The sequence below is a fragment of the Solenopsis invicta genome, chromosome 8 (assembly GCF_016802725.1).
Source record: "Solenopsis invicta isolate M01_SB chromosome 8, UNIL_Sinv_3.0, whole genome shotgun sequence".
In the NCBI taxonomy this organism is placed as follows: domain Eukaryota; kingdom Metazoa; phylum Arthropoda; class Insecta; order Hymenoptera; family Formicidae; genus Solenopsis; species Solenopsis invicta.
The window spans coordinates 21277465-21349553 of NC_052671.1; the positions used below are offsets into that span (position 1 = coordinate 21277465).

The window sequence follows — 72089 nt, forward strand, 5'->3', positions numbered from 1 at the left end:
ATAATACAACTTAACCTCAATAATTATAATTTCTTCTGAGTATTGATACTCTTCCAGACGTAAATTATGTATGTATTCGGCACTTTACTGAGCGAGATCTACGGGATAAAATCATTGACGTATTTCTATGTCCGTGGATACTCACTTCACTCTAGTTATTGTTTCTCGCCTCTCGAGGAAGTGCTCTTGACGACAATTTTTACAATTGTCGTTCCGGCGGTCGATTGTAACATGCAATCGACGATTATAAAAATATACGGAATTATGTCCGAAAACGTGAGCGGCCCAAACGGAAATGCGTTTCCTGAACGACGTGAACAAAGATGCACCGCTTTTCATTTATCACCACGCACGTTTTATAGTACACTAGGTTCCACCGATGCCTTAACACATGAACTTGTACGCGTGTCAAGGCATATCGATATAGTAAATTCGGCGTGTTCCGACTCAAGATATTTTTACATTTTATGCCTGTCATCTGACGATTATACTCAACTAAATTATTAACAACAAGTTACCTCTTTTTGTGGTTTTAATTAAATTTTTCTTACATTAAAGTATATAATCAATTTTTAAGTCGAAATTAAATTGTAATTGATTGACTTTAAGAAAATTAATAAATATTGATAATAATATAAATGTTATATTAAATTTTTAAATATATATGTATTTTATATGATTTTTAAATGCAATTTAAATATTATTTAATTTACCTAATACTCTGTAGATGCTTGAATTTTTCAATCGATAGATTTTTCTATAAATTCAAGATAAAAACATTAAACTATTTTTTAATTTTTATGATTCCATGACATAAGGTTTTCAATTTATAAATATGGAATTAAACTTGGACCTTAATAATATTACTCTTAGACATTAATAAAAATATTTTTTACATTTATTTTGATGCAAATTTCGATTATAAAGAATGAAAATAACATTTAAGCATTTTTTCTCCCTGATTTCGTTGATGGACCACCTTAACAAAATTACATGTGAAACTTTGTTCCCAACTCCTACAAAAAATATTTTTTCAGACTTTTTTCAAAAAGTAGGCCACAATGAAATAAATTAAAATAATAACATTTTTTGTTAATTTTTATCGTAAAATGAGCAGGTAAATTATTTCTGTCAGCTCTTTAACGTTTTATTTGTCTACAAAATTCATATTGAAATATTTTGCTGATCACAAGTTGAAAGTTAGTGATAGCTAAATTTTTTTTCAATTTTTATAATTCCATAACATAAAGTTTTTATTTCATAAATATGAAATAAATGCTTATGTTGTGGAATTATAAAAATTAAAAAGTTATTTAGTTATCGATAACTTTCAACTTGTGATCAGCAAAACATTACAATACGGAATATAGACAAATAAAACGTTGAAGAGCTGGTAGAAACGATTTATCTGCTCATTTCTTGAAGAAAATTAATAAGAAAAATGTTATTTTAATTTTTTTTGTTGTAGCGGACCTTTTGAAAAAATCTGATAAAAATATATTTTGTAAAAGTTGGGAACAAAGACAACACATGTAGTTTTTTCAAGGTAGTAAATCAACGAAATCACGGTAGAAAAAACGTTTAAAGTTATTTTTATTTTTTATAAATCGAAATTTGCATTGAAAGCAAATGTAAAAAATATTTTTATTAATGTCTAAGGGTAATATTATTAAGGTCCAAGTCTAATTTCATATTTATGAATTGAAAACCTTATGGAATTATAAAAATTGAAAAATAGTTTAATGATTTTATCTTGAATTTATAGAAAAATCTATCGATTAAAAAATTCAAGCATCTACAGAGTATTAGGTAAATTAAATAACATTTAAATTGCATTTAAAAACCATATAAAATACATATATATTTTAAAATTTAATATAACATTTATATTATTATCAATATTTATTAATTTTCTTAAAGTAAACCAATTACATTTAATTTCGACTTAAAAATTGATTATATACTTTAATGTAAGAAAAACTTAATTAAAACCAAAAAGAGGTAACTTGTTGTTAATAATTTAATTGAGTATAATTGTCAGATGACAGGCATGAAATGTAAAAATATCTTGAGTCGGAACACGCCGAATTTACTATATCGATATGCCTTGACACGCGTACAAGTTCATGTGTTAAGGCATCAATGGAACCTAGTGTACATTTTATGAAAATGGGACCATTAGTCATTGAGTGTATTCAGATGCGCGATCGCTCACTGAGAGCGTAAGTAGCAATTAAAGATGATCTAAAGGTAAGAACCAATCGTCTTAAATTGCTACTTACGCTTTCAGTGAGCGGTTACGCATCTGATGCACTCATTAAAGGCGGGCAGTTTTTTCAAATATAGTGGAAAAATTTACATAAATTTGATTCATATTCCGATATGCTTAATCATAAATTTATATCCTTTCTTTATACATATAAATTTACATAATTTTTTTTTACAGATTTGAATTTTATATAGAAAAATACACAGAAAGCATTACTTTTTATTTAAAAAAATAGCATTTTTGTTCAAATTTAAATTTAAACGTATAATTCGAGTAAAATTAATCTATTTCATAAAGAGGTCTTTATCGTCATTATTTTATAATATTTAATTGTTAGTATAAAAGATATATATATATATATATATATATATATATATATATATATATATATACGAGGTGTGTTCAAAAAGTATCGCGAATTTTGAATTTTCGCGGGTTACGTATATTCGAATTTCGATCTTTTTGTGGCGTTATGTTGGTACTCATGTCTCTCACTTATGCCGACAAGCTCGGCCATTTTGAATGTTCACTTAATTGTTGACAGCTGCTTTGCTTGCACGTGTTTTGGATCGTCTTCGATTTTTACCTATTCAAAAAAATGGATCAAAGAACCTGTATCAAATTTTGTGTGAAAAATGAAATTAAGTGCGCGGATGCATTCCGAATGTTGACTGTGGCATACGGAGAAGCTACCTTGGACCGAAGCAACGTTTATCGGTGGTACAAAATGTTCTCAGAAGGCCGAGAAGATGTGAACGACGAAGAGCGTGCCGGACGCCCGAGCACTTCAACAACAGACGAAAAAATTAATGAAGTGGAGAAAATGGTATTGGCCAATCGTCGAATCACCGTTAGAGAAGTTGCTGAGGACCTAAACATATCGATTGGCTCGTGCCATTCGATTTTTATCAATGATTTGGGCATGAGACGGGTCGCCGCGAAATTCGTACCAAACGCCCCTGCTCACACATCGTTGCTTGTGCGCGACTTTTTGGCCAAAAACAACACACTAATGATGCCGCAGCCACCGTATTCCCCAGATCTGGCCCCCTGTGACTTTTTCTTGTTCCCTAAACTGAAGAGGCCCATGAAAGGACGACGTTACGCTACGCTTGACGAGATAAAGACGGCATCGAAGGAGGAGCTGAACAAGATAAAAAAATGATTTTTTGAAGTGCTTCGAAGATTGGAAAAACCGTTGGCACAAGTGTATAATATCTCATGGGGATTACTTTGAAGGGGACAAAATAGATATTCATGAATAAATAAATAATTTTTGAAAAAACACAAAATTCGCGATACTTTTTGAACACACCTCGTATATATATATATATATATATATATATATATATATCTACGTTAAGGTATACATATAAAGAAATATTTATTAGTACTATAGCTTAAGATGTCGTAAGTTAATTATAGAGCAGTATTTTAAGTGCTAAAAATACTACTTAAGACGGAAATCGTTTATAAATACCGACTTACATAACGTTGTTGATTTTCCGAGATTAAAGGCCTATCCAGATAAACTTATATAGTTGTACAATAAATTTCTATTACACATTAAGACTTTGTTTTTCACTACACTTTCATCAAATTTTGACTAAAACTAGATTATGTATAAATATATAACAACGCATTTGTGCGTTAATTTTGTTCTAATCGCGTTCTGAATATATAGACTTAAATTTAAAAATATAAACATAGATTCTATTCATCGACATTAATTTAAGTGATGACCTTATCGTTAGTAATGACGCATATTTTAATAATATTATGTATGTGATGTCATCTACTTCTAACATTAATATATTTTTTATAAAACATATTATTACCTTTATTCGATTATGAACTTAATTATTTTAAATAAACAGAAATTGAAATCGATGCCTTTTTTAAAAACAGCGATTTCTATTATTATACAATATATTATAATTAAGTAACATTTATGAAAAAAGCATTTTTTGATTTACATTTATCCATGCAAAGGCAGTTTTCAGGTCGGCCCTGAAAATAAGTCTACGTATTTATACTGAGAACGACGTCGAAATTAAGTATTTTTTTTGTTAAATAAAATTACAATCCAATTTTAATTTTAATTCAATCTAGTTTAATACGGCCTTAATGAAACAAGTATTGTGAAATAAAGTTCGCTCAATCGGCACTGTTCTTTGCATGGAATAAAAGTTTTTCAGGACTGACCCGAAAACTGCCTTTGCATGGATAAAAATAATACGAAAATTGTTATGTGCATAAATTATTAGTTAATTATAATATGTTATAATACAATAAGTTATTTGCATAAATTATTATTTAATTATAATATGTTATAGTATAAGACTTTTTATCTTTTTATAACAAGGCTCAATAGTGAATCATTTTTATTTATAAAAAATGATTAAAGTTCCAACCCGAATAAAAATAGTAGTGTTTTTAGAAAAGATATTAATGCTAGAAATAGAGAATATATGTATGTACATAATAAAATAACATATACACCATTATTAATAACAAAAGTCATCGCTCAATGTCAAAGGATAGAAGTGTACCTTTTATGTTTATATCTTTCAGGTTAGAGTCCGTATTCAATGATTATAATAAAATTAGCACATGAATGCGTCATTATATCTTGATTACATATACATAAGACGTTTACATATACATAAGCCATAAAATAAGAATATCACAGAAGAGCACAAATATTGCTAGAAATGCATTTTGAATACGGGCCTTAATCTTGGAAAACCAACAGCTCTATGTAAATCGATATTCAAATCAATTATTGTTTTCATCTTAAGTAACATTTTAAGATCCTAAAATACACCACTATAATTAATTTATATCTTAAGATAGTACTTAACGTAATTTTAAGTATAAGATTCTGCTATGAATATCAGCCATAAACTTTGATAGATAAAATTGAAGTTAATAATTATCAGGGTTGGGAACGTTACCTTAAAAAAGTAACGCGTTACCGTTATCGTTACTGTTTGTAAAAAGTAACTCGTTACCGTTACCGTTACTAACTTAAAAAGGTAATGCGTTACCGTTACTGTTGCTTGAAAGTAACGATTCGTTACTTTTTCGTTACTTTTTGGTGATGTTAAAATAGAGATTTTTTAACGTCAAAAAAATCTATTCAATATGTGATAAAAAAAACATTTCAACATTTCAAAACGTTTTTTTGTTTTACAAAATCCGCACAGAAGGACATAAATACCTTCCTATGTCTTTTCATGCTTTTATCTCATTTTTTCTTATGTTGTCTTCAATACACGTGCAACTTTAGATGTTAAAACATTTATGGCCTGTATTCATAGTAGATTCTTATTTTGAGATCATCTTAAGTAATGTCTTAAGATGCTGATACGTCTCTCTGATTGGTTAATGGCATCATAAAATGATACTTAAGACGATCTTAAATATAAGAGTGGACTATGAATATCATATGTACCATATGTCTCCGTGTGTATAGTCGTGAGCTAAAAGGTTGCAACACATTTTCTTCGATTGTTTTTGAAATGTAGACTTGCTCATCAAACGGCGAACATAATTGGTTCTTACCTGTGGATCCAACCAATTAAGCATCGAACCATCTAACCATCGAAGAAAATGTGTTGCAATCTTTTAGCTCACGACTGTACATTCAAGAATATGATTCTATCACTGAATATAAATCCGACCGCAATTGCAATTCGTAATCATATACCATATCAAATGATTATGAGTGATAATTAAACATAATTGATCAATATAAAAAGTCTACGTTAATTAATGGGGCGAGTGCTGCCAACCATTTCTCCCACGCTGCGCGCGGGCTGCAAATAGTGCCCGTACTGATACCGCTGGCGCGCTGTATGAACAAATGTACTTGTTTAATTTGGTAACTATTAATTATAGGCCGAATTCTGTAAAGCGCAAGTTGGTTACCGAATGTAAAACGAACATAAAATGACGCATCATACGTTTTATGATACATAGATACTGCCAGCTAAAGTAACGAAAAATAACAGCTGAATTCCGTTACCGTTATTGTAAAAATGTAACGACGTTACGTTACCGTTACAGACATAAAAAAGTAACGCTCGTTACCATAAAAAGGTAACGAAAACGGTAACGGCGTTACAAGTAACGCGTTACTTCCCAACCCTGATAATTATTAACTATCGAGCCTTGTTATAAAATGGGATCCCGATAGCGCATGGAACCGATAGTCCATCACCACTCACAGCGGCTAATGCCTTTTTCCGTTGTTTGTGTTAGATAAGTCAAGATGATTGGTTGGTGGGTTATCGCACCGTGCGCTATCGGATCACGTTCTATAAAATGTTATATGTATATGTTATACTATTACTATAGTATAATATATGTATATATTATACTATTATTGTACTATAACATATTATAATTAAATAATAATTTATGCAAATAACAATGTTTGGTTTACTTTTATCCATGCAAAGGCAGTTTTCGGGTCAGTCATGAAAAATTTTTTATGTATCCATACGAAGAACGACGCCAATTGAGCGAACTTTATTTCACAGTACCCGTTTCATTAATGAAAAAGATACTTTTGGCGCCATTCTTCGTATTGATACGTAGATTATTTTCAGGGCCAACCCAAAAACTGCCGTCGAAGTTAAAAATAGTCGAAATTTGTATACATATTATTATATTGTGACACGTTATAATATAGTTATGTTCTAATACACAATAACATATAAGTTTACTACATCTTCCGATTCAAATTAAATACAATACTTCGTAGCATGTAATCATATAGCGGTAATTTCTGAAAATTCAGGACCGACCTGTAAACTGCCATTGCATGGATAAATGTAAATCGAAAAGTGCTATTTGCATAAATGTTACTTAATTATAATATGTTGTATAATAGATATAACTTTTTAAAAAGGCATTCAAATATACGTTTAAATTTAAAGTCGAGCAGAAATTCTTATTTTTTAAATAAAAAATAACGCTTTCAGTGTATTTCTCTATATAAGAGTCAATCTGTCAAAAATAAGAGAAATTATAAGAATGTAAATTGATAATTAAATATATCGAAATATGATACAAATTTATGTAAATTTTCCTACTATATTTGAAAAGACTGCTTTTCTTTAATGAAAACTGATGGTTCCGTTCTCATAAAATAACTATAAAACATGCGTGGTGATAAACAAAAAACGGTGCATCTGTGTTCACGAAACGTCCATATATGTGTACATCTATGATTCTATCTCATAGTTCCTGCTCAGTAAGGTGCCGAAATACATATATAATTATTTATATCCGGAAAAATATCAATATTCAGAAGAAATTATAGTTATTGAGGTTGTATTATTGTTGCAAAGCATACGATAGAATATGCAGAGTAATTAATTATCAAGAGGCACGGTCACTTCTTCTGCCACGTGCAAAAGCGGAGCCATGCAAACGAAGCGATTACATTTACAACAGTTTCACTTCTAAAGTTATCAAAATGGAAGATACATATATATGTAGCGACGTTGCTACATGAATTTGTATCTTGCATTATTAATCATTTCAGAATTGTTTCTGCTGTACACGTGTAAATGAAGTTAAAAGTTATTACGCAAATTCTGTCGTGTGATAATGCTAGCAGCAATAATATAACGTCAATAATTATAATTTCGTTTGAGTATTGATAACTATCCATAATTTTAGTACAATTTCAGAAGAAGAAAATTTACAAGTTTTGGGAATTTAATTAAAATGTATGGTTTATATCAGCATCGTAAGAAGTACTTCGTAAAAATTCGAAGTACTCATTGTTGTAAAAAATTGATTGCACAAAATGGTAAGTTACAAATTTCATATCACGATTTTATTATTATTAATAATGGACTTGTCAATAACTGATTAAATTAAAAAAAGTAGCCGATTAAATTTATGAACTAAAATTCTTAAAACTGATATTTTGTTTTCATTATAGATTTTCTACAAATTACAATTTATTTATATAAAATATAATAATTTTAATTAATAATACATAATATTAAGTGATATGTTCAAAAAAATTAAAAAATTAGGATAAAAACAATTAGTTTTACGTTTTATAATTGGCAAAGTCATAAATTTATTATGTACATTTTAACAAAATTTGATTGCGGTTAATATTAAGACTGGCCTATTGCGAGAAAGGATTTTTATTATAGATTGAGATTAATGGATTTAATTATTTATTTACAATATTAAATAGACTTTCTTTTAAAATTAAAATAAACTCTTATCTACCTTTAAAATATCTATTCAATGTAATTATTTTTTTAAGTATGTTAAAACTCGTTTTAAATATAATTATCAAAAATGTTTTGATCCACAGATAATCATGAAATGCTTAAAATTATTGCGACAAATTTAAATGCAAAGATACCAATCTTGCAAATAAATAAACACATAGGTAAAAATAAAAGTTTCTATTTATATGTATAATAATCAGAAACCAACGTGTCATTAATACTTGTAATTTTTTACAGTCGATAAAGAACCTAAATATATTGTAATTTCTGATGAAGCAACGACTGAAATAATACTAGATCAAAATGTCAATTTACCTAATGAATCTACATCTGACGTGTTACTGCATGAAAATATTTTACCTATGAATATAAGTGAACTTTCTGACTTAAATGTTGATATAGAAAACGATTTACAAGTTACAATATTACCATTTCCAGAATTGAATGATATAGACGTATTCTTAAATACTGATTTATGTTGTCAAAATGTTGAAGAAAATGTCGTGTTTAGTAATAATTTGTTAGAGATATCGGATAAAAATTGCATTAATAGTGATAATGGTACTGAAGACGTTACTGTTAGTGGTAACAAAGGTAGTAATGTAGATAAAAATAACTGTGACGACGTAGAATCGGATGATAATAACAACATAGAATCAAATATCCATAAAAAATCAGAGGAATTGCACAAATCACATTCCTGTGTATATAATTCTATTTATGGTGACGATAGTAGTGATGATGTAGATAAGGATTCTAACTATAATGCAGATTCAGATAGTTCTGATGAAGAAAACAATACTCTTATACAACCATCTGCACCTCAATCTAATAATACTACACAGAACAGCTTAGAAACTTCTTTAAATGTTACTGGAAGTAAAATCTGTGATGATACTAATTTACATGTTAACACTTCAAAACCTAAAGGTAGCGGAAAACAAAACTTTTGTTATTATTGCAAAAAAATGCAATCAAAGATAAGTAGACACCTCGAAAAAGTTCATAAAAATGAAGACGAAGTGAAGAAGTTTACTACATTACCTAAAGGTATAGAAAATTTTTCTCATATTATTAAAAACGTATTTATAATATTTTGTTTTCTCAAATATAAATTTGTTATTAATCAATATATTTCACTTTACATAGAAAGTACATTGAAAGAATTTCCTAGGACCATATCCTAAACTTACTTTTATTAGTAAAATAAATAATTGATTAAATTATCGAATCGATAATGTAAACTAATTAACTAAATATGTTAAAAATATCAAATAATTTAGCTAACTTTCTATTATAAATTACTTTTATCAATAAAAGTGTTTACAATATAAAATTTACATATTAATTTCAAAATCATAAACTACATTTACTTTTCTCTATTAGTGAGGTTTAATAATACCTTTAATTATAAGACAGACCAAGATATTATTAAACCTGATTAATGGTAACGTGTAAACGTAGTTATAGTAGTAGTAAGACAACATGGACATAAAAGTATTTTACTATATTTTTTTATAAATTTAGTAAAATTTTAGTAAAATCTATCCAAACTAATTTGTTATATAAAATTAACTAAATTATTTTGCATTATAAGTTTATTAAATTTTCCAAAATGTATAAAATAATTTAGCTAATTTTACATTACTGTTTAATTTGGACTAAAATACATTTTATTTTTATTTTGAAAACTATTGTATTTTCATTTATGTATATTTTATTTTTTATCTTAGGTGGTAAAGAGAGACAAAAGATTATTGGGTTTATTAGACGAAGAGGTAATTATTTATTCAATACAGATCCTGCGTATAATAAAGAAGAGCTGATAGTTTGTAGAAGACCGACAGAATCTAAAAAGAAAACTGCACGCGATTTTATATGTTGTGCGAGTTGTAAAGGTTTCTTCACTAAAAATAAGATACGTCATCATTTTAAAGAATGTTCGCAAAAGACTGTTGGCAGATCTATCCAAGTACTTGGAAGAAAAGTTCAAGGTCGAATTCACGAACGTGCAAATTCTATTTTAAGGAATGTTGTATTTCCAGTATTAAGAGAAGATGATCTCGTCCGATTAATTAGATATGATGAACTACTAATTGTTTATGGCAATAAAATGTGTGTAAAATACAAACATCAGCATCAGCAAAATATGATAAGATCACGTATGAGATTATTAGCCCGTTTTTTACAAGCCCTTCGAAAAATTAAGAAGGATGTGACAGATTTCTTTAGTCTTTATCATCCATCGATATACGATGATTGCATTGTCGCTGTAAATGAAGTGGCAGGTATTGATGACCATTTAAAGATTTATAAGGCTCCTTCTAACGCAGCAAGGATTGGCACTCTTCTAAAGCAAATAGGAAATTTAGCTGTCTCCGAATGCATAAAACAAAACGAATGGGAAAAAAAACAAACATAGAGAATTTTTTAAAATTATTACAAGAAGATTTTAGTGTATCTGTTAATAAAACGGTGGAAGAGTCTATGTTACGAGCTAAACGATATAAATTGCAAGAATTACCTCCATTAGAAGATATTAAATTGTTGCACGACTTTCTACAAACTAATAGGCGTTTAGCATTTCAACACCTTAAAGATGTGTTCTCGTATAATGCTTGGCGAGCGCTAGGAGAATTTACTTTGATATCAATTCAAGTATTTAATAGGCGTAGAGCTGGAGAAATTGAACGTATATCCATCGATGATTATAAGCATCAAGAAAATATAAACGAACAAACAAATCCAGATTTATATGGATCTTTATCGGCTGAAGCTCGAAAGGTACGTTTTAAGCTAAGTTTTTACACGTAACATTTATTTCATAAAAAATTATAAAATTTTGAAAACTATAATCTAGTAAAAAAAATAAGAAAAATATGTTGCAGATAGTATAATGATTAACATTTGTGTACTGCAGATTAACTTAAACCGGGGATGTTTCAATTTCTGTATCATAAACTTTTCGTAACTTTATATTTTGCAAAACTTATAGCTACACAACAGTTAAAAAAGTATAAGTTAAATATATTTTTCATTTATTAAGAATTAAATTCTTTTGTCAAAAAAATTCAATATCTGACATATTATTTTTGACAATAACACCTGTCGCGGCTCATTAGCTCTTCTTTACAATTGTTGAATATTATTTTTAATTATGTATTTTAATTTTTGCTATTTTTGTTTTGCTTATTTATTTGTATATAAATTTGCAAATACGGTCTGCTTTTGATTTTTTATTTTAAATTACACTCTCGACAAAGAATATATTATTTTATGGAGGTTATATACATTTCTATACTACTCATTACGAATACATAAACAAATTTATTCATCTTACAATGATTAATATAAAATTGAAATTACGACATAATATAATATAAAGATATTATATTACCTTCACTATTTTTATACTTTTTATTTTTGCGGTTTAAATTCTTGCATCATGTTAATACAAAAATTAATTAGCCTAAATAGTTTTAAAAGTAATAAAATGAATGATTATTTATTTTTTAGATAGCTGAAAAGTATATAAGAATTCTACTTAGAGGTAAATTAGGACGATCTGTTCCCGTACTTTTGGATCGTGAAATGAAAAATTGTATTGATTTACTTTTACAACATCGTAAAGCAGCAAATATTCCTGAAAAAAACCCCTACATCTTTGCTCTACCAGGTTATGACAAAAGCCGATTTAAACATTTGAGAGCATGTGATTTATTACGTACATATTCTGTAGATTGTGGTGCAAGCATGCCTGATAGATTACGAGGCACAAAGCTTCGAAAGCATATAGCAACAAGATGCATTACATTAAATTTATCAGAACCTGACGTAACAGAATTGGCCAATCATCTTGGCCATGACAAAAATATCCACATGAGACATTATCGGCAATCCATTCCGCAGATTGAAGCAATTAAAATGTCGCGATTACTCAACATTGCACAAGGCAGTGTTGAAGAAAATGTGGATGAAGATCTGCAGTTTAATGAACAAAGCAGTTTTGAAATAAATGAGGAAAATTGCATTGGCGAAGATAGCGATGATTCAATCGAAGAAACTGAAAATAGCGGTGCAGTGAAAAAAAGAAAAAAACGTAGTAGTAAGTATATATTAAATATGATTATATATTTACTTAAAAATTTAATGTAAATAATTTTTCTTAAAATTAATCCTTAATTTAACTTTATTTAAAACAACATTTAACTCAATTTTACAAGACATTAACTTTAATTGAATATATTATACATAATATGTTTATATATGTTTGTCATGGTTAAATATAAATTAATATCCTTTTAATTTTATAAATTAAAAATATTAACTTACTCAGCTTTAAAAAATATACAAATGTGGTTAGGTAAGGCAAAACAGTGCAGTTAATGTTTGATGTTAAATGAAAGTTAAGTTTTCATAATCAAGGAATCATTTTTACTTCTTAAATTTTCTTTAAATAGGTATTAATCGCTCAATACGTAACTGTCATTAAATAAAATCTTCAGAAAATTATAAACTCTATTAAAAATAAAATAAAAGCCATTTTTCTCATCTTGCTCTGTAGGTAGGGTAAGATGAGGTATTCCCATAGGCAAGATGGGATACACTTTAAAAGTATATTATAATTTAATACTAATGTCACATTAAAAATTAGATAAAATTATAATAAAATCGCAAAAGATATAAATTATGATTTAACTCAGTGCTCGACAAAAATGTACATTTCAGCCAGTTTTCAGCCAGCGTTATTCCCCTTACCTTGCCAACCTTTACGCAGTCCAAATGTCAATTGGTATTTAGACTGCGTGGGAAGTAATGAGGTGAGATGAAAGCTTTAAGTTGACAATTGGCCGAAATGTGCGTTTTTGCCGAGTCTTAACTTAAATTATAATTTATAGTTTTCGCAATTATAACTTTCATCACGTGCAATATTTGTAATTAATTTTAATATTTTATAGCATCACCGTACGGTTCCACAAAGCGTATAAGATGGACTGAAGAAGAGTATAATGTAATAAATACTTCATTTAAACAAGAAATAAGTGAACGACGTTTGCCCTCAGGAAAACAAATGGTAGAAGCTAAAATGAGAAACAAATGTTTAAGCCGTCGCTCCGTTCCACAGATTAGAAGTTGGATTCATAACCAAATTTTTAAAAAATCCAAGTCACGCAATAACAAATAAAATGCATGTTATTAATAAATAAAATAATAAATGTAATAATAAATGTAATAATAAATAAAACGCAACACAGTATCAAAGCATAATTAAATTAATTATTGAGTCTTATCTTGTATCTTAAAATAAGTCCAGGAAGAAGTTGCTGTTTCTATTTTTATTGAAAATATAAATTATTGAATGTTTAGCACATACGTACTATCTGGCACGAAAGGATAAAATCGTATTGTTTCGGAATTTATTAAAATAATTAAAATAATTAAAAATGTAAGGAATCATTAACCCTTAAATTCGTAAGTGGGTCGTAAAAACCTTATATGAACGTTTCGAACGTTTGCTGTGTAAAGACGGAATGAGATAGGAGGTTCGGACCAAGACGTAAAAAAAGTTTAAAATTTCCTCTTTTGATTGATATAGTTGACCAACTATATTGGTAATTAGAATTTGAACGGCACGGCTGCAAAGTTTTGTTGAAGTCTGTGGAACTAACATTGTATGTAAGCGAAATATTTTATGTAAGTATTTTAAATAAAAAAATTGGATAAAACACGTTTAAACAGATCCGTTTGCGGATGTCGCATATACTCTGTCTAAATTTAGAATATTATATAGTTCTGTAGAAAAGAAAGCTTTTCCAAAATATATCATAAAACAAAATAATTTTCAATTTTAGACACTTTGAATAAATCAAAAATACATTATTCTTCTTGTTACATAAGTATATTTTTTAATAGAAATAACAATATAATTTTTTTTTAATGTACGACTCTTTAGCTTTTAAACGCCGTATTTGAAAGTCTTGAAAAGTTTTTTGTAGCGAAGATATGATATTTTGAAAGAAAACTGGATTTTTTACAAATTTCTTATTTTTGCTTAATGGTATTAGCTTTGTAACTTCAAAATAAATTATTTTTCAGCAATGGCGATTGTACAGTCATATTTCTGAGATTCTAAACTTTCATTTAAAAAAATTGTTGAAAAATTTTGATTGTAATCAAAGTTATAGCTTCTCAAAGTTGAAAAAATTTTCTACATCCGAGAATGTGTTTCCGTATTTTACCAGATCGGTGTGTTTAAAAAATAAGTAATACTTATTTTGTTAATAATTTATCAAAAAGTTATCAATAATTTGATATTCAATAATAAATATCAATTACGAAAAAGTAATATTGAAATAAAAGTAATTTGAGTTTATTTTGTAATAGACATATGTTCAATTATATTAATTGTTAGTTTTATTATTATTAGTTATGAATTTTGCATTAGTAGCATTTAAAGCAAAACTATGTTTTTTATTTAAAAAATGATGGATCTCATAACTGCCAATTCGTTGACATAATCATCTGAAAGGTAGTTTTCAGGTCCAAAAATTTTTATAGATAACTTTTTTTTAACATATTTATTTATATACAAAAATGTAAATTTATGCTGTTAGTGTTTTTTTTTATTATTTATTTAAGAAGCGATACAAAATATGAAGAAATTTTTATTTTAAACGCACTTTTTTTAAAGACCTGAAAAATGCCATTCTGCTGATTTATTAATTTACTAAAAGGCAATTTTCAGAACATTGAGAAATTGTCCTAATTCCTTTAAATATAGTTTACAAAAATACGTGAGAATGTTATGTTATTATTGCATGTGTTAGATCTATAAGAAATTGTCATTAAAATTAATTTGATATTTCTATTCATTAAAAAAACGTTTAGGACCTGAAAACTGCCTTACGATACATTATCTTATGTATCTTGAAAAATAAGTACTCTTTTCAAATTTTGCGAACGGCATTACTATATATACAAAATATATTTTCTATCTATAAAATAAAATTAGGGTGTTAGACAAGGTCCTCAAAACTGCCTTTACGTAAACATATATATATATATTGTGACGTGGCAGTTTTAGCTGCCTCGCCACTCCGTCTCCCGCCTAAGCGTCGCGCAAGGAGGCGCGTATGGCCGGATCGGGCACTCAGCGAGAGAACGAAATCTTCGGCGGGACTGCGTCGCGTTATTTTATTTACTCATTCGCGGTTTATTTCATGTAACCGCGGGCACCTCGACAGACGTCGCCTAAGAACCAGCGGCGGCGAGGGAGACGGACCGCGGCAGGAAAAGGAGAGGGCGATCGTCCAGGGCTGACGCACAGGAAAACACCGACGGAGAGAAGGACGAGACAAGACGTGGCGACAGATAAGCGCCACGCAAAGGAGGCTCGCGAGTGGCACAGCTGATGGACAGGCTGGGGCGGACGAACGGCCAGGACGAGGGCCGTCGAATGCCGGCTGTCCATCGAGGAGGGTAGCGGCGAAGAGTCGTCGCTGGGAAAATTCTGCTGCTGTCGTCCGCGAGGACGACGAGAACGACGAGGATGTCGGATGCCGACGGGGACCGCACGACACCTGCGGAGACCCGACACCATAGTATAGATATAATAGTAGCGACACTCCGTGGCGGTACCTTTGATCTTCATGTAGTCAGATTTCATGACCTTGAGACTGGCCGCCACATTCTCAGCCTAAAATGGCGACGTTCATCCCGCGATATTTAAATCGAATAAACTACCAAAGATTCAATCTAGGCCTTCATTACATGTCAATCTCGGTTTTGTAATAGAGATTTGGAAAGTATATTAAAGATTTTGTAATAGAGATTTGGAAAGTATATTAAAGATTTTTAGTAAAAGAGTGTAGGACTTTGGTAACTCGTTAAGGGAAACCATACAAATCAATATATTACATTAATTTTTAAAATTTTATTTTTATTTATTAAATTATGTATTACATGTGTGACAAAATAGATATTTTTCGATTTTTTTTCCTTTGGTTTGTTTTAAATTACGGTTTGTACTTCTCATTGTAAAAAAAATACAAATTCGTATAAATAATTTTATTAAATATTTCAACGGAAATTCTGCACATATTTTGAATGGTACTGTTATATGTATCATATCTTCGTATAATTTTTGTCCTATATTTATTAGGGCATACTTTTCAAAATGTGATATAAAATGTTTGTGCAATGTTAATATATAATCATAAAATTTTTCGCTTGGTACTATTAGAGTGCCACAAATTGTACTTTTATCATAAGCTTTTTCTGAGATAAATATTGTTTTATTGGATGCTAGTGGATTTTGTACAGTAATTGCATCGCAAACAGAACAATTATGAACTTTTAACTTTTTTATAATATAACCGCACAAATATTGTAATGAATTTTCTGTTAGAAAGTCATAATTACGATAATCCGTATCCAATATTTTTATTGAATGAAATGCTGATTCTGTCTGCAAAGTTGTTTGATTGCTTTCGTATATATTCGTAGTATCAGAATTCATCAAAGCTAAAAATTTTGAGAAATCATCAGCATAATTTGCCTTTTCGGACACTATTAAAAATTTTAATGAAAATGTCTTTTTAAAACCATTTATAAATTGTTGTGGTGTAGGGTTGTATGAATTGCCACCTCGTTTTCTTATAGTCCCAAAACAATTTTCCAAGCAATCTTGATTAATTCGCCTGGTCAATATGTATTGAAATCCAATAATTTTTAGGAATTCCCATAATTGAAGCAATGCATTTATAGTTAGTTGTAAATTTGACACAAACTTTACCTGTTTAGTTTTATCTTTTTTATCAAATGTAATAATTTTTAAATCCTTTATATGATCTAACATTTTATGTAAAAAATCTATTTGATATTGTTCTCCTTTAAATGGTTTGTTAAATTGTTTTTCGTTAGAAAATTTCGATGAATTAAAGATATCAAAAAGTTTATCAAAATCAGAAATAAAATTGACAGTTCCTATGGCATCTTTTTCAAGCGCTGTAAACGAAATATAAGTCTTCAAAGAAGCAGCAACTGTAGCACTAAATACCTGAGTAGCAAATTTAACTCGCATTTTCTGCCAATTATTAGGATATATATGTTCGTTACTTAGTTTAGGAGCTAATCTTAAACTCCTTATCTTGTCTTGTTCAAAAAAATCTCGTATATGTTGCCATGAAACATACTGGTTATTGTATATAAAATTGTGAGTTATTAAATTATTTCTCACAACTTTTATTAAATGAGGCATATCGAAAAAATAAAAAATTTGCATATTATTTACTGTAAAATAAGGTTTTTCTATGGTTATACCATACAATGTAATTAACTGACGAAAATTTGATCCTTGATCAGTAACAATAGCTACAGTTTGTATATCTATTTCATTTAACTTTTGTATGGTACAGTCGATTAAATTTTTTACGTCTATAGCAGGGCAAGTAGAATGAGTTAAAAAAAAACCTAAAGATTGTTTCCAATTTGCTTTAAGACCTTTTGCCATAATAACTAGAGCATTTTGTGCTACATCTAACGATTTATTGCTGCCTGGGTCATGAAAGCCTATAATTTTATCCTTTTTTATACTATAAAACAAACTGGATTTTATTGACATTTCGTCAAGGCATAAAATACACATTTTATCCATTTTTTCCATGTTCTTTGTCCTAATCTTAACTGCATTAAAGATTGTATCATTAAGCCCAGGCTCTTCTGGCCATTTTTCAACAAATCTTTGCAAACATCTAATGAATGGTAAATTGAAAGTTTTTCTCAGAAATCTGTATGCATTTGGCGAAATAAAGAAAAGTGATAATGCATATCTTTTAAATTCTTCTGTATATCTATTTCCTTTTTTAGATTTCTTATTTAGCGTAATTTGTTCAGTTATAAAAAATCTTAAATGTTTGGGTACAAATTTATTACAAAGTTTTAAAAAATATATTTCTGTGATATTACTTAACTTATTCCTTCTCATTAATTTTGTTTTTAGTATTGCATTTACTCTTTGTAATTTTTTTAATTTCGTTCGTAATTTTTCTTTACGCGAACTATTTGCAGATAATATATTTGATGTTTGAGTTAATTTTGGAGATTTTTCTATTGGTGGGCTAAACTGATTATCTGGAATACGAATTACTAATGGTGTTGACTTTTTTCTCTTGAAATTCCTTGATTCTTCAATTGTATCTTCTTCTGGTTTTTCTAAGCAACTATAGTTAATGTCCATAGATTGATTTTTGGATTGATTTTTTGAATTATTTGTGATTAGTGTGTTTGTCTGTATTGTCTCTGTATGGGTCTCTATACGGAAATCACTTGTCCTATAAGCAGTTTAAAAAATATTTTTTTAGATGTAAATATATTTTTAAGACAGAATTATTTTAAAAATATTTTTAACTTTAATGATTTAAAATTCACTGTTTTTTATATAAAATTATCTTATTGCAATATTTTAAAAATCTGCTTACTTTGCATTGCCGAAAACTGATGGTACAGCATGTACATGTAATCTATTTTGTAAATTATTCAGAAACATGTTTGTTTGAAAGTGTGCTGCGCATAGTTTATAGTTTTTATATAAAACAGTACTGTCTTTATTAATTAGATCTTGCCTATTTATTGCATTTATCCATTGTCTGCATCTATAAATAATTTTAAATAAATAACATAAGCAATATATATTCTTTAAATCTGAATCAGTAAAATTTACACTAATTTACAGTGATATATTTATAACTGTAATCAAGTATCTATCTGTATTTATTCACTGTCTTTCAGTGATTCCAATTATGATGAGGCTCTTATTGTCCAAAATTACTATCACCGAAAAACAGTACATATATCATTGGCTAATTGATGTAGTTATGACAATGAAATCAAACTATTGTCATTCTGCGAATAATACTGAAAACTAATTCTGATGTAAAGAATAATATATAAAGTATATTTAGTTTTTGTTGTTTTTGTAATATAAAAAGATATTTAACCCTCCGCAGATATCGTAGATCTTTCAAAGCAATTTTTCGATCTTGAATTATTCGGACACATGCAGTGAATAACATTTTGGTTCACATAATAATAAAATCGTATTTCTAAATAATATTGAAAAAGTCTATCATAATTATTTCTGATGATTTTGAGCTCAAAGTCTTTGAAAAACATAATGTTTCCTCAGCGATTTACAATGCGGTATCTGCGAAAAATTAAGTTAATTACCGTTCTGGTTCTTTTGGAAATCGAAAAAAACTGTAGGAACAATTCCAAGAATTGTTCGAGCAATTTGTAACAGCACAATATGCCCTCGCACTCATTTTACTCGCACAATTATCAAATTCTACACCTGCCCGTAAATTCTGTCAGATAACTTTTACTAGTTGTAATCAGCTGTAATTTGAGGGTTAGGTTACTGTGTGTTTCGGCTAGGAAGATGGCGGCTACGGTCATACGCATTGAAAATTGAATTGCATGGCAAGTGTCGCTACTATTATATCTATACTATGCCCGACACTGCGCTGCCGTGACGTCACGGCTAGATAAGGGCGGCCGCTGATAGGCCGCGCTCGCAAGGATATCGCGCACCCTGTGGGAGGGGTAGCGCTCATCGATCGCGCATCGAGCGCGATCCTCTCGGCTTTTGTGTGCGACCCGGCGTTCAGCGTACAAGTCGCGTTAAAGAGCGAGCGAGTGTGAGCTATCGGTCTGGGTTATTGTCGGTGGCTATCGGAAGGACCGATATCGGCGAGAGTGTCCGGCCTGGCGAGCGCGTCCACTGGAGGATCCCAGAGGACCCGAGGGACCAGGTGGAGGACCGGAGTCGGCGTCGAGGTGACCCTTTAACAATCGTGTAAAGCCACGGGCTGTCGGTGTCGACCGGCTCGCGCTCTGAGGTGGAGCCATTAGGTTCGTGTGCGAGTGCGTCCGCCGCGTGGCGATTGAACGCACCTTGCTTCTTAGTGTTTGGCTGGCTCTCCACCTCAAGCCCGAGACCTCGTCGAGGCACCCAGCTGTCGGCTGCCGCGTGTGTTCGAGCCGTCCCGCCGTGGAAGCTCGCGAACGACCGGCTTCCCGGGAAGCCGCAAAGCCCTCGCGCACGTGCGTGAGTCGTGTTATGGCCGTAATCATACGGCCGTCCGAGATATCGGTGACTTGGTGTATCGCGCGTGTTCTACTAATTTTGTATTGCGGTTCAGGCGACTGCGTTGTCGCCGGTGCGAAGCTTTTATTGTACGCACTCTTGTCTCAGAATTACGTGGCTCGCCTTAGCGGAGGCTCTGCTTCGCGTTCTTGCCGCGCCGGTCAGAGCGCGCGTGATTGGCTGCCGCGCTTCGCGCGGGACCAGTCGTCGTGATCGGCGCGTGTAGCGTAATCATGGTCTGAGTGAAAAAATTCCCGCGTCCGACTTGTTAATTTCTTTTTGGTCAACTCCTTATCTCTTTTTCTTTCTTACGTTAACCGCTTTTTTTTTCTTATTTTACTGTATGCTGCCTCTATTATCTGCAATATATGTGATCTCTATCTGTTACATCGGCCCGACTTTATTTAGTTTCTCGCCTACCCGTTGCCACCCGTAAGAGAGCCGCTTCGTCCCTGCTTCCCGCCTCTCTACCGGTTAGAGGAGCTAGCTGGCCGCGTGCGGGCGACGATTTCGCGTTTCCGCATGACGCGTTCTCGCGTGTTGTGAGTCCGTGTAGAGTTGAAAAGTGAACCCGGAGACGCGATCGGTATTATCGCGTCTGGCGACCAATCTCGCGATTTGATGCAAGCGTTTGGTGTTTCTCGGTTCGTTCGTCGCTTCCGCGCGTGTTTCGCGAGTTATTCCGTTGTTTGATCGCGTATTTCGCTGTTGCTCTTCGGCGTTAGGAAAATACGTGACAATATATATATACATATATCGTTGTGCTGCGTCGACAATGTGCTACACTTTTATTATGTAGGACTGAAAAAAAACAGGAAGTGATCCTCGCGCACAGATGCAACAAATTTTGAATTACTAAATGTCAAATGTCGCATAATTAAATAAAAGTGTATAGTAAAAGAAACAAAACGGCGCCATAACTGTTTCTCTACAGAGAGGAATGTAGGAAAATAGTCAATTGTTTAGGAGTTTATTGCTGTATTTCGATAATTTTGTCCACCATTTTATATCCGCCATTTTGAATTTTGAATTTTTGACATCAAATTCGAAATCAGCGATCCCGTAAACCCTTCTATATCAGTTTTACCCAAATCCATCAACATTTTGAATTTTAGCCACTTTTTGAGGTCTCTTAGCACATTGTGACATTTAAGACAAATTTTAAACTACTAAATGTCAAATACCGCCTAATTGCTGCCGAATTAAATAAAAGTGTATAGTAAAAGAAACAAAATGGCGCCATAAGGGTTTCGCTAGAGAAGGGAATGTAGGAGAATATTCAATTGATAGAGAGTGTATAGCCGTAAATTGTGAAAATTTCACATTTTGCGTCTTTCCCTACTACACTATGTATTACTTTAAATTGATTATTGATTATTTTGTAAACGTCAACATCCCAGGAGATGAAATTAACGGATGGACATTTTTATATTATCAGCATATTTCAAAATATGCGATATATTTTCATCAATTGCGCGTTTATATTGTTTTAGACGATTTTGCAATTTCAAGGACCTACCAAAAAGAAAATACTTTATATATGTTTATAAAAATTATATTCTAAATACTTTCAATAATGTACAAAACAATAGTATAATTCTTTCAATCAATTTCAAAATATGAATTTTGGCCACTTTTTGAGGTCTCCTGGCCCACTGTGCGATTGGGCAATTTGGATTTTCGGTTTCCAAACGCGGCGAATAAAGACAATCGGCCGACAAACGATTGCCGATGGTTCCAGGACTAGCGACGCCGATATTGTCTTAGGGCAGTGGTTTACAACCACCTTGCAATTGTAATATCGGTGCCGCATTGTCTGAATGATGTTTATCGTTGGGTAATAACCGCATGCAACCTGGAAATGCTCGAAACAGTCCAACCTTCGCTTTTTCGTTTTTTTTGTATCCCTTTTTTGATACTTTATTATGCCGCGCTGCCCGACCGTCGCCTATTCGTTATGATGCACGTATTGCATCCGTATGTGTGTGCGCGATATGAATTTTGCGTCGTTACATCCTCCCCCCGTTGAGAGGAATTGATCAACCCCTTTGAGGAAAATCGCTTACACATAATGGATCAATCCACGCTATAGCTAAACGCATGCCCTTTTTGTAACGGGGTTTGTATTTATATGTATAGTATCGGGCAATATGTCGTATCTCTATTGCTAATATCGCTTATATTATTATTATTATTATATTATTGGTATATTATTGTATAGCCATTATTGGCTTGACGCACTGATTATGTGAGGACACTCGCTACTGTTCGATCGGCAGGGGGCACAAATGGTTAACCGCTCTTTTTATTTGCCCGACCGGAGTTTTCACAGTTGCCGTCCGCACCACTCCGTCTTCGCCCGGAGTGATCCATTACGATCTTGCCCATTGCCCATCGAGTACATGGCGTACCCTTGTTCTTGATGAGAACAATGGTTCCGACGTCGAGCTTCGGTCCCTTTTTGATCCATTTGTTACGCGTCTGGAGCTCGTTCAAGTATTCAAGACTCCAGCGCGCCCAGAAGTCTTGCCGCACCTTTCTAATGTGCTGCCATGTGGACAATCGGTTGGCGGCAACAGACGACAGGTCGCCCTTTGGGAGAGCCGTCAGAGGTTTACCGATAAAATAATGAGCTGGCGATAGTACCTGCAAGTCGTTCGGATCGGAAGAAAGGAAAGTGATCGGTCGGGAATTTAGAACGCCTTCTATTTCGACGACAAGAGTATTTAATTCTTCAAAAGTAATTAATGAATCTCCTACCACACGCTTAAAGTGATGCTTAAATAGTTTTACGCTAGATTCCCATAGACCCCCGAAATGCGGCGCCGCCGGCGGCATGCCATGTTATGCGATGATTGCTTGCGAATCTGCTCACGCGCTCTCTATGCTCATCAGAATTAATTAAGACGTACAATTCTTTCAGTTGATTATTCGCTCCTATAAACTTAGTCCCCTTATCGAAGTAGACGTGCCGCGGCAGTCCCCCTCTTGCTGCGAACCATCGCAACGCTGCGAGAAATCTGTCCGTTGAGAAGTTGCTCACGATCTCGAGGTGCATCGCTTTCACGGACATGCATATGAAAACGCATACGTACACCTTAACTCGTGTTCGATTGCGGTATTTCTTTTCTTTGATATAGAATGGGCCGCAAAAATCTATTCAGGTATTAGCAAAAGGTATTGCCTCGCATACACGAGCCGCCGGCAGATTCGATTGCCTTAGCATCGAATCGGAAGCATCGAACGCACGCACGCACGATTTTTCGTACTTGATTGCGCCCGTCGACCAACCAGTATTTTTGCCGCAAAATGTACAGCGTTGTTTGAATGCCCGCGTGATGATGCACCTCGTGAGTCTCGTAAATGATACGATTTGTTAACTTGTGTCGGCTAGGAATCAAAATCGGATACTTACGTGAGAATGCCAAATTCGATTTTTGGAGACGCCCTCCCACACGAATCAAGCCGTGGTCGTCCAAAAATGGACTTAAATTCGCAACTTTGCCCTTGCTCACGGAACATCCGTTCTAGAGTTCCTTAATCTCGGAGCAAAATCGATCGGCCTGTACGATTCGCAGTATTCGTGTTTCTGCCTCGTCTATTTCACTCAAACACAACGAACTGGTATGTTTATTGCTGGGTAGAAATCTCAAGCAATATACAATAATCCTGAGTAGTTCCGAATGCGAAGAGTATCTTTCGAAAATTTCAGAGTCGCACTGCCCGGTCAACAAACAAACATTTTTTTTTAATTTGAGTGTCTCGTTTATTTGTACAAGTTTGTTAGGCTAATCGCTTTTGCTTTTCCGTAACCATGTCGGTCCGGAAAACCACGTCCAATTTTTTGAAAATGCATGATGTAGCTGACCTCGTGATATCGCATCGGCGGGGTTGTCCTCTGATCTAACATATCGCCATTTCTTCGGATCCGTAAGCCTTTGTATCTCCGCGAAGCGATTCGCCACGAATGAATTGAGCAAATGAGGCATCGTTCAGCCAGTGCAAAACGACGGTCAAATCGCATCAGAAAAATGTTTTGAAAGGGGTGAAGGGTAATGCGATGCTTACTTCACTATACAATCGGGCCAATTGTAACGCGCCGCAAAGTTTGAGACGAGGTATGGTGATAATCTTTAACGGCGCGACGCGTGATTTAGCGCACAATAATTTAATGACCGTATTGCCGTCCTTTCCCGCCGAGCGTATGTACAGGCACGCGCCGTATGCGACGCCGCTAACGTCACAAAATCCGTGGACTTGAGTGCTTTGATAATTGTCGACCAATAATCTTTGATCGATTGATATTTGATCTATTGTCTCAAGTTATCCAACGAAATCCAGCCATTCAGTGTACACGCTTTGCAGCACGAACTCGTCCCTATCTAATTTGCATTTCCATACATCCTGCATCAATTTTTTAGCATATAATACGACGGGGTCCAACAAGCTCAACGGGTCAAATATCTTTGCTATTTCCGATAATATACTCCGTTTTGTTAAATTTTTCGCGATTTTGATTGGCCGTACGGAATAGCATATTTCATTGTTCCGCGCGCACCACATTACGCCAAGCGTTCTTAAAGAGCGATCCCCGCCGAATGTGAATTTCGTGTGAAGCGCGACCGACCGCGAGATTATTTACACAACGCTCATCATTGGACGCTCATTGTCTGATTGCGAAGCCGCCCTGTGCGAGCAGCGCAATTATTTCCTCTCTAACTGTTCGGACTTCAACGCTATCGGCTCCGGCCGAAAGGTCATTTACGTCCAGATGGGACTTGAGAATTTCGGCTGCCTTAGAATATACTTCGCATTCATTGTCCGCTAATTTATGCAAAATTCGGATCGCAAGAAAGGACGAAGACGAAACGCCGAACGTGAGAGTATTAAATTGCAACGTCTCTATCTCGTCATTTCGTCGCCATAGCAGTCGTTGGTAACGCCGATACACTCGTGCAATCTTATTTGCAAATACATTTTCTCAATATCCGCGGTGATGACATATTTATATGCGCGGAATCTAATTAAATGTGTAAATAATTTGTCCTGTATTAACGAACCTACCATCACTACGTCGTTCAAAGACACGCCGGTACTTGATTTAGCGGACGCGTCAAATACGATTCGCACCTTGGTGGTACTGCTCGTATCCTTGATCACTATTATTGTCTTTCGTCCTCCTCCTCCTCGTCCTCCCCGAAGATGTCGAGCATCTTGCTTCTTACAAGATTAAACATATTGTCTCTTAGCCCGTTTTCAGGAAGAATATCCCTAAGGTATCGCAACATAGCATAATTTTCTCGAATTTCTCCAAGCAGTTCCTCTTCTTCCTCCTCCTCCTGTTCTTGTTGTACCTCTTCTCTCTCTTCCTTATCCTCTTTCTTATCCTTTTCCTTCTGTTTCTCCTCCTGCCTCTCCCTCTGTTCCTCTTCTTCCTCCTCCTGTTCTTGTTGTACCTTTTCTGTTTCTTCCTTATGATACATCGTACGATTCGTCTTCGATGTAATTCGATACCTTTGCGATTAGCCGCCGTCAAAATACACGGCAAGGCCATGCCTGTGAGCTGCATCGGCAAATATAATTTGAATAAAGAAAATTCTATAACTCTCAAACGGTAGGCTAGAAAATTACGAGACTTGAAAAGTTATACGTATTGAAATACTGCCTTCCAATTAGATCCAGGAAGAATAAAAAATTAGGTAGAAAACATTTATAATATAATAATATAGTAGTAAGCACATGTGTATATTACAATAGAACAGCGAGCATTCAGTCAAGGCGTACCCTTCGATGTAATTCGATACCTTTGTGATGAGCCGCCGTCAAAATGCACGGCAAGACCATGCTTGAGAGCTGCATCAGCAAATATAATTCTAATAAAGAATATTCTATATCTCTCGAACGTTTTTTATTTTCTCTGTCCGCCGATTTCGCGCGCTGGCGCGGGCGGTAGCGGTCGCGGGCGGCAGCGGTCGCGGGCGGCGGGCGCGGGCGTGGGCGATGGCGGCGGCGGACGGAAGCGGCGGGCGGCGGCGGCGGGCCCCGCGAAAATTGCACGCGGGCGGCAGCGCCGCGGAGAACCGCCGCGAAATACGCCGCGGAAAACGCCGCGAAATACGCCGCGGAAAATACGCGCCGCGGTATTTTAAAAATACACGCCGGTTCAAAGCCATGGGATTCCTCTCTCTCCCCAACATCATGCTCGGCGGTTACATACCGCTCGGGTAACCCCCACCTGTCAATCAATCCCACCTTTAGATCAGTGGGTGATACCACCCACTGCATCTTGAGGATCACCACCCACTCCCTGTATCACTCCCCACTCCCGGGTAGGACCGCGGGCTGACTCCCACGCGCGGGTCAGTTCAGCGGGCTGACCCCCACCTCCCAAGTTAGGTCTCACGGGTCACCACCCACCTCCCATGTCAGACCTCGCGGATCATCACCCACTCCGCGGTACGTACCACAGGTATCCACCGCGTCTACATTCCCCCCTCGCCCCTCACCACCCCTCATTGCTCCATGGCTTTGAACCGGCCTAGCCTTACTACTTGCGCCTCGCATCCGACTTCCGTTCTCGTGCTCGACCTATCTGTCGCGACTTCTTTGATCGCCCAAAATTTATCTAACTGATTTTCCAATTTTGTCATACCGCATATTTCTAATCTTGATTGTACCCTATGATCAGAAAGTACCGGGAATTTTTAAATAAAACAAAATAGAGTTAAATTTCAGGCAAATTTATTTTATCTCCTTCAAAATATGATCCATCTGAAGCAACACACATGTGCCAACGCTTGACTCAGTCCTCCATGCATCCCTGGTAGGCCGACGAAGGGATGGCCTTTAGTTCCCTCGTCGCATTCTCTTTGATCTCCTCGATCGACTGAAATCTCTTTCCACGAAGTGGCAACTTCAACTTGGGGAACAAAAAAAAGTCGCACGGGGCCATATCAGGTGAATACGGTGCTTGCTTGATGGTATTTACTTGATGTTTGGTCAAATAATTCATTGGTGTTTTTGCAAGAAATTCAGATCCTTCGGAACGAGCCTGGCTGCCACGCGTCTCATACCCAAAACATCAACCACAATATGCTGTGCCGTTCCATATGCAATGCCAAGTTCACTAGACATCTCTCTTAAACTGGTATGACGATTTTCAAGCACCATTTCTTTCACTTTCTTCACGTTTTCATCGGTGTTCGACGTCGATGGACGTCCGGAACGAGGGAAATCTTCCACCACTGTACGACCACTTTTAAAGTCTTTATACCACTCGTATGCTCTTGTTTTTGATAGAGCAGATTCGCAAAATGCTTTTTGCAACATTTTCAGTGCATCGGCACACGAAATTTCGTTCGCAACACAAAATTTCAAACAAACTCTTTGTTCAACAAAATTATTCATGGTAAAATGCGGCAAAATGAAAAAAGTTGACTGATGTAAACAAACGCCAGGCAGACACTAATGATCGGATGGCACTAAAACCTGACAGATGTGCGTCTTAAGGTCGTACCAACATAAGAAAAAAAAATAAACCGCTTCCCGCATGCGCGGTACTTTTAAATAAAAAATTTCCGGTACTTTCTGATCATAGGGTGTATGCACGGTCGTTCCTCCAGCACCCAACCTAGTCGTGTTTTCTGCAGATACAAGTCACGTCCTGCTCGCGACAGATTAATTTGCCCTATGGAAAATAGCGATAATGTGACTCCGGACTCAATTAATAACTCGACGAGGCGCGATATATGAAAATCAGAGTCTGCCAGTCTGATGTTTGCGGGTATGTCAATTGAATTTCGAGAGAAAGTATCGGATAGTATTAAATCCGCGATGGCCGGAATAGTTAGACACGTGAGCTCTCTGTAAAAGCTATCATGCGTTGATTGTATCGCGATGCGCACTACATCCTTCGAAACGGTATTCATTGCATTAATTGCGTCAATCGGCGACAAATATACTTTCATGGGTAGGTTCAAACGTCGCATAACGCGCTCTGTTATGAAGTTAACCGTCGCGCACGTATCCAGTAAGGCACGGCATTTAATAGGCTCACGTTCACCGCCGTGGATGTACACCATCGCGCTCGTCATTAATTGCGGTGCCATCGCGTGCAATATCGACGCAAGGCTTATCACCTTTTTTGCGATAGGATCGGCTAGTCACGCGGACTGGTCGGTATCGGTCTTAGATTCGGATTTGCTCGCGTATCCCTCGAGATGAAGAAGCGTGTTGTGACGTTTTTGGCAGATAGAGCAGCCTGAGAATTTGCAAGGACGATCACGATGAGAACGCATGCAATTATAACAAAGCTTTGCATTTTTTATGGTCTCAATGCGCTTAGGTGTCGGTAATTGCTTAAACTTTTTGCATAAGAATAGCGGATGCCGCTTTGCTTTGCACACAATGCAGCTTTTTTCTTTGTGTCCGATATTTGACACAAAAGCCTTGTTTTCCGTTTCCTTTTTGCGGGAAGCTCGCCCTTGCACTTCTCCGTTTCCTTTGCCCTTTCACGCATCGACACGCACACCGCAGTTTTGTATAAGAAATCGTACATCTGTTCGAGCCCTGGGCATTTGCCCATTTCGAGAGTCGCTTCCCACTTTTCTAATGTCGTTTTCGGTAATTTATTTCTTAAGACGTGGACGACTACTTCGGGCGTGATGGAGATTTCTAGCGCGCTTAATGCCGCGACGTGTTGCTGCGCGTCGTCCGCGAGCTTTGATAATCCGCTCGTAGTTTCTTTGTCTAATGCGGGCAAGTTTAAGATTGAGGAAATATGACGATCTACCAAAATGCGTTTTACCTCGTAGGAACGCTCAAGCAAATTCCACCTTGGAATAATTAATCTTATCCACCGCGAAGATATTTATTTTATTAGCGGCGTCACCGGTCAACGCCGATTTCAGGCAATGTAATTTATCGACGTCCGACAAATCCGCTTGCGAACCGATCATGTTTTGAAACGCATTTTTAAAGGATAGGCAGCCTTCGAATCGGCTGTCAAACGTCGGCAGAGAGGCTTCAGGCAATTTGATGCGTCTCTTTTTTATCATGTTTACATCGTCATTCGACCGTGCCTCGTCATGCGACACGCTGGAGCCCGCGCTTGAAGTGCTCGCAGCACTTAAAATGTCCTCGATTTTACTCGCGAGAGCATAGAAGCGTTCTTGAAGATTTTCGAATTCTTCTACATGCGCGTCGCTTGAATCTAACATCGCGAGTTCTTCATTATATCCCTCGTATGCATGGTACAATTCGGTTAAACGCGCGCTCCGCAATCTTAACGCGGTGCCGCCAATCTGTCGACGAGATTACTCAAATTAGTGATCTAAGATTTCAAGTACGTTCTTTTATGGACGAGGAGTTTAACTCGGTCTGTCATCGTTATGGTATGGGAATAGATTTGAAACCGAACGACTTACTTTGACTCGGCTCTGTGTGTGATCGTCATCTGTCGTGTCACTGATCCCTTTCTTGTCGAAGCGTGTCAGGCTATCGCCACCGGCCGGTCCTTGGGTATAGCTCCGACGATCCTTTTCTAGTCGAAGCGTGCCAGGCTGCCGCTACCGGCTCTTCCTCGTCGCGAAGTCCCGACCTCACAGGAGGCACCAATAAATGTTCAGTGGGAAAAACTTAATCTTTGTCACTGCGTTTTCGTTTGTTTATTCACTTTAATAATTGTCACTTACAGTATATATTCTTTGCATTACGCTATCGCGTTACACTATTGCGTTACAACGGTCGTGTGGGCCGAGTATTCTCGCCGAATGAGAGGCGACGACGCCGTGCAACAATTGCCCTTTAGTTATCGGCTCAGGAGCATATTTTGCCCTTCAGGAGCATATTTTGCCCTGAGTTTGTATCAGAGATACGACTTCGCGGATATCGAATAGGCAAACTTGCGTATGCTTGTGTTGCGGCTCGCGGAGGCGCGGCAGGAAGAGCGAATACTTGAACGTCGTTACCGCGATGAAGTCGGAAAAAGATGCCGGAGAGCCTTCCGGACCCTTATTTATTAATTTAAGAATTGCCACGTTCTCACCCTGCTTGGTTCTGATTTCCGAAATCTTTGCCCCGATTGGGCGATTCGGATTTTCGGTTTCCAAGCGCAGCGAATAAAGACAATCGGCTGACAAACGATTGCCGACGGTCCCAGGACTAGCGACGCCGATATTGTCTTAGGGCAGTTGTTTACAACCATTTTGCAATTGTAATATCGGCGCCGCAGCGTCCGAATGATGTTTATCGTTGGGTAATAACCGCGTGCCACCCGGAAATGCTCGAGACCGTCCAAGCTTTGCTTTTTCGTTGTTTTTGTATCTCTTTTTTGATGCTTTATTATGTCGCGCCGTCCGACCGTTGCCTATTTATTATGATGCACGTATTGCATCCGCATGTGTGTGCGCGATATGAATTTCGCGTCGTTACACTAGTGTTTCAGCTCTTTGGAGGCGTTTTATAGTTTAGTACCGAGAGCCAATCTCATTTCCGTTTCTTTGTTACGATGCTTTTGTCACTACCAAAACATCTTTTCATGTAACTATTAAACTCTTTCTTAAATAAGTATCTAGTACTTTGTTCTATTTAACTCCGAGTGCGATTATTTCACCAAACCCGGTAATCCGACGAGCTCATCCGTAACCGTGTCCTAGTTCTCCCGACACCGCCCGAAAAGCACCAGCGTTACATACGAGGTGTGATCAAAAAGTAAGGTGACTTTTCATTTTTATAAAAAAATATTCATTTATTCATCCAAAATTATGTTATCCCCTTCAAAATAATCCCCCTCTAATACAATGCATTTGTGCCAGCGCTTTTTCCAGTCGTAAAAACATTTCTGAAATGCACTTTTGGGTATTGCCTTGAGCTCCTCCAGCGATGCAGCCTTAATCTCCTCAATCGTCGCAAATCTTCGTCCTTTCATAGGCCTTTTCAATTTTGGGAAGAGGAAAATGTTTCGTCACCAGTTATAACCCTTTTGAGCAGATCAGGATCATCATTGACGTCGTTCAACATGTCTTGGGCGATGTTCATGCGACGCTGCTTCTGATCAAAATTAAGCAGTTTTGGAACGAATTCCGCTGACACACGTGTCATACCCAAAACATCCGTTAAAATTGATTGGCATGAGCCAAACGATATGTTAAGATCATCAGCTATTTCTCTAATCGTGATTCGACGATTTTTCAACACAATTTCTTTCACTTCCTGAACATTTTCGTCGGTTTTTGACGTGCTGGGGCGTCCAGAGCGAGGTTCATCGTTAACATTTTCTGGGCCCTCTTGGAATAACTTATACCATTTATAAACATTTTTTTTGCTCAAAGTTGACTCACCGGACGCTACTGTCAACATTTCAAGAGTTTTTGAACACTTAATACCATTTTTTACACAAAAATTAATACAAACTCTCTGCTCCATTATTTTCAACAGCAAAAAATCGCCGAGCACGCAAACACGAGTCTAACCTTTATGCCTCTCACATAAAAACAACACATGCTATATAGTCAAATCTATGAACATATGATCGTGATGAGTGTACCAACACAAAAAAAAAAATTTTGAAATTAGAGTGTACAGAGCGCGCGAAATTCAAAAAGTCACCTTACTTTTTGATCACACCTTGTATTACTCGCAATACTAAACTGTATTTTGTATGTTTGAAACAAGAATTCACAAATGTAACGAGAATGTGAACATGTGAACAGTGCTTTATCTGGATATGAGTTTTAATTTTGATACGTGAGTAATACGAATATTGTGTTTAAAAATATATCCACACACATCGTTAACGCAGAATCAATTAATTTCGGAATTTTATTGACATAAATAACGACAAATATGGGATCTAGTTTCTCCTATGTAATGACAGAAATCAGAACTAGACCCAATAAATGCCGTCACGTCGATAAAAATTCCGAAATTCATTAATTCTGCGTTAACGATATATGTGGATATATAGTTTTAAATTTTTTAAACATAATTTTCGTATTACTCACATGCCTGTCGAGATTGAAACATATCCAGATAGTACGATGTATAATACGTTTACTTTTTCATTACATGCGTAAATCCTTGTTTTCAAGGGTATAATTTTGGCAACCTTATTCTATATTCAATTAAACAAAACATATCCGGCATATCGTTTTCTACGAATACACTTTAATTGACCACACACTTACATTTAAATTCTTTAATGAAAATAGTCTTTTTATACAGAGCGTATAAAAGTTCGATATGTGCGAGAAAACCGAATCTATTTGTCTTAATTTCTTTTTTGCTATATTGTGTTATTTTATATTCGTAGCCTTCTATTCATGACACATTTATGTACCCTTATAAGATAATTGAAAATTGACTTTTTTCTGGTATCATAAACAGCAATTAGTACAATATGAAAACAGTATTAAATCAAAAAAATATTTTTACGTGTTAAAAAAGGTAAATTAAAATATTGCAGACAGTAGAAGTACAGAATCCGCGTAAAGTTGGAGCAGATATTACAAATTATTCCAATTTTTTCAGTTGTATATACTTTTAGAGTATTTAGTCTAACAAAAGTAGTAAAAGATTAAATTTTATTTCAATGTCATCATTTCAAAAAATATTCATTGCAGAAATAAATCGAGTGATTGATAGCATTTAAAATTAGGCAAAAATTTTTTTTGTTACTTTCGCTATAATTTATTACTTATATGAAACTGACGGAAACTGATGGAAATTATATTTCTTATTTATTTCTTATTAGTTGAATTGCATTACACACATCAGGAGAAATGTGGGCCTATCTTGTCCTTTTTGCCGTCATTTTGGCTATATTACACGCATTATATAAAAAAAATTACTTCAGAATCATCAAATTTATTTTCACTCTCGATGGGCCAAAAACGGTGCCCATTCTTGGCAACGCAAACTTCGTTATTAAAGGAAATCGTGAGTTATACAATAATTGCAATTGTTATAAATATTGTTAATTAATTATCATGTCCATGGCAAAAATAGTATGTTTATTAAAAATTTATTGAAGTGTTTATGAGAAATTTAAAAATAGAATTGTTTATAAGATGTTCGATAGACAACTATTTTATAAACATTTAAAAAGTGGAGTCTCTAATCCGTAATAATATATTATATGTATGTGCGTGCGTGCGTGCGTGCGTGCGTGCGTGCGTGCGTGCGTGCGTGCGTGCGTGCGTGCGTGCGTGCGTGCGTGCGTGCGTGCGTGCGTGCGTGCGTGCGTGTGAGTACCCACCAGTAAATCTTGTTTGGCAGATATTTCTGTTCCTTCTGTTAACTAATAACATTAATCAATAATTTACTACAGTGCCTTCTACAATTTCAATTAATTTTCCCATTTCCCTCTCAACAAATTCAATAATGATGGATCGATAAATCCCACGCGTAAAATCGTATTGAATGTTTCCTACGATTCTATAATTGTTGTCTGAGGATTCTCCTTTCCCTTCATTTTTCCTTCCTTTAAACCCGTCACAGTGGCCTTCAACGTATGTAGTAATAAGAAGAAAAAAAATGAGAAAAAATATATATTCATACTACTGTGTCCAAAAAGTAAGGTGACATTGCATTTATTTCGAAAATTCTTTATTTATTCTTGCAAATCAATTTCGTCCCCTTCAAAGTAATCCCCCCTGATATAATACACTTATTCCAACGGATTTTCCAATCTTCGAAACAGTTGTAATAATCGATTTCAGGAATGGCCTTTAGCTCCTTCTTCGCAGCGGCTTGAATCTCTTCTATCGACTCGAAACGGTGTCCCCATAGCCAGAAGTCGCATGGAGCCAAATCAGGTGAATACGGTGGTGTGGAACGATATTAGTCGAGTTTTTGGTTAAAAAATCACGAATCACCGTTTCGAGTCGATAGAAAAGATTCAAGCCGCTGCGAAGAAGGAGCTAAAGGCCATTCCTGAAATCGATTATTACAACTGTTTCGAAGATTGGAAAATCCGTTGGAATAAGTGTATTATATCAGGGGGATTACTTTGAAGGGGACGAAATTGATTTGCAAGAATAAATAAAGAATTTTCGAAATAAATGCAATGTCACCTTACTTTTTGGACACAGTAGTAAACCTACTGGTAGAGTAGGGACAAGAGAGAGGGAGAGAGAGAAAGAAGTATAAAAAAAAATGGAGATATTTGTCTGCGAGCTGCCACGTTAATTGGCAGATTGATATTAGCAATTAAAAATTTTCTTTGAATTGGGCAACAGTAATTACGCCCTCCTTTTTCGCTGTTAAACTCTCGCGTCAGGAAACTCAACAAGGAGACATCCGTCGGCCTCCTGTTAAATTTCGTTGAAAAAGAAAACAACAAAAGACACATCTCCTACTCCGCACTTGACAATCTCATAAACAATTTCATGTTTAAATTTCCACCTCATAAATATATCAATAAAATTTCAAAACTCTAATTAAACACTTAAACAAACATCTTATAAACATATTATTTTTGCAAGAGATTATAAACATTCTATCGGTCTGTAAATAAAATGGTTTCCATCTTATTGAAAGTAATAAATTATTTGTAACGTAATGTAACATATATAAAAAAACTTTGATTTCCTAGTATTGGAAAGAATAGCAGACGAGCATCAGAATTATGGTCGCATTATTCGCCTTTGGCTGACCTTTGTGCCACACGTTGTGCTTATCGAGCCGGAGGATATCAAAATACTATTGCAAAACGAGAAACACATAGCAAAGGCATCTTTTTACAAGCTGGTCGACGATTTTCTGGGCAAGGGTCTCATTACTCAAGATGTCGATAAATGGACGGTACATCGGAAAATCTTACAATTGGCCTTCAAGCCCCATATGTTACAAAAATTTATTGAAACGTTTGGCGAGTGCGCCGATCGCCTAGTCGACAAGTTGCTCGAAAAAGATGGGGAAGATATAAACATCACTACATTTGTTAACAACTCGGTCTACGATATAGTGAAAGGTACGTGATAAACGTAAAAATGAAGATAAATACATCACGTAATAAAAGTGTAAAACGTACTATATTAATAGTACGTCGCGCCATAACGTTTGCTCGTAGAATCATCTAACACAATAATATTTCAGAAACGATTTTGGGCATCCCGGCAAGCCAAACATACAATGACGGAGAGGATAAATTTAGAAAGTAAGTTTTCTGTGATAATGTGTTTTTTTTTTAGAAAACTGCTCAACAAACACAAAGTTACATGTAATACAAATGTTAGTTGTAATTTTCCATTCAACAATGTAATTGTTATATAACGAGTTATATAACAGTACATTGTTGAGTGGAAAATTACAACCGACATTTATATTACATGTAACTTAGTGTTTACTGGGTATTACTACAGTAAATACTTACAAGTGTCTTAAAAACAGGAACCAGTTTATGATAACGTATAGATATGCGCGTCCATGGTTGTTAATCAACTGGATTTACCGATTGACAGCAGCTAGCAGATCAGAGAAACAACACCATAATGAATTAATAGACTTTTGTTCTAAAAAAATGGAGGAAATGCACAGATCTTCACAAAAAAACAATTTCTTCAATGACCCAAGAACTGGAAAAACATCTTTGCTTGAGTTCATGATTGACTACATGATCAACATGAACGACCCGCCAATCACTAAACAAGAAGCTATCGAAGAATGTTGCACCTTTATGTTGGCCGGCCAGGAATCAGTCGCCACAGCCACTGCAATTACTCTTTTTTATTTGGCAAGAAATCTGAAATGGCAAAAAAAATGTATCGAAGAATTAAATGAGATCTTTGGTGAAGACAGAAGATTACCAACTATAGAAGATCTGACCAAGATGAAAAATTTAAAAATGTTCATTAAGGAGTCTTTAAGATTATATCCTACCGTACCTTTGTTTGCGAGGACACTCGGGGAGGATATGACAGTAGGTAAGATTTAAAGAAGAAAATTTTGCACAATAATTACTTTATTTTATTTGCATTTTTAAAAATTTTTAATTATTATCATTTTGTTATTTAATATCTTTATATTATACAGGAGAACATGTAATACCGGCCGGTTGCAATGTAATTATAATGCCATATTGTACGCATCGATTACCTCATCATTTTCCTGATCCTCACGATTTCAAACCAGAGCGATTTAGCCTTGAAAACTCCAAAGAAAGGCATCCATTTGCCTACATACCATTCAGCGCTGGACGTCGCAACTGTATTGGTGAGAAAAACAAATATTCAATAGAATATAAAATACATGTGAGAAATGTATTGTTCCTTTTTTGTATCTTTTTTAGGATACAAATTTGCCATGCTCCAAATGCAATCGACCATCAGCGCTATTCTAAGGAAGAGTCAATTAGAACCGGTTCTTGGCAAGGAAAACTTTTTAGCTAAATATCGCGTAACGATTAGAGCACATGGCGGACTTTGGATGAGAATAAAAGCGAATGATAAATACAAACCAAAGCAATCCTACACATCAGGGACAGACTTTTGATTTTTCTGAGTGTGGAGTACCTCATTAAAGCGAAGGGGGGGGGAGGTGGGAGTGTAGTTAGTTTCAATAACATCGCTTTTGTTATAGGGTGTCAGATGAAGTTCTCCCATGAGTCACGTGGGTTGATAGAGCAAATTAAATTGAGCAAAAAAGTTCTGTAGTATTTTTCAATATTCGCAATAATTACCGAGATAAAAATTACTGAAGTCGGCGAAAGAGCACGTACTTTCCCTACCCACCGCACGCAGGGACCACTCGTCGAAACTACGCGTTTATTCGCCAATTTTATTAATTTTTATCTCGGGAAACTATTGCGAATATTGAAAAATGGTACAGGATCGTTCTGTTCAGTTTGCTTTATCAACCCCTGAGACCACAGGCGAACTTCATCGCACACCCTGTATATTGTAACGTCCAGCACAACCCCGCTTCCCCTTTCTTTTTTTTTATTACGTAAATCGCAACCGCATCTATATTATTTGTTAGTCAATAAGTTTATTAATTAACAATTGCATTTAACGCGTGAGGAAGCAAGCAGCGAGTACCATTGTCGGATATCTTTGTTTAACCTAAATCAAAACTTTCTAAACCTTTGTAGAATACTTTTAAGCGTCCAATTTTCAAACGTTAAACGTAACAAAGAAAAGATGTCACTCCTGTTAATCTCTGCTCACTGCAAGTCGCGACAGTCACGATAAAAGTTCTAAGAATCACGCCTCTGGCGATCGGACGTCCGTGAGAAACTATGGCTCGCCGTTTGGCTTCACACGCATATTATACCCAGGTAGCAAAAGGAGAACGTACAACTTATATGTGAATAATGTTTGACAATTCTTCACGCATAGTAAATTAAATAAAGAAGCTACCTGTTTCTTCGCTACATTATTGTTCTACAAAATTATCTCAATTCTTGCACGATGAGTTGATCAATAATTTTCTGCCAAAAGCATTCTACATGTATCCTACTGTGTATAACTTTTCGAAGTTTCTATGTTCTTACTTCAGTTAGAAGTATACTAATCCAATAGTGTTTGTATATTATTCGTAACATTTGGAGAGCACTAAAAATTGGCTACAACTTAACTAATATAAAGTAACAGTATTGAAATGATGTAGCACTGTCATAGTGACTACTTGTTGATGGCATCTACCTGATTACAGTAGGATTATATTTAATTTCATGCATACGTGTTTTACGGAAATATAAGATTTCATTATAATATCATGCTACTGTTGTAGTTCAACGGTGAAACATTTTAATTACTATATTACTGATGGAATATATCCAATTATTATAGATCTATGCGCATTTATACGTAATGTATGTTCATCTCTAGCATATAGAGAGTTTAATCATATTATCATGCTACCGTTGTTGACTGATGAGGCGTCATTTTGTCCAATATATATTTTATATAGAATATATATTATGTATTATCATTCTTTGTTTTCATATTTCTTTGTTTTTATCTGTGTGAGCGAAAAAAAGCTAGGTTTCAGTACCTTCTCAGTATCATCAAAGAAAGCATCGCAGAGGTTATAAAAGATTTTATTAAATTAAAAAATTATAGAACAATGAGTAGCGCCGATAAATTTCCGAAACGAAGCCGGAAAAGTTTTGACAAATTGTCAGACAAGCAGAAACAACTTCGCCAGCAAGCTCATTATAATTCGATAATTAGAGCTGTCGAATGTGTAGCTACATCTTCAAATGGAACAATCGAAGATGATAAATGTAGTGCTGCAACATCAAGCAGTGTAAATATTGAAAGTGCAAGTGACAATAGTTTTCAAGATGAAGCAGGTATTGCTATCTAGAGAGAAGTTTATGTTAAAAAAATTACTATGTACGGCAGTAGCCACAGACCATGAAGCCGCGGACCGAAAGTTTGTACTATCAATATATATATAAAACAAGAGGTAAGAGCCAAACGCAAGTTATTAATGCAAAATAATCTGACATCATATATTTAAAAATTAGTTTAATTTAAACATTTTAGTCTACATGAGACCATCTTCAGTAAATGTAAAATACACATCCACCGAGGCCACGCTGGTAAATAAATATATGTATTGTGTACATAGTTTCGTAACTTTTTCAAATGAGACAAAGACGGTGTAATGATTTGCGCAATTTAAATATAAAACGTTTCAAGTCTAATAAATTACAAAATGTTAACAATCATCGTTTTTACATATGTCAATAATAAAAACAAATTATATGGCAATACAATTATTTCTCAGCATTGTCGAAAAAGAATTGAATTGTAATTATTGTTGCTACATTGAAAAAAATGACATCAGATTAAAAAATTGTTTGAAAAATTATAATTAACATTATATTTAAATATACATACTGAAATCTTTAATTGAGTATATTCCTCGTTGGATATGTATTTTACATTTATTGAAGATGGTTTCATGTATAGACCGAAACATCTAAATTAAACTAAGTCAGATTATATTATTTTGTTGCACCAATAACTTGCGTTTGGCTCTTAGCCCTTGTTTTACATAAATTGATTTTAATTCTCATGAGCCTATATTGTTCAATCTAATTTTTACTATGTTTCACATGTAAAAAACAATAAAAACTTTTATAATTTTTTCATGGTCCGCGGCTACTGCCGTACATAGTAATTTTTAATATAAAATTTTCTTCGTTTACTGATACTGGTATCGATCGATGTTTCTTTTGATCCAACAGATGATGATAATATTTTCTACAGTAGTGATACTTTGGATAGCAATTTAGATGAATATGAAGACAGTAGTGATGACGAACAATATAGCAATGACGACAATTTTAAAAGTGGTAACAATTCTACTGATGCGTACCCGAATATGGACTTTATTACGAACTTTACTAACGTGTGCGTTGAAACTAATATGACTCACGTTCAGATAAATAGAATATTATCTGTTCTTAGACAACATGAGTGTTTCCAGCAAATACCAAAAGATGCTCGATGTTTGTTAAAGACTCCTAGAAAATGTGAAAATATAAAAATTATTGAGCCTGGCCGATACCTTCATATTGGTATTAAAACAAATATTATAACAAAATTAAAAAATATTGATACAGAAATACCTCATGTATTACTTGTAGATTTTTCTACTGATGGCGCTAACATTTATAACAATGTTCAATGTGATGTATGGCCTATTCAATTTCGAATTATAAATATATCTGATAAACGTCCAATGATAGCAGGTCTTTATCAAGGAACAAAACAGCCTGCTAATTTTAAAGATTTTTTTGCTGAATTTAAAAACGAAATTATTAAATTAATAAATACAGGCTTCATGTATAATGGAAAAAATATTAAATTACAAATCAACGCATTTATCGCTGACACCCCAGCAAAACATCATTGCCTCAATATTAAGGGTCATGGTGGTTAATACAGTTGCCCTAAATGTAAAATTCCTGGGGAACGTCATAAAAACGACTGGACCCACGTTTATATAGGAATAGGCTACGCTCCCAGAACCGACGAAAAATTCATTACTTTTCAAATTAATGATTCTCATATTCGGAATAATGACGATCGGCATCATAATGGCATTTCGGCTTTCCACAATTTACCAATGGGATTAGTAAGTCAAGTCCCCATCGACTACATGCATTTAGTGTGCCTTGGCGTTGTTAAAAAAATTTTAGTGGCTGCATGGATTGATGGAAAATTTAAATCAAGAGCACTGAATATGGAAACACAAAGACATATTTCCGAGCGTTTACTAACAATAGCTGCATATAGTTGTCCAAAAGAGTTCGCACGAATTCCGAGAAGTTTACATGATTGTCATCGAGTAAAGGCTACTGAATTTCGGCAGTTCGTATTGTATACTTCAATCACAGTACTCTTAGATTTATTCGAAAAAGATAACAGAATATTACATTTTTTAAAACTACACTGCGCTATTCGCCTCTTAATTAAGACAAAACTGAACGACGTTGAGATTAACAAAGCACAAAAATCGTTTGTTTCCGACTGCGTAAATATATACGGAAGAAATTTTTTGTCATATAACATTCATTGTTTAATTCTCACAGAAGATGTTCGAAAATTTGGATGTTTAGATCATTTTTCTTGTTTTCCTTTTGAAAACAACATGACATTTTTTCGCAAGATAATAAGAAGTCGCACGAAGGAACTGGAGCAAATTTATAAACGTTACGAAGAAAAAAAAATTACCAATAAGACGTTTCATGTTCAATTAAACTCAAGCAAAATAATTACTGCTTATGGTTCAAAAAAGATTTCCGAAAACAATTGTCGACCTGTTGTAATAGAAAATAATTTATTACTCCAATTTAATCAAATAAGAATTAACAATTTTACTTACAGTTTAGATGATAAGAATAACTGTTGTATATTACACGATGGCAGAATTATTATCATTGTCAATATTTTAAAATACAGCAATAGCACCTATCGTCTTGTTGGGAAAATGTTTTATAAAGTGGAGAATCTTTATGAAATTGATAAAGATTTCAATTCAACACACGTTGATATTTATAAATGTAGCAAACTACGATAAATATATTTTGATATTTTACCGAGCGATATTAAATGTAAAGCATATAAAGTGCTTTATTGGAAAAATTGTGAAAGATATTACAATAATGATATTTCTGTTATTGCAGCGATATATAATGATGAATGGCTGCATTAAATAATATGTAATAAAGTATGTACGCGTATGTTTACGAATAATATATATTCATTCAAAATTATTCAACTTTATTATTCGAAAACGTAAATGACACTTCACTATTACAAGTGTTGCGCGGGTACATGCGTCTGCTAGTGTTTTAATTACTCAATTTACTTTAACATTCCTCTAAATATTTCTCGAAGAACAAATTATCTATATCTATATATATATACTATATCTATATCTATATATATATATATAGATAGATAGATAGATAGATAGATAGATAAATAGATAGATAGATAGATAGATAGATAGATATAGATAATTTGTTCTATATGGTTTTATTTTGTTATTGTCTTTTTGTCATATGTATATGCATAATATTTTTCATATTTATTTTTTATTATTTTGTTATTATGTTACTTCTTTGCGATATTGTTATATTGAATATTGATTGAGCTGCATTGCAGAGTTGTGATTACGCAGTGATGCCATTTCGAGCTCAAAGCACTATCACGTACACAAGCGAGAACTGCTACGTCACATGTTCGTGCGCACTCCGAGTGTACATCATTCGCTTTGAGCGCACACGACTATCACGTGACCCCATTTATGGCGCCTAGGACCATGGTCTTTGCGTCTCAAAAGTTCGGAAGGTGTTGCGATTCAAAGCGTGTGACTTCTTATTGAGAAAAATAGCTAGTGTCCGGAATCAGAAGAATACTTCCAAATCAGCATCTCAAGTTTTCACTCTTGACATTAGAAATTGTTTGAAACGAGGAGACAACAGGATTAACGGGTACGGTATGTAGTCGTTGTTGGGTGAATGATCTTTTGCAACGTAGTACTCACTCAGAGACGAGAGCCTCAAAGATCGAGCATACATAAGTATGTAGACTCATAATTCAATATTGTATAAGGTATCAAGATTAACTTTGCAAACAAGTGTATATACTTTCATATGTAGAACCTAACCTAACCTAACTATACAGAAAGTGTACATGTATTTTATCACAAAAAATTAATAAAAATGCATCCATTACTGTTTATTAAAATAAGCTTATATCCTTATGCTTAACAAAAATTAATTTTCAAAAAATATTACTTTTATTATTAAACGTTTTAACGTATTTGATATATTAAAATATATTATTTAATTCATCCTCACAAAGGTAACAAAGTCTTATCCCATGGATCCTCCAGGTCCTCAAACCATACTAAAAAAAATCCGGTTGCCAAGGCAATTGCATTTTATGGCAAGGCTAGAGTCTGATGAAAATCGGGAACTACAAGACATCTCTAATTTTACTCAAAACTTCAGAAACAATAATAATGAAGAGATCCTTAGTCCAAAAAGAAAAAAATATAAAATACAAGGTATTAGTATACGATTAATATTTCCTTATGAAAAAATACACTCAATTATACGTTGACGGTCCGAAATGACCATCTAATTGAATGTAAACCTTTAAGAAACACCCAAATTTGAGTGTTTACATTCGATTTGTATTTTCTCGTAAGGGTTATTGATCTCTGAATTTTCTTGTGTTAATACTACAGCATTAAATTCATAGAAAATCTTTCCCAGATTGCTATGTCATATTCTAAAATTTTATAATCCTAATTAATATAATAAAATAATCTCTAATTCCTTTTGTAATTCTGTAGCTCGAGTTTAAGTGCACAAGCAGATATAGTTTTCCAGAGATATTATACTATTATAAAAAACGTGATCTAAATTTTAAGAAGCAAGGAATAAAAAATTTGTGTGGAATACACATTGAAAAGACTACTGTAATCTCATTTTACATAGTTGCTCTTCACATTTTTCATTCGTAACTGTCTTCTAAGAAAGAATTTTCACTAATTTAATAAATTTTATTTCTATCTATTAATGATTTTTAATTTATTTATATTTATAAAATAAAATTTCATAATAAATATATACGCATTTTACATGCAAAACATAAAAATCACTTTACGTCAAATATTAATGTTATTTTTCACAAGTTTTTTTTTTATCAGTTATATTTGTTCGAAGCACCATTAACATTGAATTTATTAGTTGAATAAAATCTTCAAAATTCAATTAATGTGTTTACAATTTCTTTACACGAAGGAATAAGAATATGATTGACAAACTTAAGTTTCCAAATTGTTCATAATAATAATTATATATATTTAAAATTATAATTTTTATACTTTAAATAATTACATATTAACATTTTATGTAAAAAGTTTAGATAAATCTATTGGTATTATTTTTTTTTAAATATATTTTTGATAATTTTCAGCAACAAGTTCCTCCAAAAATTACGAAAACGTCTTAAACAAGGATTCAGAAATTGAGGAAGAAGAAAATGTTAATATACCAATATCAACTTTAAAATCAATATTATTTGAAATAAAGTAAATATTATTTATTTATTTAAATATGAAACTTTAAAAGTACATTAATGTTCGATTCTTAACTTATTCATAGCTAATATTTTAATCAGCAAATATATGTGTGTACGTGTATATATATTTATGTACATGTATGTATATGTATGTGGATAAAACTTTTCTAAATTTTTCTAGAGAGTTAAAAAAGGGACAGGAAAAAATATTGGAAGTTATAAATCAATTCGGAAATGCAAAAAGTACTAGCACAGCTGTCATAAAAGAAGTTCAAAAATTGAATCTTCCTCTGCAAACAGTCGAACAATTTCATAGCCTCATGAATGATGAGAAAGCATTGGCTATTTTGATAAGTTCAAATAAAATAACTTCATACCAAGTGTGTGTACATACACATTTATATTATAATCATTCTTTAGTGTACTTGTATATAAAACTCTGAAACTAAAGTAGGTTTTAAACCTTTTCTCAGGAAAAATATTTTGTTCTCCTCGGAGGGTTCAACATATCAAATGCCTTGGATGATTTTTTAAAAGCAAGCGTGACAGACAAATTAATAAAGTCATCTTTCACGTGGAAAGAGGGAGATAAAAAAATTCGATTCCGAGAAACAGCTCTGAGTCTAAAATATTATGGTAATTATGAAAATTATTTTAATTATCTTGGATTGACTTGACTCTTTGATTTAAAAGTTGATCTAATGTTATCACTTGCCGAGCACTGGATAGCAACATACCCGGGTCGCAATATGTACGTTCATTCAAATTGAAAAAAGGTTATTTTTTAAATGAAAGAATATATCTATGTACTACAATAAATACATTATCTCCTCAAAAAATAAATAATTAATAATTATTTAAACTGTCTATTATGTTCTGCTTATATTAAAGTCAGTTTTCCGCAAGGCAACTAGCCATAATTTGTATCCTTTGGCAGAAACAGATGTACATGTGATTTGTTTGAGTCGTATTACAACAAACTTTTTTACACTTATTTTGCAAGCAACAAATTCAAAACTCGGATATTTTGTGAGCAACAAATTAGCAACAAATTCTTACATTATTATTACGTGTAATTTCATTTTTATATGTATATTGTCATGCTAACTTAATCTTCCTTTAGCGTAATATCAATTTAAAAAAAAAAAACAGTAACAAATTTTTTTTGCAACTTTTTAACAACAAATGAGGAACAAATAAAAATATTAGTTTGAATCGGTTCTGCTCGTCTTAATCTTTACGACAGTGACAGTGATGAGGAGTAGTTTCTCCATTTTTTGAGCAGACCTACTACTATGAACTTCTCTCAATGTTTGACAGAAGCAAAAGGTTTTGTGGTTGAATTAAAAAGTGGAACAGAAAGGTCAGTTTGAAAATTTGGAGACGTCATTGTTCTGAATGGTCACTGTCTTAAAGTCTTGCTGTATGTTCATTAACGTGATGATGCAAACAAGTTGAACTAATACGAGTAGACTAGTTCACTCTCTGTGCTTCTGTGCAGTCGAAAATTTAATTATTATTTTGCTGTTGATGATATTTACTCTTTATTTCTAAGCTTAGTTCTAAATTTATTTTATACATATTTTTATTGTAGGTGCTCTTCGGAAAATTGAAAATTTCAAAAATATTTCAGTTAAAGACTACGAATTAGAGATGTCAAAGATTATAAAAAATGCACAGCAGCGACATTATATGTCTGAGCACAGAAAGGAGCACGGAAATGTCAATGCTTTGGAGAAGTCACGCGCTGAAAATCTGCTTGCTGCTAAGTATGCGGCGGCTAGCATGACCTGATTACACGTAAATCATATAATATAATTTTTTGTAATAAAACAATATATATTATCTTATATAATAAAACATTAATACATAGTTACTTGATTTCATTATTTTAACATATTCCAAAAATTTTTTAACTATTGATACTATAGCAAATTAAGGATCAATCAAGCTAAAGATCTATGACATTTATTTTAACTTTTCGTAGACAATTTCCGTTGGAAATATAATTAAAAGTGTACATAAATAAGATACAGTTTAATTACCTATTCATTTTATTTTTTCCGAGAGACTGCTTTTGCATTTTAAATAAATTTTTTTACAAATAAGTGATTATTTAGGTCATTATCAAATTATCAATATTATATACAATTTATATTAATTTAATGAATATAAATTAATAATATCTAAATATAAAATTTTACGGAAATTTATAGAGGACTGTTAATATAGTATATAGTGCATAGACAGACAGAAATGTGAGGTACATTCAATGAATTGTAGTGCAATATAAGCGGGCATAAAATACAAATTACTTTCAATCTACAGTAGTGCGGTAGAAGCGGGCATAAAATACAGATTACTTTCGATCTACTGTAGTGCGATAGAAGCGGGCATGAAATACAGATTACTTTCGATCTACTGTAGTGTGATAGAAGTGGAACTAAAATATTAATTACTTATGATCTACTGTAGGTTAAAGGAAGCATAGATAAAATACTAACTACTTTTGATCTACTGTAAAGCGATAGAAGCGGGAGCGAAAAGTACAACCGATTTTGAACTACTGTAGCGTAGTATATGCTGTCACAAAATGTGCGTTATGCTCAATCTACTATGAGGCAAAACAATTAAGAAAATGTGTTCGGATACAACTTAGATATTGTATGAGCTAACAGGCTTCCTCATCAAGAATAACATTTACCCTTCCAGTGTTGATTACGACTTGCTAGCATTGAGGAACGTAGGGAGAGCGGTTGTAACTGCATTATAGTTTGTGGAATTTAGAATGCTACAATCGATCTACCGTGCTACCTGGGATATTACTCGACAATGTGTATTAGAATTAAGAAATAACTTCTAGCCTTTTTTTTTTGTTGATTTAAAAGTTCTTAGATCGCATTTTCTTTTGTGCATGTGTTACTTCTTAATTAGATATAAGAGCGTTGGGGAAAATCTACACCTACATTTTATAATTAACTTCACAATTTACACTCTTTGTTCGTACTGACAATTATTCAATTCTTTTAAATCTTGTTCTCTAGAAATCCGTTACCATTTTGTATCCAGCTCGTTATACGCCCGACCCTGTCAGTCGCGACTCCTAAATCATATATCTGTTCATTTCTCTTTCAACTCCCCCTGCGTGCGTTAATTACTATTGTAAGACATATTGCTATTTGCGCTAATTCTAAATTGCGTTAATTTTAAGTTGCGTAAATTTTAACCTGCGATTAATTAATAAGTTGCGTTAAGGAACGAAGGAAGACTTTCCGAGCGTTAGAGTGCGATAAGCCGTGCGCAGAACGCCGGTCAGCTGCGCCACGGCACGTCTTACATCGCGCGCACGGCGGAGTGATACAGCGCCCTTATGCCCAAGAGCGGCATACGTATCTTTCTTCTATTCGGATTCATTCATTCTTTGTCCGCAATTTATTAAGTCCGGTCGTCATCATCCGACAACATTTTAATACGCGTGTTAACTTTTCTTTTCAATCGAGTTATTCAATTCTTATACAATAAGTTTCAAATTTAGAAACACGTATCTCTTTCCTTATTTTTGTTATAAACTCCTCGCGATATTCAGCCGGATCAAGCATCGATTTCATTGTTAATTTCAATATCGAGAATAAAATATTAATCTCAGTGAACCACCGAGAAAAATCTGGCCCAATCACCGACGACGCCGACCAGCGGAGGCCGACCTATCCTCCAGGCTACAAGGCTTCTTTCCTTCTGTCTATCCAACGACCATAACAATAATAGCTAGACGTGACAATATACGAAATATATTTTTTGTATACATTCTTTTCTACATTTCATTTTTTCATATATATTTTTTTACAAATATAAATCTTCTTCTTTTATTTTTATCTTAATATCACGCAAAACTAGCTCTTATACTATTGTTACGTCCAGCGACGTAACGATTCTTTTCTTTTGACGACGGATACACTATACGACGGAGGCCGAGCAACGATGACCTACTTAATCTCACTTCCATTTCCGGGAATACAGTGAGACGTAAAATACGCCACTGAGGCGAGTGAGAAATGTCACAAAAATCAAAATATCATAAATTATATGTCGCAAATTAAAGCACCATAAATTATAAAGAAGTGTCAAATAATAACGTCATCGGAAATCGTCATATTAGCTGGACGAATAAACTCGTTGACACAAAAAGTAATAAAATCAGGAAGCCGAAAGGCACGAGTATACATCACTTTCGGCTTCCGGAAACTCGGCGCTCATAGAACATTAAGTCAAAATCTGTCACAATTCTTAGTAATTAGATGACGGGTCACCCACGTTCTCATAACAATAATTACCGGGAAAGAAGTGACGAGATCCGTTGAATGGACGGCGTAATTCGATGCCGGACACGTGTCCCATAGGCAAAGGGTTAAGCCGCGCATAGGCGTTTAGACAACACAAATTGGTGCACACGGCCCTCTTAGAACAAAGGAAGCAATAGTATAAAACAGAATAGTATAAAACAGAGAATTTTCCAGCGGAGCGATCATTACCATCCCAATCCTAATCGTCGCATAGTCCGTGGCATCTTGAATGCTCGAGTCTGTGCGGTCAAACCTCATCAATACTCAGTCATTTGTGGCAACAAGTTCTGCCAGTGTAAAGTGCCGAACGCAAAAACTCGGTAAAATTCCATAATTAATTCTCTCGCGAGTGAGAACATCATCTTACACCTGGAACCGTGCTCGCCGTCCACCATCGTAGACGACTGTCGCGGATCCACTCAGTTACTGTCAGCAGATCTTTTACGGGTCCGACCTAGAAATTTCCGGACCACTACACGAGTTCCACTACAGAGTTGGCTCAAGGATTTTCCGAACAGTGAGTCTCTGAACATTCACTTCCCCTTTTTTTATTATTTTCTTTTCCTTTTTTTTATTACTTAAAATTTAATTATTCTCAAGTGCTCAAGTGAGAAATTCGCGTTCCCGTCCAGAGCCACTCGCTGGGGTTCGATACTTCTTTGACGCCACTTACGGGGGGGGAGGACTTCGAGGACTTCTTTCGAACTACTAAGCGAAACCCTCAGGAACCCGAACAAGCCCCGCAATACTTCCAACCCCCTTCACCCACTCTCTCAATGTCCTCGACACTCACATACAAAATTTCTCCTGATTCGCTTCTTTCCTCGTTACCCACTCCCTCATACTCCCCAATCTCGAGTAGTCCCGCTTCTCCAGCAAGTTCCACCGCTAGCGTGGAAACGCTTCACTCTCGATCCTCACCAGATGTTAGAGTCACATCATATCCTGTAGCTCCATCCCTTCTTCCCGAAGGCACGTTTGCCCTCGGTCCTCACGAATTTGTTTTCGAAGAGCTTCGTTCTGTTCTTCCAAAGCTCCCACCTGAAGCCACAATCCCAGTCTTCCTCCCCTCTACCTATCCAAATTTTCACCTTGTTCCCAAGAACGCGTTTTTAAATCTGTTCTCCCTAAACTCCGCTATTATCAATGAAATACTAGAAAAATAAAGTTTTTCAATAATAAAGTTTTCCATAATAGTATGGTTGACGGTTCCATACTATTATCAAACGTCTAACGTCTACAAATTACTTATGTATAATATTACAGGGAAAGATAAAAAAGTAAACCATAAATACGTTTATACATTTTTTTATTTTAAAGCCTCTTTGTGACATTGTAACCAATAATTGTATAATTTAAATACATTCTGCATAGCACAATTCTTAATATGTTTTGCACATCGTATAGTATTCGCAGTATCCAAATTATTTAAAGATTCAATGTCTTCGTAATCAGCATCCACGGTCTCGATGATAACATTATTTCTTACATTGACATCAAGTATATTCTTCAACCATTCTCGTTTTTCATGCCCTTTAATGTATACGATAGCTTCATCATCGTTTTTATCATATACGAGGTGTGTTCAAAAAGTAACGGGAATTTTTAAATTTCGCGGGTTTGGAGAGTCCGACAGTCAAATTTTTTGTTTTGTTTATGTTGGTATACATGCCCCTGAAGTATGCTGAAATGTTGAGCTGTATTCATTGTTTACTTTGTCTGTGGCAGCCGCTAAGGTTACACGTGTTTTTATGAGCTCGGCGATTTTCGTTTCTGAAAAAAAATGGATCAAAGAATTTGTATCAAATTTTGCGTAAAAAATAACATAAAGTGTAACAAAGTGTGTGAAATGTTAACAAAGGCCTATGGTGAGTCTGCTATGAGTAAAACAAGAGTTTACGAGTGGTATAATCGTTTCCAAGATGGCCGTGAAGACGTTGAAGATGACGAACGCCAAGGACGCCCCAGCACATCAAGAACCGATGAAAACGTCGAAAAAGTGAAAGAAATGGTTATGAACAATCAATAAGGAGTACTACAAGTTCAACGCCGTTTACCTGAAGCGATCCGAAAAAAACGCCCGAATTTATGGAAAAACAATTCATGGCTTTTGCACCACGATAATGCACCTGCTCACACTTCATTGCTTGTTCGTGAATTTTTGGCCAAAAACAATACTGTAATGATGCCCCAGCCTCCATATTCGCCAGACATGGCTCCGTGTGACTTTTTCCAATTTCCAAAAATAAAGAGAACCTTAAAGGGCCGTCGTTTTACAAGCATAGATGACATTAAAAACGCATCGCTGAAAGAGCTAAAGGCTATCCCAAAGATCGAGTTTGAGAAGTGTTTCGGGGATTGGAAGAAGCGCTGGCATAAGTGCATAATATCTAATGGTGACTATTTTGAAGGCGACAACATTAATGTAGACGAATAAATAAATATTTTTTTCAAAAAACGAAAATTCCCGCTATTTTTTGACACACCTCGTACAGCTGTTGAAATCAGGTGCTTCGCTTTCGGATACTGAATATTTCCATCTTCCCATTGTAATCCATGGTGATAAGCAGCCAACCAAGAAACGCAAGATCTTTCGGATTTTGTCAATGCATTCCATGGCACGGAAATCGTAAAAATGTAATGCGTGAGAACGCATTTCCTTGTTTCAATACCGCTACTTCCTTTATAATAAATTTTTTTCCAATGGTGAATCCTTGCAGATCCACAAATGTTGGCACAACCATGACAAGTAATTTTTGGAGACTGTACCATATCACAAAATATCTCGGTATTTTATTAAAGATATTTGCTAACGCTGCATTTTACATGATTTTGCGCACAACGTTAGACAATGGACAGTATTCAATTACACGTGTAGCGAATTAGAACGTTCAATGGAATTGCGAGGCGCGTAAGAGAGAGAGTAGGAAGATAGAGGAGAGAGACAGGTTTGGAAGAAAGTGGGAAATATGCCCAGCGGAAAGGGAAAAGTGCGACGAGCGAGGCGAGCGATGGAATGTGAGAAGAAGATAGAAGAATAAAAGTAATGGCAGGACTGGAGCGTGGCGAGGGAAAGGAGTCGGGGACAGGAGAATCAGATCAGAGGTGTTCGGACTGGCCTGGGTGAAAGATCTAAACCGGAAGGAGACCGGCTGGGTCGTGAATTTATAAGGCGTAGTTGAGGGTACGCTGACACGAGCTCCAGGGCCTAAGAGGATAAAGACTACTCCGAAGGAGAGGCGCCGAGGAAGCCTGATGCAAGGCGCGGAACACCGAACACGGGAGAACGCGTGAGGTCCTGCGGCTCCGAATGAAACCGAAGCACGGCATCGCAGCACTGGGTGTGACTGTCATCAAGGGTGCAGAAACGCCTTCGCTTCAACAGCGCTCCGACATCGAATATAACGCCAGGTCGTACTCTCTCTCTCTCTTAATGATCCGCGCGCACACGATACATTTCGGTAATCGTTGGTCCCGCCTGTGGGACTGCGCCCAATTAATTTTGTTAAGCCTATTGTCTTGAGGCATATCGGAAATATAAATAATTATTCAATTCATGTGGATCACTTGTGCATTCATTCTTGGTCTCCTAAACCCGATTTACGTTACACACGATCATGTAAGATAAGGCAATAGGCGGTAGTGCTCGCTGGCACATATTCTTTGCAATCAAATTCAATGTGCACGTCCACAGTAACACTTTTGATGAACTCGTTTTGCCGCGAGCAATCAATCACTGTAAAAGGTCCTGTTTGCAGAAATGTGTCCACGTTAAGCAGCGTATCGTAGCAATCACGTCCATAATAAGATTTACAACAACGTTGGTACATGTCAAACAGAATGGAGTATCTAGATTTACGAAAGTCTAGATTCAAGTCATCGTACGGATAAAATTCAGAGTTGAGATAAAGTTTCACATTGATCAAATTACAATCGTCAAAAATAGTAGCATCTTGAGACATGATATTCTTGCGACCGGTCTGTAGTGCAAAGATAACGAATCGAGGCTTTTCTAATTGTGTTGCAGTTTTAACAGCCCACGAATGTTTGGTTGTGCTCTGTAACAAGGGGTACTCATACAGATCCCAGGAACGAAAACTCATACTTAGATATCGCCCGCTTTCCAAAGCTCGTAGTATGGACAATTTATTGACTTCATTTAACGTAACATGTGGCATTCGCCACTGTACTTTGAACAATTCAATTTCGGGTTCCGTCGTTCTATTCGTTCCCACAATAGAATTGTTATCATTGCGCGCTCGTATCAAAATTAATTCATGGCGCGCGTTAACAACCATGCGTTTGTAATCCTCGCAAAAGCCCAGCAGTAAATTTAGCGGCACGCAAAAATTGAAATAATTTTCCCACAGAGTGGACGACATGTCCCATCCGGCATTCTGCATTATCATTCCTTTGTCAAACGTAAGAGATACATAGTTCTTTAGAGTACTAGTGATTCCAACGTTTCTGTTGCGATCAATTTCCACACCGTTGATTTCATATCGAATTTCATCAAACATGAACGCTACACAATTATTTTCAAGTTTTATTTCTGATGCATCATCGTGATCATCATCATTGTTTTTTTCTTCACTAATCTTCCTTCGACATAGAGAAAACTTTCGCACGGCAATGTGTATAAATCCTGTTGTTGTATAGGTATCCTTATTTCATCACTATGTCCAAACGTAGTGTTAGCGTATGGATTATACGAGTGAGTTTCAATCTTGACAATGCTATCGTCAAAGATCGCGTCATCTCCAATGTTTAGAATATCAGACATCTCAGAAATTTTGTACAGTGAATCCCAGTGATCTCAAATATGCAACGTTTGATGGAGTAAGTTTCTTTTTACCAAGCAATTGGATATTCTTGATTGGTCTTTTTGATTGTTGTGATCTTCTTGTTACAAATTGTGTCTCGCTCTTGCTCATTCAGCACGAGCATCTCACATTATCGTCTTCGTACGTGCAATCTAACAGTAATCTCCTCTCCGAGGAAATCAATTAATCGACCGTTTTGATCCACAATGCGAATAGTCAAGTCAGTAATGCTCCGTACGACGATCGGAAGGTAAATGATCTGTGCAGGCGTTTCCGAGATTTTATACCCGGGAGGAACATTCGGTGAAAATTCATATATCGTATGCACGCACTTGTCGTTGCTATAAGCGCCAGCGGTCAGGTTACATTCTATGCGAATAATGTTTACTTTGATTATATTTATAGGTAAGTCTGATTCGTTGTCGAGGTTCAAGCATACGATTTGAGGAAAATCCCAAAAGCGATCCAATGTTGTCGGATTTGCTAAAATTTATTCGATAAGAGCACTTGATCTTGCTCTTCATAGTAGTATTGTTGGCGCGAATCATAATCTCGTTATCCTCGTCTTCATCGATCTCTTTATGAAGCAACTTCTTCCTAGTAACATCGTTTGAGACATGAGATATAGCATGTCTCAGATACTTGTCAATGTCACGCAGTTCGTACGATCCTTCGGGAATGATAATTTCCTTGTCGTCTTTGTCATAGTAAAATTTGTTATTTGAGGAATTTATATTAGGCATCGTATTGTAGGTTTCAAAGTCTATCAGACCGAGCTCGTAATCACCATCGCTTAAATCTACAGCTGGAAAGTAGCTTACCTCGAGGACGTTACTTTTGCCGGTTAACGTAAACGTCAGTGACATGTTGTATACTGAGTTAAATAGCAAAATGTTGATCTTTGATTGTCAACCGATTGTAGAAAACGTAGGCATAGTTGACCACAGTTGCTTTGATTGTAACGTTGATAACGCGCGTGATTGTACTCGATACGTGTCACATCACTGTTAAAGTATCGCACCAATTCTTGTGGTGGTCGAAGATTACCAAAACTGTCGAAATATATAGCACGATTCCCCCTCTTTGCGTACGCCACCCAATGAGTACCCGGTCCTTCGACGCTGTCCAAATTCATGATACCGCTCTCGTTTCGGCGTGCTCCCCCCGTTGGTAATGAAGTACGCATAAAAATTCCTCGGAAATGTGGAATGTGCATACGTTTTGCTAGTTGAAGTAATTCAAGGTTTGTAGTAACACCTTTTAGCATTTTTAATGTTTCATCGACATTTTTTTTTCTTTTTTCTTCTTGATACTCCTCGGCCGCGCTTATACGGAGCGAGATAAACTCCACGACCTTCCATGACACGATTATGACGTTTTAATTCCTCCAGTTGACGCTGTGCCACTTTGTTATCATTTACGGCCTTTGCTACTCCAACCGCTCCTCCGACCAATGACCCGAGAACTCCCAACAATGACAGGATGGGTAGGATATCACCACGTTTTGCTACCGGAAGTATCCGCTTGCGCGTTGTCTTCTTCTTCTTCTTTGATTTCAGACCCATACCGATTTTCATCTTGGTTTTCATAGCCGCCCAAACTGCTGTCGCAGCAGCTTTCTCTCCGAGACTTGAATCTCTCGCTGTAATGCGTTTCCGTGCTTTCGAGGCGAGTATATTATCAACCACGTGTCTTTTCGCGAGATCGTTGCTGTGCGAATAAGCTATATCATGCTCACGACACGCCGCATTCAATGGATTGATGCCTCGGTCACCTCGAGCCAATCGCTCTTCTAAACATGTTCCTGGACCGCAATACTGATAACCGGGGATATGTAATTCGAAAGGAAGTGCATTAATCGCGCGATTTAACAAACCGCAGCCTTTCGCAGGCATTCGCAGCAATTCTTTCTCAACGGTGCCGGACCGTCTATATGCGTATACTGAGACGGTAAATTATAACGTTTGAAACACCGACGGTATTGTTGAACCTCCGAATCTGTTTTTATATGTTTAAGCAATTTGTCCCATAAATGATCGATGTAATTGTGAAACTTTTTTAGCAAAACAACTTAGCAAAACAACTTCTGGTATATATTTTAACTGTTCGCTAGTCAAACTGTGTACATCACAGATATCTGACACGATAAGAAACATTTTGCATACTGAGCGATTTCACTCTACGCGCCTATATAAATAGAAGCTACCCGCAATAGAAATTTTTCAGTTTATTGTTACCGTAGAGGGAAAGAAAATATGCGGTTTGTGCGGCAACCGCAGGCAATTAGAGTAATTAATTTTGATGATAAGATAACACCCGAAATAAAAACACGCAGACATGGAAATATACCGATTTCTATACGTGGCATCATTTGCGGTCCGTCAAATTGTTGCAAGACAAACGTGTTGATAAGCATGCTGGAAAGCCCGCACGGTGTACGTTTCGAGAATATGTATGTGTACTCGAAATCGCTTCAGCAGCCGAAATATCGATATCTGGAAAACTTATTAACACCGATTGAAGAAGTTGGGTATTTTGCATTCTCCAACAACAGCAACGTCATTCCTCCGAGCGAAGCGCTTCCGAATTCCATCTTTATCTTTGATGATGTAGCATGCGACAAGCAAGATACGATAAGAGAGTACTTTGCAATGGATCGGCATGCTAACGTTGACTGCTTCTATCTCTGTCAGACGTATGCCAAGATACCGAAGCATCTTATACGTGACAACGCGAATTTGTTAATTATGTTCAAACAGGATGGCACCAATCTGAAGCATGTATACAATGATCATGTAAACACTGACATGTCCTACGAGGATTTTTGCGATTTATGCCAGATTTGTTGGCAACAAAAATATGGATTTCTAGTGATAGACAAGGACAGCGCGCTTGTCGATGGAAGATATAGAAAAAGATTTAACGACTTTGCAATACCGTAGAATGATTAGTTGTTGTCGATACGTTGAATGTTCAACATGGATAGTAACATAGATCGCGAGAAGATAGCTAAACAGATTGTAAAAACAAGTAACACGATTCGCAAAAAATATCGCGCATTAAAAACGGATAAAATGGAAAAAGATATTGCATTGGAAAGACATTTTAAACCAATTATTGAACCTCTAAAACAGATTGTTGAAAATACCGTTGGAGTTGAAAATACCGTTGAAAATGGGTCTAAACAGGCTGAGAGTGAAGCATTCTTTTTGGGAGATGAAGAATACGTGGAGCCAAAACGAAAACGGTCGAACATTTCGTTTAATAATTCAATAATAACTTTTACTCCTAAATTGCAAACTGTACCAATTAATTTTAATAAAGCATCACAAATGTTACAAGATAGCGATTTATTGCAGAATCATGCACCCTCCGTTGAAGAGGTTTTCGAAATCACCGATGAGCCGCTTGTGATGTCCGTTCGCCAACAGTTAGAAACGTCTGACGGGCAAAAAAAATTACAAATACATTATGGTCCATTGGGATAAAAATATATGGGAGCTGTTTTGAGCGGTAAAAAAACGGTCAACGTAGATAACGTTTACGGAGTTTACTTCAACAATACCGGAACGATGCTTGGTAACAAACGTATCGACTTGCACAAGAACGATGATATATCCATAGACGGTAAAAGATACAAGGGTACTCAAGGTCTGTACGAGTTAATTTTCATGAAAATACCCAACGCTGATATCTACACGAATGACGATGTAGAGAAGTATAAGGATATCATATTAACTACAAACGCACATAGGCGAGACCATGGTGAATGTAATCCAATACTAGGTAACAAAGGACACAAGTATAAAAATATAATCTCCTCCATGTTAGCACTGGATAAAGTTGGACGAGGTATACTGAACACCGTTACGTTAAACGACAACAAGATTGATTACGTTCATTGGAACGATCCGAACAAACTCGTCGATCGTCTTCGATTGCTTGAGGCCTCACGCCAAGCCGGACACAACGCTCACGATAACGAGATCCTGTCGATTATCGAGGAACTTCGCGAAGCTGGTTTAATTATAAATTGAGTCGTGCTATTCATATTATTTTAGTCAACGTTGAAATGTCAATCAATAAGTTTGGGATATTGCTTGGAAGTAGCGGAACGGAATCGTATTACAAATGGAACGGATTAATAAGAAGTTACGTCCACGATAATGCTCTTTGCAAGATCAACGCCAATTTTGATGCAAAGTCATGCAAGATTCGTCACGTAGCGTTACCTGTAGATGATGGCGATGCTGCCAATAAACGATATGTACAACAGAGCATACAAATTTTGAAAGATCACCAGGACGAAATCGAGAGGAAGATTGTTACTCTCCAAAATACGATGGAAATTATGCTTAACAAAATTCAAAGACAACTCGATACAGTGACTCATAGCGCAGAGTAGAAAAAACGATACATTAGATCTCTCCATCATTTGTAAATCAAACATGAACAATTCCGAAAAGCAGCTGTGGAGGAACTTCATGCTCCAGCAAGAAGAAATTTTTTGAAAGGCATGTCATTGTTCGCGGATACGATGACCTGTGGCAAGCGGATATGGTTGAGATGCGACCTTACATGAGATTTAACCGAGGTTACCATTACATACTCACCGTTATCGATGTATTGAGCAAGTATGCATGGGCCGTGCCTCTCAAGGCCAACAGTGGCAATGAAGTGGCTAATGCGATTGCAAAGATAATGCGAGACGATGAAAGATGTCCGAAAAATTTGCAGACTGACAGAGGAAAAGAATTTTACAACGCCACGGTACAGAAACTATTGAAAAAACATGATATCAATCATTATTCAACATATTCCGTAATGAAGACATCAGTCGTTGAACGGTTCAACCGTTCATTAAAGAACGATATGTGGAAGCAGTTTACGCTTAATGGAAATTATAAATGGATCGATTTGTTACCACGTCTCGTATTAGAATACAACTCGCGAAGGCATTGTACTATTGGTATGCGACCCATCAATGTTACCCCTGCGATTGCCGAAAAACTCTTATCCACTGTGTATAGTCGCATAAAAATTGCTGCACCCGCGCGGTTCAAAGTGGGTGACTCGGTACGCGTGAGCAAATTTAAGAACATTTTTGATAAAGGTTATACACCGAATTGGACTACGGAGATATTTAAAATTGCCAAAATGCAGAGAACTAATCCCGTGACGTATTTATTGAAGGATTCCTGTGGAAAACATATCAGCGGTGGATTTTACGAATATGAGTTTCAGCGAGTCGGTAATTCTAACTTGTATCTCGTTGAAAAAATTTTACGCAAAAGAGGGGATGAGGTTTATGTGAAATGGCTGGGATTTGATAATTCACACAATTCGTGGATACACAAGGATAATGTATTGTAAAAAATGTATTACTTATTTACAAGATATTTGTAATTTTTATTACAATTACACAAATATACATATATTATACAAATTAAGTGTTTTATTTACATTGGTATTTTATAATGTCCCCAAGGCAACGTGTCAATAGAATCTGACATAATATATCACTTATCGTCATACGGACTAAGAGCAATTTTCTTTTCGGATATAGTATACACCTCATGCAATTTCGATCTAATACTTGACTGCTGTCGTGTCATTTCAATCTCATCATGCAAACATCGCGTGTAATCATCAAAAGTTATCGATTTTGCCACAACGTTGCTCTTGATTCCTTTGACTTTCTTCGTGTCGTTTTTACCATCAACGCGCAAGGCATACATCTTTGCTCTAAGCCCTACGAATTCGGTCATGATCGCACCATTGTTTTCATCATTCATTAATCCTGGCACTTTTTTATTAGCAAGCGGAATACCGTATGCATTATCAACCGCGTAATCACTCGTATCAAATTTATTAATATCGCGCTTTATAATTTTGTATACGTCATCACATTCAATGTTATATATTAAGCTATCCGTATCAATATACATAATTTTACATTTCTCGCAAAACATCGGCGCCATGTATTCATGATGAAATTCATACAAACATGTCTTAGATATGTCAAGGATGCACATACCCACATAGATTGGTTTGTCAAATTTCACCTCAAGCTTACGCATTTCGATTGCAACCAAATTCTCTGAAAAGACACTACGACTGTGGAAATTTGGCATAGCGATGATTGCCTCCGCGCCGTATCTGCCTTTCCATTTTGTCACAAGTCGCACATCGACGTGATTGCGCACGTTCTCCATGGTTTTGCCAAATACCGAGTTGTTCATTAATTTGTATAAATTTTTTTCGTAATCGTTTTTGGCGCATGTTCTGAAATCTGTATTTAACTGAATATAATCGCGAAGCCATGGTGATTGTGCAAACTGTAATATGCGATGTATTTTTGTTACTCGAAGGCCGTGACGAGTACACTGCTGCAGGTTACGATAATATATGACGTAACGTTTCTTATCGTATAAGGTTGCGAGGAGCTTGTCCTGCCGCTTGCCGGGCGGTTTATCACGCATTGGACAGAACGGTAGGTCAATGTGCGCATCATGTAAATGTTGTGGATATTCTAAGTCTATTTCAAGAATGTAACCTGTTGGAGAATCTAGCGCGATGTCCATAAAATTACAATTTGTTACGTCATCTACCCATCGAAAATCTTTGTATGGTAATAGCTGACACATTGCCCAACCATACAAGTTATTTACATCAAAGTACATCAGGTACGATGATGATTTCGATGGATCGTATGACTTCATGTACTTGTTGTTGGCCTGTGCGTACCTGTTTGAACATTGACTCAGACCATTACGTGTGCCACGTTCGATGAACATGATCATATCAATGTCTGTTAGCAGTTCGAAATTTACATGTGTATATTTCAACATTGCATCCCACGTAAAACCGGGTAAAGTATAATAATACGCGGGATCGAGTCCATAACTCGCGATGCAACTATCGCGAAAATTCTCAAAGATATCAGCCAACAACAGTACGTCAGTTTTCAAGTATAAATCGCTATAATCTCCGAGCGTTCGGATGGAGAACCGCTGCCACACGTTGACAGCATGCGCGTAATCGCTCTCGGATACTGTGTCACCCGTCAATGAACTGTAAAATAATTCGCGCGGTGGCAAACATGACTCTTCCAATTTTTCCACACAGTCAACATACTCGTATGCGAAGACACATTTTCGTGTTAACAGATCGAAATTTTCTGTTGATAAATTACTATATTCCCGTTGCATTATGCATAGATTATCTTTACTAAGAAAAGATGCCAATTTATCGAGACTAGTTGCGAGAAATTTGAAAGAATCGATAAATCTTAATTTTATGCAATTTTTCTGATCATTTTTTGTAAACGGAATATATTTTTCTTTTGTTATCGGAAGTAAATCTATTCATCCTTCATATGCTGTAGCTATTTCCTTGATGATAAAATGCACGTCGTAGCCAGATAAGTTATGGAAAACTATAGGAAAATAATGCGAATTTTTGTAATTTAAATTGCAATTTGAATGCGCTGCACCTCTGAATCGACCGGTTAAATGACAATGATCGCGTACCCGTTTTATTTCAGTCGTAAATGGTTTTTCACAAATGTGGCAGTGTGTAGCGTTGTTAAATTTTTTCCAATCGTCTTGTGTTAAATCCATGGGAACATTAACCGACAGAATATTATTTACAATTTGTGCTAAATCTTTAAGTTGCTCGACGAACCACGCGATACAATTCTTATCGCGATGAAACCGATACATTGATAGCGAATTGTCATACGCACAGTGTACATAATATGCTATGCTAAATACTCGATGATGCTGGTAATTTTTCTCATCCTCAGTCTTCTCCAGGATGCATTCCAAATCGGCGTATACGATAAACGGCATGCGTTCCTTTTGACAGTAATTTTTAAAGCTCAGCCATTTATCATCTTTGCTTGGTAATATGATAGCGCAATCGTTTATCTTTCCACAGTCCATTGTGTGAATTTCCAACTTGTCGCTCGAACTAAAATAATGTAGATATCTGAAATATAATTTATTTTCGAGAAATTAAAAAAAATATATTTATATATACATATTTTTGTATTTTCCGAAATATATACATACCGATCATAAAAGAATTTCTTATTCTTTTTCTTACTGAGTTGTAAACTCATGAGACGGGACATATTCTTTATCAACGCAAAATGTCCCACATTTTCATCCTGCACGTATAGCAGATTTATATGTTTGTCCATTTTTTGTTCGGTGAGTCATATAGGAAAAATAGATAGTTTCTTCTCTTCGATGCAGTATAGATTAATGGAGATTTTGTTAAGAATTTCAAACTTTTTAATTTGTGGCAATGTCATTGGAAACTCAATGCCTTTCAGATTTAATACCGTAGAATAATGTAGATATGAAGATTCTCGATCTGTATTCCTTTCGGCAGGATGCAGACTGGCCACCACTGACCATGCAAAACATGCATTGTCATTTGATTTTACATTAACTACCGCTTTCTTCATCATAATTTTACTTGGTAACTGGATGTTGCATCCTGCATGCAAAGGGTTATATTTGTTTATATTTATTGTTAAATTTAGTATACGCGACAACGCCCATCCGCTATCGCATTCTTGGAATTCCTCCAACGATGCTAGGATTACCTCGAAGACGTGTAACTGGTACCACTCATGCAAATCGGAGCATTGAAAGAGTTCATAATTTTTGTTGTAATACACTTATTAGCGCGTTTGTCACCTGCGACAAATTCACCATTAAAAATAGCGTTTATCTTTACGTTGCCATGTCTCTGCACGACACTTTGCACGTGCTCAAGCACAATTTCTCGCGCATCCTCTAGAAATTGATACGGTTCAATGTGTTTGAAATTAATCACAGCACCAGTCAGTATACGACTTTCAAAAACTGTATCTATCTCACGCCATCGGAGTCCTGCACTATATCCAGCATCCACTTACACAAACCGCCTACGCATCATTTGTTTCAAACCTTCTAGTCGCGTGATACAAGCGATCACAGATTGTCTTCCACCGATTGACAATCGCGGATATTTACTGCGGCTGCATCCATCTAGCGATTCGATGAACTCGATACAACGTTGCTCCCACGCCATATACTCTTTATTCGTATTCAATCGAGTGGATAGCTCCACCAAATCACGCTCCATTTGCTCCATTTTTACAATGTGCTTGACTGCATAGACTGATGGGATGCATCGCAATCTTGTCATTTTATAATGGCACCATCACTTTAAATGTTATTTACAGTGTATCATTTGATACATGTGTAAAGTCTTCATAGCTGTCATAAATCGGCGCTTGTAAGATTCACATGTATATTTGATATCACTGACTTTGTAAAATTATTAAATGATCTCATCGTGATATTAAATTACTTTTAAACATGTCACAGCAGGCGTTCGCTAAAAATACAAAACTGTCACATTTGCTCCATGACTTCATCGTAATGTCAAATTATATTCAAACGTGTCTAAATTAATAGATCTGTGGTATCCGCGCCTATGATATCATCACAGCTGCTGTACTCTGACGCATGCTTTTATGCTGAAAATGCAAATCTGTAATACCATATGATTTTATTGTAATATTAAATTACATTCAAACGTGCCTAAAACTGAGTTTTACTATCCTGTGATCTCATCACATCTGTCGACGCTTGCAAGATTTACGTTTGAATATGTGTATGATCTCATCATAAAATATGTAATTTCCACATTTGATGTCGATATGGTGGTGGGGATTATAAAATAAAAAGAAATCTAAAAACGTTACTCTCATCAGTTGCTCATTGTTAACGGACAACTCTTGAAAAATACGAGACAAATGGCAAACTACTATGTTCCAATCCAAACCGAAGCATCCGAGAAATCGTAAGTATCTATACATTTTTTAATACATTCCTTAAATTATATTTTTTATATTTTTGCTTCTACATATCCATATTTCTTATTTACAGAACATTGCCACACACATCAATGAACTACTACGTTCCGATCCAGACCGAAGCATGTGAGAAATTGTAAGTATCTATAATTATTTTATATACATTTTTTCATATTTTCATATTTCATTGTTTCTTATAACATCCCTATTTTATTTATTACTTATAGAACATCATCATCATCATGATACATTAATATTTTTTGTTTTATCTCATTAATCTGTAATCTACAGAACGCCACCACGATACACATCACACATTATAGGGAGAAGGTTTGCACTAACTCCTACATCTTATAAATGGTTGGATATCGGAATCAACGCAGAATCTATATCCTACGTGGAATTGATGCTGGGTGACAACCGCGGAAATCAAATTGCTCTGCCTTATAAAACGTGGAGATCGTTGATTGAGAAACGTATGGATATCGAGGGACTTATGCAGTCAAAAACGGCTCCATTATTGATTCACGAACTGATTGTGCAGCAGATTAAACTGCGTGAAGAACATATTATAAAATTAACATTACACAATACTTATATTTGTATGAAGCTTGCAACTGTATCATTTATGTTTGAACTTGAGCATTGTATTGAACATGTATATTTCGCACTGTGTCAGAATATGAATAATGTTACTGACAAATATAAACATTTGGTAACTTACTTGCGTCAAAATTGCATCACTAATAAAAACGATGCAGTAAATATTTTGCGAAAAATTTATGATAAAAGTTCACATATTGAATGTGAATTAATAGCTTATGCTTCAGATAATATTGCATACGATTCGCTAAATGACAAATAAAATATTATAATATGTACAAATGTGAATACTGCATACGATGTGTTAAATGACAAATAAAATGTTATAATCATGTTATGTGCAAATTTGAAATAATAATAAAAATGTGAAAATTGAAATTGAACTTTTGATTATTTTTCCTATCCTTAGCGAACGAGGCTGATAGCTATTCAGTGTGGTACAACGTGGTTGTCACAGCTGTGACAATGACTTGACTTTCTTTTGTTACCAAGAACTCAGTTGTAAGATGAGTATTAAATTACTAAATTTATTGTAAAGGAAGTAGCGGTATTGAATCAGGGAAACGTTCTCACGCATTACATTTTTACGAATTCCGTGCCATGGAATGCATTGACAAAATCTGAAAGATCTTGCGTTTCTTGGTTGGCTGCTTATCACCATAGATTACAATGGGAAGATGGAATAGTTCAGTATCCGAAAGCGAAGCACCTGATTTCAACAGCTGTATATGATAAAAACGATGATGAAGCTATCGTATACGTTAAAGGGCATGAAAAACGAGAATGGTTGAAGAATATACTTGATGTCAATGTAAGAAATAATGTTATCATCGAGACCGTGGATGCTGATTACGAAGACACTGAATCTTTAAATAATTTGGATACTGCGAATACTATACGATGTGCAAAACATATTAACAATTGTGCTATGCAGAATGTATTTAAATTATACAATTATTGGTTACCATGTCAAAAAGATGCTATAAAATAAAAAAATGTATAAACGTATTTATGATTTATTTTTTTATCTTTCCCTGTAATATCATAAGTAATTCGTAGACGTTAGACGTTTGATAATAGTATGGTTGAACCGTCAACCATACTATTATGAAACGTCCAACGTACTACACTCAAAGGACGAAGATTTGCGACGATTGAGGAGACGATTGAGGACGATTAAGGCTGCATCGCTGGAGGAACTCAAGGCAATACACAAAAGTGCATTTCAGAAATGTTTTGACGACTGGAAAAAGCGCTAGCACAAATGCATTGTATCAGAGGGGGATTATTTTGAAGGGGATAACATAATTTTGGATGAATAAATGAATATTTTTTTATAAAAATCAAAAGTCACCTTACTTTTTGATCACACCTCGTAATTGCTCGTAGCAATTTTGAGTCTGTGCCAATTTTACTTTGACCGGTACACATTTTATTATGTGAATTACCTCTCCGGCTAAGAAAGCCATGTACCCAAGCCCTCTCATAAAATGATAGGCAAAAATGTCGGGTGATTGTGTTGCTATGGCTAAGGCGTTCTGCATCATTCGTAATTCAAGGTTATGACTGAAAATTATTTTGGCGCGCAGTTCATTAAACTTGAGGAAAGTGTATAAAATCACACAAACAATACAAGCACGAAGACCTAGCTGCAACCGTAGAAGGCATTTTTGTTCAATTTGTATTGATACAGCAACGATCAAAATATCTCTTTCTACTACTTTAAATATATATTTACTTATATTCGTTAACTTTCAATAAAAAATAATTCATTGAAAAAATAATTAGATTTAGACAAGTATAAAATTACTTCTATTACGACTGCAGGTGATGCATATTCTGATTTAACGTATACTGAAATGGAAATGGAAAAAGCAAAAAATGGTTAAGAACGATACGAAACTGAAAAAAACTCAATGCACGTGAGAATAATCCGTTTTTCATGAAAACTATGGAAGAGTACACGTCATGTGAATTATATAAAAACGATACGGCGGATGTTCGTATGCATAATACTTATAATTCCAAAGCAAGGTCAGATACATAATTTAAACGTGTATATACATATATATATATTATCTTTTCCAAAAAAAGGTAAAAAAAGCGCCTATGTGTGTTGCGCGCAACTTATATTGAAGTTGTGTAATCTAACAAAAATGATATACGTTTATTAAAAAAAAATGTGTGAAATCCTTTAAAGTGTGCTTATTATAAAGAGAATATACTTTTTCTACAAAATTAAAGTAGTAGTATCTGTATTTTCTTTGAAAAACTTCTATTCTAACCCAACTGGTAGTATTTTCAACTTTTATATAAATCCCACGTGGTACAATCTCTGTATTGTCATTGAAAAATCTTTGTATTTTAAAAATTCAAGTGATAGCATTTTTAATTTTCATTGAAAAATTTTATTCTAACCCAAGTAATATTTCCTTAAATATTATGTAATTTAATTCAACCTAAACGCATTTTTCCAAAAAATCTTTTAAACAATCAAAGTGTACTATTTTTGTATTTCCATTGAAAAATCTTTCAATTTTAACCCAAGCGGTTGTATTTAATTTTAATGGAAGTTTTTTAGAAAGATTTTAAGTTTCAATGGAATATATAATATTTAATTTAAAAGATTAAAGAGGAAACGGTACAAAATAAGAAAATTTTATTGAAATAAAAAATTTTTGATGTACAAAAACATGGCGCTGCTAGATAGAAAAAGCAATGAGATGAATTGAATAATTTCTGTACAAATCATAATTGCTACTATCTCTGTATTGTCATTGAAAATCTTTCAAACCAAGTGGTATTTAATTGAAAATAAATAATATATTAAAATTTTGTAATCTAATTTAACCTAAATAATTTATATTTTAAAAATCTTTATTTTTTTTAATTAAATTCAAGTGGTATCTTAAGTTTAACTTACGATTAAAATTACTTAAAAGTTAGAAAAACTAAAACTTATTTCGCAAATTTTTTTATAACGCATATCTTACAAGTGTTACACTTATTGCATTTTTTCTTATGTCTTTTCGGCTTTTTCTATCTAGCAGCGCCATGTTTTTGTACATCAAAAATTTTTTATTTCAATAAAATTTTCTTATTTTGTACGGTTTCCTCTTTAATCTTTTAAATTAAATATTATATATTCCATTGAAACTTATTAAAATTAAATACAACCGCTTGGGTTAAAATTGAAAGATTTTTCAATGGAAATACAAAAATAGTACACTTTGATTGTTTAAAAGATTTTTTTGGAAAAATGCGTTTAGGTTGAATTAAATTACATAATATTTAAGGAAATATTACTTGGGTTAGAATAAAATTTTTCAATAAGAATTAAAAATGCTATCACTTGAATTTTTAAAATACAAAGGTTTTTCACTGACAATACAGAGATAGTACCACGTGGGTTTTATATAAAAATTAAAGATACTACCAGTTGGGTTAGAATAGAAGTTTTTCAAAGAAAATACAGATACTACTACTTTAATTTTGTAGAAAAAGTATATTCTCTTTATAATAAGCGCAATTTAAAAGATTTCACACATTTTTTTTAAATAAACGTATATCATTTTTATTAGATTACACAACTTCAATATAAGTTGCGCGCAACACACATAGGCGCTTTTTTTTACCTTTTTTTTGGAAAAGGTAATATATATATATATATACGCGTTTAAATTATGTATGACCTTGCTTTGGAATTATGAGTATTATGCATACGAGCATCCGCCGTATCGTTTTTATATAATTCACATGACGTGTACTCTTCCATAGTTTTCATGAAAAACGGATTATTCTCACGTGCATTGAGTTTTTTTCAGTTTCGTATCGTTCTTAACCATTTTTTGCTTTTTCCATTTCCATTTCAGTATACGTTAAATCAGAATATGCATCACCTGCAGCCGTAATAGAAGTAATTTTATACCTGTCTAAATCTAATTATTTTTTTAATGAATTATTTTTTATTGAAAATTAACGAAAAATATAAGTAAATATATATTTAAAGTAGTAGAGAGAGATATTTTGATCGTTGCTGTATCAATACAAATTGAACAAAAATGCCTTCTACGGTTGCAGCTAGGTCTTCGTGCTTGTATTGTTTATGTGATTTTATACACTTTCCTCAAGTTTAATGAACTGCGCGCCAAAATAATTTTCAGTCATAACCTTGAATTACGAATGATGCAGAACGCCTTGGCCATAGCAACACTATCACCCGACATTTTTGCCTATCATTTTATGAGAGGGCCTGGGTACATGGCTTTCTTAGCCGGAGAGGTAATTCACATAATAAAATGTGTACCGGTCGAAGTAAAATTGGCACAGACTCAAAATTGCTATGAGAAACTACCTGTATTAAGAGGAAATCAATCATTATTTCTGACTCCCCAAACCCATATATTATTGAGACAAGGCACACAAATTAACTGCAACAACTTTGCTCCGCCTATGTATCTCCTGGGGACGCTTGGTATAAAATTACTCCGAAACCAGTAGAAACATTACCTCCGACAATCATGAAATCGACACTACGTTTTTGACGCGGTTCACTGAAAATCAGAGTCATTAAGGTGGAGTCACCAACCCTATTCTGGGTGCATATAGACCACGCCCGAGAAGACCTAGAGGAGTTACTGGAGAATCTTACTAGCAGAATGTCTAGAAGAGATAGATTCCTGCGCTTCATCGGACCCGTTTTTTTTGGCAAACAAGTAGCAATCCAAGAAAGAGGAGGATGGCAGACGGAGGGTGGTGACTCACTTCCTGGCGGAGAACACTGTATTGATCGCCTTGCGCGACTGGAGCTGTGTGATCCGACGATCTATCTTTGACTTACATCAATTAAAGGATCGCTTCCGTGAAAGGAACTGGGAAGCCATCCTATGTGGGCTTGCTCACATCGAGCCAGAAGGTGCCAACGCAAGATGACCCCGAAAGGTTCGAGAGCTCACCCGTTTGCTGCTGGAAAAACGAGAAGGGCGGATGCGGATCATCCGGCCCGTGAGGAATAACCATCAGCAATCATCTCATTTGAATTAAAATGCGGGAGGAACGAAGAGATAAACAATTCTCAAGAATTGCTCATCCGCATGGGATGCGCTCAACGAACTAAGGAAGTAACAAACTCTGCGATGCCTAGCATAAATCACCAAGTAGCAAATTAGCATAATTATAAGTTAATAAAATAAGAAAAGGAAAAAATGAAATATAAAAAGGGAGAACGACCTCAAACTAATCCTAGATGGATATTTCATGAAATAATTCTGTTGAAATAAATAGATAAAGCAACGGAAATACCTCTAAGATAAACTTGGGATCAAAGAAATAGATACAATTAATAAAAGAAAACAAAATCAGATAATAACAAAATTTTTTATAGAGGAAAAAAATAAGTCAACTTAATCATATGAACTTAAGATAAACCTTAAAACCTAGGTATAAACTTTAAAGGTTGATCTTGCGTTATATCCTTAATTATTAAATGAGTAACAAAAAAAGGGGGGAAAACCACTAGGATAACCTTGGGCTCAGAGAAATTTAGTTTATACTAGCGTAAGTAAGTAATCATAATTCGGAGCAATTTATGATGTCGATTATCGCTCTTAAACAAAGAATGCACAATCTTAAAAAGGGTTAATAATTAATAATACGTGATATTACTTAATCTTGTTCAATTTAGAATTGTGTTATGACTGAAAATTAATTCGGCGCGCAGTTCATTGAACTTGAGGAAAGTGCATAAAATCACATAAGTAATACAAGCACGAAGATCACCTAGCTGCGACCGTAGAAGGCATTCTTGTTCAATTTGTAAGTATATATTTATTAAAGTAGTAGAGATAGATATTTTGGCCGTTGCTGTATCAATATGCGAAAAAATTATAATTAAATAAGAAAAAATTTTTAATATTTGTAATCGTATGCTTTTTATGACAATAAAATGTACATAAATATAATATATATATATATATATATATATATATATATATATATATATATATATATATATATATATACAGGGTGTCCCGTAATGCTTCATAAATATTTCAGGGATTGAAAGAGGATGAAATTTTGAATTAAAAGTTTCTTTGCCCATTTTGGCTCAGATCATTATTTACCGACTTATTAACGGTTAAATTTGATCAATCAAATTGCGCTCAGCCGAAGCGCCCAGAAGCGTAGCGTACCGTGGGGCTCCTCGCGCTTACTGTAAACATCCTCCCGATTAAAATGTTATTCTAATTCTTCATATTAATAAATAAATAAATCAATAAATAGGTAGGTGAATAATTAAATAAATAGGTAAGTGAGTAAAAATAAATTGCAATTGAAAATTTATCTAATTTTTGAATATTTTTGATTCTTTTTATTATTTATTTATTTATTCGTTTGTTTAATTCAATTATTTAATCCATTTGTTCATTAAGTTACTTAATTTCCATGGCTAACCTCGTAGCGATGGGGAAAAATTAACTACAAGATGTTTGTCATGGGTATAAAAGAAGATTATTGGAAAAAAACATTAACAAAATAAATTGTATAATAAATAGTTTGTTAAACATATTCTTAAAAAAAATGTTTTGACGTGTATCACGCATGATTATTTTGTTTTATTGTTATAGAAACCGATAAAGCTATCCGTTTTTATTAAAAATTAGATTTATAAAAAACTGTTTAATTTGTTTGAATAGAAACTGTTTAACAAATTGCTTGTAAACAATTTATTTTGATTATTTTTTGTTAGCATCTTAATATTGACGTGTAACATACAATTCTACCTTTTTTTTTACAATTCGATCACGTTATAAACGTACAATTAAAATTAAACGTACGATTAAAATTTACGAATACGTAATTAATTAAATTCTCAATTGTCACTTTCATCTTTTCGTTACATAGTAAACAATGTTTTGTAAGATTTAACATACATATTTTATTATGTACCAAACAGTTAACCTAATTTTTTTTGTTAATTGAATTCACGATACATACATATGTTAAAAAGTAACACAAATATTATGTAAAAAATTAACACAAAATAAATATAGCAATGACATAATTTGGAAACAAATTGTGGAAACACATTTCTTCAGTAAAATTAACATTAATAATGTCGACACGTGCCTTTTATTAATGTAGCTTAGAATTTACATTTCAAATCTGCTGTTTGGTACATAATAAAATATGTATGTTAAATTTTACAAAAAATTGTTTACTATGTAACGAAAAGATGAAAATGACAATTGAGAATTTAATTAATTACGTATTCGTAAATTTTAATTTTAATTGTATGTTTATAACGTAATCGAATTGTAAAAAAAAAGGTAGAATTGTATGTTACACGTCAATATTAAGATGCTAACAAAAAATAATCAAAATAAATTGTTTACAAGCAATTTGTTAAACAGTTTCTATTCAAACAAATTAAACAGTTTTTTATAAATCTAATTTTAAATAAAAACGGATAGCTTTATCGGTTTCTATAACAATAAAACAAAATAATCATGCGTGATACATGTCAAAACATTTTTTTGAAGAATATGTTTAACAAACTATTTATTATACCATTTATTTTGTTAATGTTTTTTTCCAATAATCTTCTTTTATACCCATGACAAACATCTCGTAGTTAATTTTTCCCCATCGCTACGAGGTTAGCCATGGAAATTAAGTAACTTAATGAACAAATGGATTAAATAATTGAATTAAACAAACGAATAAATAAATAAATAATAAAAAGAATCAAAAATATTCAAAAATTAGATAAATTTTCAATTGCAATTTATTTTTACTCACTTACCTATTTATTTAATTATTCACCTACCTATTTATTGATTTATTGATTTATTTATTGATTTATTTATTTATTAATATAAAGAATTAGAATAACATTTTAATCGGGAGAATGTTTACAGTAAGCGCGAGGAGCCCCACGGTACGCTACGCTTCTGGGCGCTTCGACTGAGCGCAATTTGATTGATCAACTTTAACCGTTAATAAGTCGGTAAATAATGATCTGAGCCAAAATGGGCAAAGAAACTTTTAGTTCAAAATTTCATCCTCTTTCAATCCCTGAAATATTTATGAAGCATTACGGGACACCCTGTATATATATATATATATATATATATATATATATATATATATATATATATAATAAACTTAATTTTAACAAGTGAAGAAAGTAAAATTTTTAAAATCAAA

At 34.6% G+C, this 72089-nt stretch overlaps 2 protein-coding genes and 1 long non-coding RNA gene across 3 annotated transcripts; 2 read left to right on the top strand and 1 right to left on the bottom strand.

The window, feature by feature from the left end:
- The first annotated feature begins 20109 nt into the window (after positions 1-20109).
- LOC120358499 (probable cytochrome P450 4aa1) lies at positions 20110-37188 on the top strand. The gene is made up of 7 exons (XM_039452919.1): positions 20110-20373; positions 33435-33619; positions 35277-35654; positions 35780-35840; positions 36074-36606; positions 36716-36895; positions 36972-37188. The coding sequence occupies exons 2-7, from the start codon at positions 33463-33465 to the stop codon at positions 37172-37174; spliced, it is 1512 nt and encodes a 503-aa protein (XP_039308853.1). The 5' UTR covers positions 20110-20373; positions 33435-33462; the 3' UTR covers positions 37175-37188.
- A 6926-nt stretch (positions 37189-44114) lies between these two features.
- LOC120358478 lies at positions 44115-46110 on the top strand. The gene is made up of 4 exons (XR_005575420.1): positions 44115-44248; positions 44420-44620; positions 44712-44874; positions 45833-46110. It is a non-coding gene; the product is annotated as an uncharacterized LOC120358478 (long non-coding RNA).
- A 6073-nt stretch (positions 46111-52183) lies between these two features.
- Positions 52184-53098, bottom strand: LOC113003259. Its single transcript, XM_026132016.1, has one exon. The coding sequence runs from the start codon at positions 53096-53098 to the stop codon at positions 52184-52186; it is 915 nt and encodes a 304-aa protein (XP_025987801.1).
- Positions 53099-72089: the final 18991 nt, after the last annotated feature.

Coding starts and splice junctions, on each gene's coding strand:
- LOC120358499 (XM_039452919.1), top strand. CDS start 33,463: ATGTGGGCCTATCTTGTCCTTTTTGCCGTCATTTTGGCTATATTACAC. Junction 33,620..35,276: donor CTTCGTTATTAAAGGAAATC/GTGAGTTATACA, acceptor TTGATTTCCTAG/TATTGGAAAGAATAGCAGAC. Junction 36,607..36,715: donor CGGGGAGGATATGACAGTAG/GTAAGATTTAAA, acceptor TATATTATACAG/GAGAACATGTAATACCGGCC.
- LOC113003259 (XM_026132016.1), bottom strand. CDS start 53,098: ATGTTTGATGAAATTCGATATGAAATCAACGGTGTGGAAATTGATCGC.